Source organism: Chanodichthys erythropterus, chromosome 8 (genome assembly GCF_024489055.1).
Source record: "Chanodichthys erythropterus isolate Z2021 chromosome 8, ASM2448905v1, whole genome shotgun sequence".
Lineage (NCBI taxonomy): Eukaryota > Metazoa > Chordata > Actinopteri > Cypriniformes > Xenocyprididae > Chanodichthys > Chanodichthys erythropterus.
In genome coordinates, this window is record NC_090228.1 from 41,759,674 (window position 1) to 41,820,621 (window position 60,948).

General features: G+C 38.0%; 3 protein-coding genes across 4 annotated transcripts; 2 read left to right on the top strand and 1 right to left on the bottom strand.

Moving 5' to 3' along the window:
• The first annotated feature begins 24,147 nt into the window (after nt 1–24,147).
• Nucleotides 24,148–31,044, top strand: LOC137024960 (oocyte zinc finger protein XlCOF6-like). 2 transcript variants are annotated; one of them, XM_067392934.1, is made up of 3 exons: nt 24,148–24,203; nt 26,507–26,629; nt 29,527–31,044. In XM_067392934.1, the coding sequence occupies exons 2-3, from the start codon at nt 26,545–26,547 to the stop codon at nt 30,882–30,884; spliced, it is 1,443 nt and encodes a 480-aa protein (XP_067249035.1). In that variant the 5' UTR covers nt 24,148–24,203; nt 26,507–26,544; the 3' UTR covers nt 30,885–31,044. The 2 variants fall into 2 exon arrangements, with proteins under 2 accessions (XP_067249035.1, XP_067249036.1); XM_067392935.1 differs by lacking the exon at nt 24,148–24,203 and having other exon boundaries at nt 26,382–26,629.
• Nucleotides 31,045–40,029: 8,985 nt separating this feature from the next.
• Nucleotides 40,030–45,266, top strand: LOC137024972 (gastrula zinc finger protein XlCGF57.1-like). The gene is made up of 3 exons (XM_067392955.1): nt 40,030–40,095; nt 40,665–40,798; nt 43,619–45,266. Exons 2-3 carry the CDS (start codon nt 40,714–40,716, stop codon nt 44,617–44,619), a joined length of 1,086 nt encoding a protein of 361 aa, XP_067249056.1. The 5' UTR covers nt 40,030–40,095; nt 40,665–40,713; the 3' UTR covers nt 44,620–45,266.
• A 3,360-nt stretch (nt 45,267–48,626) lies between these two features.
• Nucleotides 48,627–59,798, bottom strand: LOC137024064 (CD48 antigen-like). The gene is made up of 5 exons (XM_067391224.1): nt 59,663–59,798; nt 59,008–59,313; nt 54,419–54,736; nt 51,166–51,453; nt 48,627–51,076 (listed from the first exon to the last, which is right to left on the bottom strand). Exons 1-5 carry the CDS (start codon nt 59,697–59,699, stop codon nt 50,943–50,945), a joined length of 1,083 nt encoding a protein of 360 aa, XP_067247325.1. The 5' UTR covers nt 59,700–59,798; the 3' UTR covers nt 48,627–50,942.
• Nucleotides 59,799–60,948: the final 1,150 nt, after the last annotated feature.

The following is a 60,948-nucleotide window of genomic DNA, read 5'->3' on the forward strand; positions in this document are numbered from 1 at the left end:
ATTTTTTCTTAAAGTTTGTTATTTTTGAGCAGATTGGCGGTTAAAGCTGAGTCTCAGTAGCACACCGAGGTTTTAGGGAGTCGCCAATGTAATATAGTTTTTATTTTTTTGTTATTTTGATGCTTTTATGTACAGCATAGTGAACGACAACTGCGTTTCTGTTCATTGCATGGCGTAATTTAGCAGATATCCAGGGGATGGCGTGTTCCTGCTGCTCGCAATAGGTATTTTTTGAGAAGACAGCTGCAGGAAATGCATTTATATATGTTTTTTTGTTTATATGTTTGTGTGTATGAAGACTTCAGATGTCATCTGAAATTTTCTTCTAAAATTAACATTTCAGGTTTCTATGTTTAGGATCAGTTATTTAATTTTAATTTTAGAACAGTATATATACTCCCCTGTACATATGCCACTGAGCTGTGAGAATACCAAAGGTATTCTCAACAATCAGCCTTGCCCCTGATAGCCTGTGGTTAAAAACTCTGCCTGCTGGAGAGATTGTGTCCTGGGAAAGGCCACATGAGGTCTCGGTGTAGTGGAAAGGCCTCATTAGCCACAAACACATGAGGCTGTGGTCCCAGATGCTCTGCACCTGGCAGCAGAGCATCCTGTGGCAGGCCAAGGGTCCCATCTCGGAGTGCCTGGCCCAAGGTGGAGTTAGCCAGTGCACCTCCATCGCTCGTCCTCCCATAGCTGCCCACATCCACTACCCGGAAGCAGTACTGGGCATCTACCACTGTCAGGAGCACAACTGAGTAGGTCTCCTTGTAGTTAAATAACAGGGACCCCGAGTTCTCAGGGGTCCTGATCACAACATGTTTGCCATCGATGGACACAAGGCATTTGGGGAAGTTCCACCGATGGAGGAAGTCAGTGGCGATGCTTCACCAGTCCTCAGTGGTGGGGACTGGCTTGACCTCCTGCACCAAGGCATCCCATTTTGGTCAGCTGGTCACACGACAGCTGAAAGCTATGGTACTTGTACTTTTCAGTTTTTTTTTTCATGCCACTTCTACTCAACTGCACTTTCATTTTTACTTAACTTTTTCTAAATAATCTAATTATATAATACATAATATACACTGTTCACTTTTAATCAGTATTTTTTTTCTGATTATCTTGCATTAAAGGGTTAGTTCAACCAAAAATGAAAATTCTGTCATTAATTACTCACCCTCATGCCATTCCACACCCATAAGACCTTCGTTCATCTTCAGAACACAAATTAAGATATTTTTGATAAAATCCAATGGCTCAGTAAGGCCTGCATCGCCAGCACTGCTTCATAAAGCTTCAAAGCGTTATGAATCATTTGTATGAATCAGTGGTTCAGAGCACCAAAATCCCATTTTTTTCAGTAAACAAGGCTTTGCTCCGTCATAAGTGTTTTGAAACTTCAATAGTTCACGTGACTCTGGCAGTTTTATACGCACTCCGAACAACTGATTCGAAACAAAAGATTTAAATGAAGCTTTGAAGCTTCATGAAGCAGTGTTTTGACATCAGCCATCACTAGATATTGTTGAATAAAGTCGCTATTTTTTTATTTTTGGTGCACAAAAAGTATTGTAGTCACTTTATAATATTAAATTTGAACCACTGTAGTCACATGAACTGTTTTAAATACGTTTTTAGTAGCTTTCTGTGCATTGAAAAAGGGAGTGTTATTGCTGGCAATGCAGGCCTTACTGAACCATTGGATTTTATCAAAAATATCTTAATTTGTGTTGAATGAAGGTCTTACGGGTGTAAAACGACATGCGGGTGAGTAATTAATGACAGAATTTTCATTTTTGGTTGAACTAACCATTTAAGTAATCTTTAAACCTGATTATAATTACTTAAGTAACTTTATTTTCAATGCAGGACTTTTGCTTGTATCAGAATATTTTAGTGTGTTGTATCTGCGTATTTCAACTCCAATTAAAACACAGAAAAAAACAACAAACTTACCATAGGCAAATTGCGAGGTACTCAGCCACATTAATTGCATGCCGATAGTTGGTGTCTTGTCTCACAACTCGCGGCCCCACTTTTGACAGCAGGCTGTCAAACCAGTCCCTGTCTAGCCAGCCGCAGCTCCTGCACCAGCCAGTGATATTCCCCGAGCTGCTGACAGGCTCGGAGAATGTCATGCAACCACACTGATCTCCGACGTTTACTCCACAGGTAGAGTAATTGCACACCAAATGCCACAGCTTCATCATCCATACTAGTGATGTTGATAAGAAGGCACACAACACTATTTACAGACAACATTTTGGTGCTTGTTTTTCAGTGGGAATGCAATTAATTTGCTCAAAACAACACCAATTTGACCAGTTGCATTAGAGGTGCCCTAGATTCAAAAATGTAATTTACCTTGGCATAGTTGAATAACAAGAGTTCAGTACATGGAAATGACATACAGTAAGTCTCAAACACCATTGTTTCCTCCTTATATCTAATTTGTTTAAAAGACCTCAGGCGAATCTCAACATAACACCGTCTGTTACGTAACAGTTGGGATCATTAATATGTACGCCCCCAATATTTGCATATGCCAGCTCATCTTCAAGATATTATATTAGCTGTGTGAACTTTGTTTATGCTGTTTAAGGCAAGCGCGAGCTCTGGGGGCGGGGAGCGTGAGGAATTAAAGGGGCCGCAGCCTGAATCGGCGCATATTTAATGATGCCCCAAAATAGGCAGTTAAAAAAATTAATTAAAAAAAACCTATGGGGTATTTTGAGCTGAAACTTCACAGACACATTCAGGGGACACCTTATGGTGCGTTCACACCGGACGCGAATGAAGCGGTAAGCGCGAGTGATTTACATGTTAAGTCAATGCAAAGACGCGAATTTACATCCTGCGGCGCGAATTGAGCGATTCGCGCATGTTGAAAAATCTGAACTTTGGCGAATTTCCGCGCCGCGTTAACCAATCAGGAGCTTGCTCTAGTAGTGGCGTGACGTAGCGAGCTGAGGCAGAAATTCGAAACAACAATGGAGGACAAAATCATCGTCGCTATACATCTTCATACATTTATAGAAACAGAAATAAAAAGGATCGTGTTTGAAAGAAAGTGAGTGAGGAGGTCAGACAATCTGATAAGTTGTAAAAAACGGTCTTTACTCAATTTGAGCTATACATATTAAGACTACAAGCCAACTAAAGACGACCAATTGAGCTTATTTGCTGTAATTTACAATTATTTCCCCACTGACACGTTGTGTTTATTTAGAGGAAGTGTGCAGAAAGCAGTGGGAGAGTCTGGGACACATAAAGAAGCGGGAGAGCCCCTCTCATGACGCGAATTCGTCTGTTGTGAAGGGATTTTCACGCGCGAATGAAGCGAATGTCACGCGCGAATGACGCGAGTAAACTCAAAATGTTCAAGCGTCCAACTACGCGCAAATAGCGCGATTTTTTCGCGCAAGTCGCGTCTGGTGTGAACACAGCATAAGACTTATATTACATCTATTACATTGAAAACACGTTCTACGGCACCTTTAAGGCTACACTTTAACCAGGACAGTTTGTAATGTAGGCTGCACACAAATGATTCTTCAATTGCACATGCAAATGAGGTGGCCCGTACTCACTGTATGTTATTAAAAAAAACTACGAGCATGCAACATCGTCAATTAAGTCATGAAGTTACCAAAAAGACAATTAAAATCTGCCTCAAAACTAAGAATGCATGCATGTATTTGTTTATATGCGTCAAATTTAAGAACGTGTCTCAAATGCAGTGGTTTTCAAACCTGTCCTTGAGCATCTACAACAAAAACACACAATTTTGCCAAAATGCCCGTTTTGTGAAGTATCCTCCTAAGCACAGTGCTTAATGAACACAGAGAGTTGTCAGAAAATGGGATGTGTATCAGATCCGCGTTATGTGCAGCAGTGGCAGATCTTAAAGTGACAACAGCCTAATAAAACTGCTGCTATGATGTCTGTTAATCAAAGAACAAAAGAAAAAGAGGAAATCAAGGATTAATCTATATTTAATTTAGAATTTTTGCAGTCAAGACTGTAAGACTTTCAATTTCTGTATATTTCCTACTTAGGCAGGTTAGGTGCTTCTCAATACACAAATTGATGCTTCCTTGTTTCCTCTCCCCCACGTACTCCATACCGTGACTCCAGAAACCGATTGTACTGCTGGGAGGTGAGGAATGAGGAGTGAGGAAGCTTCCTGAGGAGTCATGAGTGATGATGCACAGGTGTATCCTTCCCTAGATTCCTAAGGGGGTTTAGCTAAGACGTGAAGAAAATGGGTGCTTCTCAAACAGAAGACTGCATCCTAACAAGGCTGCATCCTTCTCAGTTCAGGCCATCAGAGGCTTGTAGGCCTCCTCAGCATTAAACGCTAGAATGAGATGGTCTAGTAAGTATGCTTGGCTATGTCACACATGTTCCTGCCCCCCCCATCCCCCCCCCCCCCCCGTCATGGCATGAAAATACATATAAAACTTAATGTTGGAAAAATCTTTGTATTACAAATCTATATATTATTTGGCTTTATATTAATGCAATACAATGAATCAGTCTCCCAGTGGCTTACAATATTGGCAGTTTAGTGAGTACATTTACATAATAAACTCAGACAAGCTCAATACCGACTCGTTTCCGTGAGTTTATTTCGTGAATTGGAATGTATACAAACGATTGTGGTGTATGATTGAAGGTCGAGAAAGATACATCCCATGCATCCTTCAAATTCAGCTGAACGGTGGACATTAAACGAAGGCTGTCTTTCAAGGACCCTTCTGATTGAGATGGCCTTCAGCGACGATTGATGACGTAGCAGCCGAGAAATACACCCTTCCTAGGATGCAGCCTTCTATTTGAGAAATACCCTTAGTGTTCCTGTTTTCATTTGTCCTAGTTCCCGTTTCCTTTGTTCCAGTTACTAGTTTGCTTCCATAGTTACTAACCAACACTCACTCCACTAATCACTAATCCCCACACCCAGCTGCAGCACATTACCCAGACTTTGTAAGCCAGTGGTCACCAACCTTTTTAAGCCCAAGATCCCTGACCTCGACCTTTATGAAAGACAAGATCTACTTGATAGAAAAATTGGCCGATTCTGATACTGGTTGCAGATATTTATTATTATTATTATTATTATAAACAAAAATACATAGCCATTTCAAATTAGAGGGAACCACTGCTTTTTAATCACAATCCAAACAAAGATGCTATCACATTGCATGAGCAGTTGTTTTTTTATTTGAATTAATTGAGATTTAATTTCAAGATTTCAAGCAAAAACAGAATGGTCTGACTTTATCTTTGTGAAATTATATGCTACACAAAAAAGCATGAAACAATATCCTGAAAGCATGAAACAACATCCTGAATGAGACGCAGATTCACTCTCTGACAGCAGGTGGCGCTTATGGAGCAGCAGTGACACAGCGTTTCCTTGGTTACTGCTGTAAACAAAGCTGAACTGCGCTAGTAATTAGCTACTTTATTCGGAGGTAAGATGAAAATAAAATGCCGTTGCCAATCGAAATTTTTCTGAAGACAGTAATTCCTTTTAGAGATGCATTCATATAACCCTTCACCCCTAATTCAATATTTATATTTTCTTCCTATATTTCGAGCATCGTGAACAGTGAGCTGCTCTGCCTGCTACAGAATTGTCTCCTCTTCGCGTCCGTCTTCAGCGTCTCTGGCCTTTTGTTTACGGCCGTTTACAGACTCGGACATGATGTGACCTAATTACCTTTATCACTGTCCCAGTAGCTCCCGAAAATAACAGAAAAATAAATACAAAAATACAGTACAAAGACTGGAGAAATGTAATGTAATGTAGGCTATTTTGTACTCATATTTCTGTTATTTTCGCGAGCTACTGAACAGTGATAAAGATCGACCGGTTGATCGCGATCGACGGGTTGGTGACCACTGTTGTAAGCCATTCGCATCTTCACACTCATTGCAAGGTCTTGTTTACTCTGGTTACATCTCTATGTTTTGATCATTCTGTCTGCCTGCCTGCCTGCTTGTTATTGATCCTGTCTGTTCCCTGTGTTTGATTCTCTGCTGCCTGTCCTTGGACTGTGTATTGTTTATTAGACTTGTTAGTGATATCTGCCCACCCTGACCTATTGCCTGTACCTCGACTACGATTCTGCCTGCTCTCTGCCATACCTGTTCGCTGTTGTTCCACCATTGCCTGTTTGACTATGAACTCAGTTTAATAAAGCTTGCATATGGATCTCACCTCGTGTCCCACCTCATTACACCTAACACCATTATGGCATAATACACAGATCACACAACACAGCATAATTTTAAAGTGCCTTTACTATGGTATTTGAAATGTCCCTAATTCAGTTTAGGAGGTGTTAAAGCAGAACTAAGCAAGATTCGCGAAGCTCCCCCTACAGTTTCCTTCAGTGAATGACACTGTCATAAATACTCCAAGCGCAGCTCTGGACTACAACGACTACAACACTCACCAGCAGTAGTTTTGCAAATACAGTACAAGAAAGAGGAGGTGGGTAATTTGCAGATACAGTACACTCGATGGAGGTGGGTAATTTTCGAAATTGTCTTATAAAGACATAATATATACATTGTTTTTGAATTACCGTAAAGCATTTTGTCACTCCCGCGTGAACGTGAACATGAGGCGAGATTGTGTCGGGTCGATGCAGCTCAAGTTGCAAGTACTGTATTCTGGCGTAGACGTGCCAGAGGGGGTTAGTGCTCGCCTCAAACACACCACTACAAGTCAATTAACTATCGTAAGGACTTAGAAAACTATTTATGAAGGTAAAAAAAGTTACTTAGTTCTGCTTTAACATGGCAAGTGTTAACTTAGGACGTGTTAACTTTTTAGAAAGCCTATCACAAGCATGTTCTTGTTCACAAGGACTCATGGCGGCGGTGGTGTTGGCATACATTGTTTGCCAAGGCGGCAAAAGCCCGTAAGGAAACACAACTGCCAATATTGCTTGCATTTTTGTAGCACATTTGTCTGTATTCTTCACTGTATGTTTAAGATAGAGATTTTTTTTAGAGAGATTTTTCTAATTATTGTTAGGCTATTATTATCATTAAAATGTACCTTGTATTAAATATTGGATAGCAATAATTAATAAACAAAAATGCTTAACACAATAAATATAAAAATAGTTCTACCCAAATTGTATTTCCTATAGCCCAGTGGAAATAAGTTTACTTGATGGCACTGTGCCCTTTTGGCATATCCCCTGGTGAAGAGTCCTGTTCTAAGGTCTGGTTAGATGGATAAAAAAAGAAGAAACAAATATAGTTTTGTCCCCTGTGTCATTTACATTTCACCAGGTTAAAATCTAATAGCTCAAGCTTTAGGCTTGATTTATTTGTAACACTTTAACCTCAAATTATGACGTGAACCCCCTCACTTGATTGTGCACTATTTTGGATAGACTATTGCTTGGAAATGTCTTGTCACTATAGGTATAGCTGTATGATATTCATAAACGAAGAATGTTCCTTACCACACGTCATCCATCTCCATCTTATAAATTTTTTTTTTTGCTCCTCTAATGGTTTTGAGCTTTCTGCAAGTTATACAGTTGTAGGGTGTATAGCGTGACCCAAAAGAACCCAAAATACTATCAGTACACTCCAACGCAACCTCTATTCTTTGTGAAAGATGGATAAAAAGACGCACAGGAAACAAAAACTTTGAAAAAATATATACAACCATTCCAAATCACAGAGATGCCAATTCACACAAGACTAATATTATCACAGGACCTCTCTGTTCGATGATATATTGTAGGTCATTTGTGGTGGAATTTTTACTTTACAATTTACAGATTTACAATTTGCACAGGACTAATATTATCACAGGACCTCTCTGTTCGATGATATATTGTAGGTGGTTTGTGGTGGAATTTTTACTTTACAATTTACAGATTACAGATTTACAATTTGCACAGGACTAAGATCACAGACAACCTCCACAATTATTACAAATGACTAGAGGTTACCAGATAATACTAATACCGTGCAAATAAGGCTTTAAATGCATGTGATGTCTTTTTTATGTAATTTTCTGTTTTCTGGATGAACAAACAGCCATCAAACTGTTATTATATAGTGTTATAGAAATGAACTAATTCTTATATAGGTTTTGAACATCATGTTTGCTTATGTCTGCATGTGAAAGTGGAATATTATTGTGTAATAACAGGATGTGTGGTTTATTGCACTGTGGGTACCGTGCAAAATGTTCTCAGTGTTGCACACATGCAGCAAGATACTAATCGCAAGACATATTTGAAAGACAAATTTTTTACACCAAAAAGCTGATTTGATCACAGATGTGTTCAAACTTCTCTGTGAGTGGCATGGTTTAAGAGTGAATATGAACTTTATTTAAAAATGAACAAAATGGGCATAGTGATTCTGTGTGGATTATATGGTAATATTTTGTGTTGTTTGGTATTTTTTACCAAAAAATGTCTCTCATTTTCTGCAGGTGATCTGCCACTATAACAGAAACTCTTAGTTTATTCTCAGATTGTTGCTGTGTTTTAACATGCTATAGCCTCAAATAGGGACTTTAAGCAGCAGGGCCTGGTTGCATGAAACCTTTTAAATAAGGGTATTACTGAGGGGGATAAAACCCTTGAGGCAAGGGATTTCCTTAAAGGGGGACTCGGTAGTATTTCAAATACACCGTTTGGAACTTCCATGTCCCTAGAACCAGATTCCATGTCTGGGGATTGGGTCACCGGGCCCCCCGCCTTCGGCTGCTGCCCAATTCACAATGCACTGGCCCCTTACGGTCCCTCCTGCAGGTGGTGGGCCCACAGGATCATTAACCAATCAGCATTAGGGAGTGTTAGTTTGTTTGGGATGATTTAAAATATCAACAATGGCCAACAAATTCTACTTACAGCACCTTTAAGAGTGTTGCTTGTCCTCTTCAGGTTGGTGGAGTAGTCCTGCCCCAAGTGGAGGAGTTTAAGTATCTTGGGGTCTTGTTCATGAGTGAGGGAAAGATGGAATGGGTGACTGACAGGCGGATCGGTGCAGCTTCTGCAGTAATGCAGTCGTTGTACCGGTCTGTCGTGGTGAAGAAGGAGCTGAGCTGCGAGGCAAAGCTCTCGATTTACCGGTCAATCTACATTCCTACTCTCACCTATGGTCATGAGCTTTGGGTCATGACCGAAAGAACAAGATCCCAGATACAGGCAGTCGAAATGAGTTTCCTCCGCAGGGTGGCTGGGCGCTCCCTCAGAGATAGGGTGAGGAGCTGAGTCACTCAGGAGGAACTCAGAGTAGAGCCGCTGCTCCTCCACATCGAGAGGAGCCAGCTGAGGTGGTTCAGGCATCTGTTCCGGATGCCCCCTGGAAGACTCCCTGGGGAGGTGTTCCAGGCATGTCCCACCGGGAGGAGGCCCCGGGGAAGACCTAGGACACGCTGGAGGGATATTGTCTCTCGGCTGGCCTGGGAATGCCTCGGAATTCCCCCGGAAGAGCTGGAGGAAGTGTCAGGGGAGAGGGAAGTCTGGGCGTCTCTGCTTAGACTGCTGCCCCCGCGAGCCGGCCCCGGATAAGCGGAAGAAAATAGATGGATGGATGGATGTTTGGAAGTTAGTCGGGCCGATACCAACAACAAACTTCAAACCAATCAGCATTAGGGAGATTAGTTTGTTTGGGTTGATTTCAAAAATCAACAATGGCCAACAAATTCTACTTAAAGTACCTTTAAGAGTGTTGCAACAAACATCTTAACCGTCACTCTAGCCCAAGGGTTTATACTAAGCATTTTACAGTATTTTCTGACAACATATGGCAATGGAAGCTGCATGCCATTTGAAAAAGTTGTTGGTGTTGGTGCTACATGACCATTTTAAGGTGTGTGGATACTATTTGTTACATGTTTGTGTATAGTTTTAAGGCCTGTTCACACCAAGAAGGATAACTATAAAGGTAATGATAAAGATATAGTTCTAAAAATTGTTCTAAATATAAAAGAATAGCAGTAAAATAACAAACTGATAGACGTGATGTGTTTCTCACATTTTTTGAGGCATGTTTACTATGAACTAGGGGTGTCGCAATATACCGGTATTGATGATAACCGTGATATTCAAAGCATGAATTATTGATATCGTGTTAATTTAGGGTGTGACGATATAAAGGTATTGACGATAACCACAATATTTAAAATGAGTAGGACGCATATGATATCATGACATGTAAATACTCCAGCACCAGTACCTGGTTGAGCTCTCAGGTGGCAGTATTGCACCTTAACGCTGACGCCTGTCAAACAAGAAGACGGCGCGCGCAGCTATTCTGGGGTAAGTTTCCCGAAAGCATCGTTGGTGAACCATGGTCGCAAGTCCCATTGAACTCTATTGGTAACGACGGAATTTGCAACCATAGTTCGCTTTGGGAAACGCACCCCTGAGCGGGAGAGTGAGAGGCTTTGTCCACACCGTCTACACACCCGAAGAAAAGTAAATAAGCTCGACAGTATGGGAGTTTTTCGGCTCCTTAGACAGCTCAATCCGCAGGATTTGCCTAGCTAGTCAGCACGAAGGGTGGCAACACCACCAACCTTTTTACCCACCTCCGTGTCCATCACCCTGTGGATTACACCATTTTACAGAGAGTAAGTTGCGATTATTTCACTAGTCATGGAATGGGAAATGTTATATTTACCTGTTAACAGCGATTTTCTGTGTTTATATATTTAAATAAAGGGTGATTCCTTTAATAAGTACCGTGCTTTTTTTACTCGTCTTACTCAGCATGATGTAGCTATGCATGCAGTTACGTTATAACGTTATGCCCTCAAAATTCAATTTTTTGTCATTATATCATATAAGATGTAGTTATATTACAATATCACACGAGCAAAAGTGCCGTTTTCCCCAAATCAGCACAAATGCAATGTTCCTTCAAATTATTGTTAAATGAACAATGTGAGTTACACTTTAGACACAGTATTGCTAATATTGTTTTTTCCCCTTTTTTTTGCCAACGAAAATGTCAAAATGATGAACAGCTGAACAGAGCTCCCATGCAACAGAAATGTTTTTGTTATACTGACTGACTGAATCCGCATTAAAAATGAATGAATCCGAGCTTCGTTCCTGAATGAATCAGTCATCTGAACAAATCGTTTGACTCACTCACTCATTAAGACAGTGGCTGCGTCCGAAACCGCCTACTTCTCTACTATTTAGTAGGGGAAAAGCAGTAGGCGAGCGATTAAGTATGTCAGAAGCAAAAAGAGTAGGCGAAAATTACCTAGGTGACGTAATAATTCTCACGAGATTCGGCCGTGCGCCTACTTAAAGTGCGCCCGAAACCGCCTACTTACCTACAATATAAAAGGGGAAAAGAAGGCGAGCGAATAAGTATGTCAGAAACCTCAGTAATCATAAATGAGTAGTCGAGGAGTTCCCGGATGGCCTACTACTTCCGCCCAGATTCCGAAGTATTCCTCGATAGATACTTTTCTATCCCAGGAGGCCACGGGAGAGGATACGTCATAATCAAACTCTTGAGAAAAGCGACGCGGATGCTGTTAAATGTGAGTATTGAAAACCAACAACACACTACTACTGTAGAGTAAGCTGCTGAATGTGTGAAGATGCTAGACACTATAGTTGTGACTTTACTGTAAAACACGATTTATTATGTATTATGTAGATAACGGGATCTCTAGTAAACATACATAACTTAATTCTCCGAAGTGGAATTACATATTCTAAACCATTTAAAGATGCTTATTAAATGTTTATTTAACCTCTGACAGGAACATCTTTAAGTATTATGACTTATGAGTGATGGATTATGTATTATGAGTGATGTGTTTGTGCTGTTATTCACTGTTGTCAACACTGCTTACATTACATGAATGAAAATAATGTAAATAAATAAATCTACAGTAACTACACATAAGTTTAATCTATTTTATTTGTCCGTTAGTACTGTTAATACATTAAGGAACATTTGTGTTGGATAAGAAGTGAGTTAACACATCATCAACATGTAAATGTAGATTTGAGCACATAAATCTCAGAGGAAACTTGTCTGATGTTACAGGGACAGATGATCACGTGTGTTTATCAGGTAGAGGAATGATGCCATCAAAAGCTTTGGGTGAGGATACTACAGAAATTAATACAAAGTCTAAATTTAAAGTCTAGTTTATTTTAATTATTGGAATTTAAACAGACTTATTACAGCACTTTTCTGGTTCTTGATGTCTGTATGTTTGCTGCAGAGCTTTTGTGGAGCAGGACCTGCAAGGAAAGCTGACGACGGCATTTGTTAGAAATAAAGAGGAAAGTCTGAAACAAAATATAAAGTAAGATCATTTTGTTACTTCTAAAACAGAAATAAAATGACATTGTGCTGTTAAAATGACTGCTTTTGTATTATATTTGTGCATTATTGTAGGATGTGAATGTCCTCAGACTGGTGTGAGCACTGAGGATGGAGAGACACAGCAGATCCTTGGAATGGTTCAGTGTTATGGACGAGATCCTCCATCACTCCTCCTTTCAAGTGACTCGATCAAGGACACACTGGAGGAGACGCTGCAGAGATCAAACCAGCAAACCTTCTGCTGACCAGCTCAGTGGTTTAGCCCACCACACCACAAATGTAATGAAGCTACAAAAAAAATTAGCAAGTAATTGTAAAAATATGAAATGCAATATGTCAAGAAACAGAATGCTGACATGAATGAATTGTAAAATGTTTTAATCTGCTGATGGAGAACACATGAATGTTTGCAGCAGCAGATTGTCCCGCACATCTTCTCCCACTCCTGCTTCAAGGTTGAGGGGTTTAGGGGTCCATCATCATCATCATCTTCCTCATCCTCTGGATCAACACTGTCTCCATTGAGAAGAGCAGCAGTGAGGGACATGATGATGAAGGTGTTCATCAGCTGCTTCATCAGAATAAAGCTGCAGAATTGGCACAGCTGTGTTGAGATGACAACAGGACTGTAAATACCTGATTGTTAGATCAATACATTTTAATAAAGCTTTGTTTCGTGTTGTTGTATGTATTTATTTATTGTCATTATTACTTGTATTATTTTACTTTTTTTTTATTAATTATGCTATTATTATCATTTAAATGTATATATTTTTATTAAGCAATGAATTAATGCATGAATTGACTGTACATTGAGATATATTCACATCAGCTGTATTTGTCTAGTGTGTGTTCATGCACAGCTGTCATATGACAAAACATTACATTTTGCTTGTTTTACTAAAGAAAGTAAAGTAGTAACACTAAGGAAAACTGCTCTAGGTAGGGTTGAGTTACTGGTGCTGTGAGGTGTTAGTGCACCTGTCACTCATATCTTTATTTTAATTGCAGGATCTACAATTACAAGATCAGGGAAAATACCATGGTTGTATCTTTAACAATGAACAATAATAATGACAAAAAACAAAAAAAAAATATGGGTTTGTATACATGATAGTTTGAGATTATATACACAGACATAAAACATGACAAGATTAAATATTTTGAATACATCATTATGCATAAAAGTTATTTATTTGTTTATAATTTATAAGCATGAGGGATGAAACTAAAGCTAATTCAACAAGAAAAAAGCCACTTTTGCTTGTGGAATGACATTTTTGCATATAAAATAAAGAAATTAACAATATATTCACGCAAATTTGGGTTTTTGTAACAAAAAATAAACTCACATCAGTAGTTAAAAATATAAGAACTTTAAATTAACCCAAATATATATTAGTTGTATTACAAAATTACTGGCAGCTGTTTCTTCAACAAGACCACAAAATAAAAAAGTTTGATCAATATCAAGATATTTACAGATATTACAGAAGAATTAAACATGTCACTCATATGTTTACAGTAGTTGCGCTTGCGATAACGTCGTAGGTCACATGATAACGTCAACATGGCGGTTTATTCTCGGATCTCATTCATACTCAACGAGATTTGGCTATTAAGTACCTACTCTTTTAGCGCTCGTTAAGTAAGTACTTATTGAAATTAAGTACCTACTCATTGAGTAGGCGGTTTCGGACGCAGCCAGTGACTTGTTGCCACCTACTGGCAGTTTAGTTTAGTTTCATATTTAAGGTACATTTTAATTCAAAAGTTAAAATTAGAAAAAATTATTTAAATATATAATATTGAATTAAATTTATGTAGACAAATTGTAAATGCTGTGTATATATATTAATGCCACTTCTCATTCTGTGTCACCTCTGTATTGCAAAGATGGATTTTGTTGATAATGATTTGATTGGTAACAGCCATAATGTATAGGCTACTACAGGGGTTCTCAACCTTTTGCAACTCATGGCCCACCAATGACTGTTTAAAAGCATTCCGAGGACCACCTTTCCAAATATGATAGTATGAACAAAGAATAACAGAAAATTCAAAAAGTACAATGGTATATGTTGTGTTCATAGTTAACCACAAGGTGGCAGTGGAATGTTGAAGTGTTGAAGTGCTGCTTGGAAAAAGAGAACGAGAGGTGAGATGTTGAAAAAAGAAAAGTTTGGCATGTGTTAAATAAAAAGAGCATCGAAGGAATTACTCCGGTCTTGTGTTTAATACTTCAATACACAACAATTGGCGACGATGGTTTCCGTGCCTACGCCTGCATCTTTTCTGCCATGCAGTGGAGAGCCTGCGATTCCTTTTGCTACCTGGCGAAAAATGTTCGAAAATTACTTGCTTCCTATTAATGCTACAGGAGACTCATGGCTGGATGCCAGGAAACGTGCTATTCTACTACACAGTTTGGGGACTGAAGGCCAGAGGCTGTTTTACACGTTTCCTAATACTGGAACTACATTTGCAGAGGCAATGTCAGCGTTGGAGAATCATTTTGTCCCAAAGGTGAATGTTGTGGTCGCTCGACATCGCTTTCGCCAGCGTTCTCAACGCGCTGATGAGACCATTTCACAGTTCCTGTCTGCTTTGCGGGACTTATCTTCATCATGTGCTTATGGTGACATGGAAAGTGAAATGCTGCGCGATCAGCTGGTCGAACGATCGTATGCTCCAGCAGTGCGAGACAGACTCCTGCTTGAACCATCATTGACACTTGACACCGCTATTGTTATTGCATGTCAGGTGGAACAAGCGCTCTCTAATTCGGACATGCTCACGGCACAAAGTGCAGTTCAGGCCGTAGCTTCTAAACCCTTTCATCGGAAGAAGCGTGATGCACATTCTAACGGAGCAAAATCTGTGGCTGATACTACACGGCGCGCGAATCGCGCATGTTACCGTTGCGGAGCTACAAATCACCTCGCTAATGCTGCCAATTGCCCAGCTGCTCGAGCCAAATGCCGTACTTGTGGTAAGACCGGCCATTTTTCTAAAGTTTGCCGTTCTTCTAAAGACGTTCGGGAAGTGGTCCCGGACGTGGTTGTTCTTTTGACTGATACTGTAAATACCTCTGCAGACAAACTTTTGTGCAATGTTCATGTTACAACAGCAAATGGTGCTTCTATTGAGACTGAATTAGTCGTGGACACAGGCTCTTCAGTGTCAATCCTGCCTGTGGCTGTGTACAAATGACACTTTTCGGATTGTTCACTTACTGCTCCCAAAGTGAAACTGGTTACGTACATGAAAGAGGATATCCCTGTACTAGGATGTTTACATGCGGACGTTTCACTGAATGAACCACCGCTTGTTTTTACGTTGTGAAAGGTGGCTCTGCTTTGATGGGCATGGACCTTATTCGAGCCTTGAACTGTTTTTTTCACTTTGGTACTGTTACTGCTCCTAACGAACTACATGCACTCGTTGGTGAAACTATTTCTGCTCCAGATACTTCTGTGGGGTGCGTGAAAGGCTTTGTTCATAAGCCTACAGTCAAACCTGATGCTACTCCAGTTCGACAGAAGCTTCGTCGACTTCCATTCTCTACATGAGACACACCAAGGAATTGTCCAGACGAAACAGAGGCTGCGTGAATTATTCTGGTGGCCTCAGATGGATGCTCAAGTACAGTCGGCTGTCTCTTCCTGCTTAACGTGCCAATTGAATGACAAATCGGCTAAAACAGCACCGGCTCCACTTCAGCCTGTCAGCCTGCCATCTGGACCATGGCAGAAACTAGCGATCGATATCGTTGGACCTTTTGAGAGAGGACCTTCTGATTGTCGTTTTGCCATTTGTCTGGTGGATTACTATAGTAAGTGGCCTGAGGTAGCATTTTCTCAGAATGTCACTGCTGAGGTGGTCACATCATTCCTTCAATCAGTTTTCAGTAGAGAGGGAAATCCACAGTGTGTTGTGACTGATAACAGGCCTCAATTCCTCTCCAGTGTGTTTGCAGCATTCTTAAAGGAGAGAGGAATAAGTCACATGCGTAGTACGGTCTATTTTCCACAAGGCAATGGGGCTGTGGAGAGGTGGAACAGAGTCCTGAAAGAATGCATCCTCTCTGCGGAACAGATGGGGAAACCATGGAAACATGCAGTGACTGAGTTCTTGCAAAGCTACAGAGCTACCCCTCACAGTACTACAGCCGTTTCACCTTCTGAGCTTCTCCATCATCGCAAAATGCGTACAAAGCTGAATGTTTTTCCTGTTGGCCCCAAAAGTGACAAATGTGCTAGAGTGAAGGAGACTGTGAGTAACAAACAGTGCAAGAGTAAAGAGTACACTGACAAAAGACGTGGTGCCAAGTACCACACTTTCAAACCAGGAGACCAGGTGAGAGTGAAACAACCTGGGCATGTGAAGAAGGGTGTTTCTCAGTTCTCACCACCACTGAACATTGAGCAACAAATCGGAAAGAGTACTTTCATTCTGAGTGACAAAAAGAAATGGAATGTATCGAAACTAGCTCGCTTTACAGCCCCTGTTACCACACAGAATGAGAACTTGCAAGCACCAGTGACATTTAATCTTAGGAAAAGTAGTAGAGTGCGTAGAATGCCAACGTGGTTGAAGGAATATGATTTAAAGTGAAGTGAAGTGAAGTTGTACATGCATGAAAGAAAGAAAAAAAAAAAAAAGGAAAGAAAACATGCATCTTTGTTTTTGTTATGTTGTGAGCTTGTGAACAGTTGTAATTGCTTAAATACTTAAAACTGTGCATTAGAAAGAGTAAAACAAGGTCAGTTACATTGGTTAAGTTGTTGTGAGTTATTAACAAGTACACAGTAATTTTACTTGATTTTGTTACCTTACAAGAGTAACTTTGTTCTGAATACTAATCTGTGATATGAAGAATCTTTCAAGTAAGAGGGGAAATGTTGTGTTCATAGCTAACCACAAGGTGGCAGTGGAAAGTGTTGAAGTGCTGCTTAGAAAAAGAGAACGAGAGGTGAGATGTTGAAAAAAGAAAAGTTTGGCATGTGTTAAATAAAAAGAGCATCGAAGGAATTACTCCGGTCTTGTGTTTAATACTTCAATACACAACAGTATACTCCACTGTTAATCTGTTATGCCACTAGCAGACTAGGTCAAATCAGCTATATAGATGAAAATTGTCCTTGCATAAAAAAAAAGACTTGGCAGGTTTACTCAGTAACTTTAACCATTTAATCTTGTAACAGGCAGGTAGGACCAATGACTGGTTCAGACACACAAGGGGAACACTCTTTTAACAAATCAATTAATAATAACATCCATGCTAAAATACCTGTAACATTCTCTCTATTCATTTACAGAAGTTCATTCACCCCAATGTACGTAATTTATCAAATACTATTAGTGATATGAACATGACTGTGCCTATATATGTATACACATATACCTCAGATTTCATTAGATATAATACAAGCTGGACCATACACAGGGTGTAATTACCGATGTCAGAAAAAGTAGTTTGCTAGGGGGGTACGGGGGCATGCTCCCCCGAGAAAATTTAGATTTCTTTGGTGTACATATGTGCATTTTTAAGTCCAACAAAGTGGATAACAATAGCTTTAAAACCATGTCAACAACATGCACAGTTTTGAGGCAGCTTTAATCGCATGTGTGGTAAACGACGGTAATTGCTCGTAGTTTCTTTTGCGCTTTATTTAAGTTATAATAAAGTAATTATGCAATTCTTGAGTGCGCGTCGTGAGCAGTCGTGTTAATTTTACCGACATACAGACATAGGCTGACAACATATCATCTGACCGCAGTTCATTTTTGTTCACTGAAGCTTCTTTTCCGCATTTGACTTGCGCCTGGCGCTGAGGCGAACTCTGAATGCGCGTCTGAAAAGTGTCCTGTTTGTGGTGGTCGTAAAGAGACAGTTCTGTAAAACGCAGCGTTTTACTCACCGATGTTTAAAAAAAAAGATTTTTATTTTTGGTATTTTATATGCTCTGTTGGTGGTTTGTGGAATAGGCCTATAGGCTATAGCATAACACAGGGGGGATTTTTTTATCCCCACCGAGGATAAAAATAATTCAGCAGAGGCAGATACATAGACCAGAAGAGGGGAAATCTGCATTTCTTTTCAGAAAATGATCTGTTTCATAGTAACATAATGTTACGGCATTTGATCGAACAGATGTTCAATTTGATATTGCGACGTGATTGGTGTTGCAATATTTAAAAATAAATTACCTTTTAGATAATGCATCTTGACTTCACTGTCACATAATATGTGTTTTGGTCACATAAATTCATAAGAATAATTAGATAATTAGAAAATATCAAGATTTGTCAATTTAAAATTATATATATATATACACATCACAACACAGCCACAAGTGTAAGTATAAAAAAGAAAATAATTGGAATATTTAAATGTCAAATATTAAGTTAACAAGTAATAATTGGAATATTATTTAATTGTTTATATGTAATTTTCTGCTGTTTTGTTTATTGCAGCATTCCACCATTCTGTCTGTGACTTTTTCATGAGAATCTTGTTCACCAAACTGCAAACATTTTGAGCACAAGACACCAGAACATATTCAAAGGCATTAAAAAAACCTCAGAAGATGTCTAAATTACTATCCACAATTAAGAGCGGTCTGATCAAATCTCCTTTTTTCAGCACTTTACCGGCAAACATTTTGACAATTCCATTGGAGATGTTGGCAGATTACAAATTTTCATGTCCGTGTGACGAGATGAATACAAAACTAATAGGCCTAATCTTTAGTGCACCTGCATTTTATATTTTAGCTTTAATACTTCTCTATTTTCGGTATGTCAAATCTGAAGAGAATAAGAAAGGAAAAAGGGAAAAAGAAGAAAACCAATGTAAAATATATTTTAATTATTGTATAAATGTTCTCATGTATCTGTTTCCGCCTATCCTGTGGATTATTATGTTGCTGTTAGATGGGGATTACATGGCCTGTAGTAAAACAGACTGGAAAGGAGAGTATGTTCTTGATGACGAACTAAAAAGAAAATGGTGTAAACCTACCGAATACATCCCTGGAAGAGATGAGACTGAACTACAAATACTGACTCTTTCCTATATTCATAAGTCAAAGGTAAGTCATATTGTATCTTCAGATTATGTAATGGAGTTGCATAGTATTAGTTAAAAGTAAAACAAACAAATTATTTCCATAATGTACTGTTACTTGAATAGAGCAGCAACAAAAAGACTCCTGACATTCATATGTTGAAGAAGTGCTCTTATATTTCAAATCTGTTACGAGTCCCGGGCGTGGAACACGTTAAACAGATTACAAACCCCCCCAAGAGAAGTAACGTTAAACACAAGAAAAGATGAGTGTCTTTCCTCAAACGCAGCTTGTAGCGTCTATTTATTGACATCATATCATCTTGACTTTATACTTATCAATATCACAAAATACACATTAACACATCTGTAGTCTTTACTGTTATATTAGTATCTTTTAAAATGAAACCGTTTTACTGTACAAAATGATCACCGTCACTCTCATAACACATACACACTAACGTACTTTAAGTCTGAACAAATATACACTTTCTGAGTCATTTTTATATTAATAAATTAGCGCATACTGAAATAAACTGTATTATGTACATGTGAATTGACTACGATCACAACAATCAACCGTTTTACCCTTACTTTCACATTTAACACAAACAAGTTATTAGTTTTAAACACATAGAAAATGTGAACTGACATGTTTTATATTGGCAATGGCACATATTTTAATTTTCTTTTATGAATATATATACCTGAATTATCAGGAGAAGTAACGTAAACACAAGAAAAGATGAGTGTCTTTCCTCAAACGCAGCTTGTAGCGTCTGAAGTAAACGCACGCGCATCACCATAGTAACCCACAACGGACTCCCTCTAGTGGCAACAGTTGTATTCTTTTAAAACTTCAGTCTTAAGTAGTGATAATTAATGACTCAGTGTACAATAAACTCTTTGTCAATGAATAAATAAATACATAAATAATTAAATAAATGTATAAATAAATAAATATTAATACCAAAGACACATTACCTTGTGAATACACATTGGTGTATCACAAATGAACTGACTTTTTTTTTTTTTTTTTCAGCATGATGGCTATGCTGTACTTTTATCGTACAGCATTATTATGGTATTAGCTTTGTTAGGTTGGATCTGCAGCAACTGCCGTGAAAAGCCAACACCACAGCCCGATGAAGAAGAGAATGAACAGTTATAAAATTACTTTCCAGTGCTGCAGAAGGAGAATGAATATTTCAAACTTTATAATAACCTTTATAATACATGGATTTGAGTTTATGGCACAAGAATCAGCCAACATTCTGCTTTAGTAATCATACACTTTTTCTGAGAGTGCATTTTAAAAGGGATATTGTTCACCTAAGAATAGTATTTTGAAGGAAGATACTTAACCCAAAAAAATAATAACTCTGTCATCATTTAATCACAATTGTTATTTCAAACCTGCATGTCTTTTGAGTGAACTATGCCTTTAAGAACAAAGTGAGAGAGTCAAAGTTCTTTTCTTTCTTTTTTCCTTCATATTTGAGTAATATCACTGTAACTTCCTGATGCTAAATGCTTTTGTAACCAGCAGACAGATCATGCTTCAGTGTTTAGATATTGTTTGATTTTGTGACTTTTTGTTTCTACACAACTCTTTGTTGTGTAAGGAAAATTATCTTTGGTTATATATGATTTCATTTTTCTATTTTTGAATGGAGAAAAAAACAAACAAAACAGAAATAAATCATTGTTAAATGGTTAAAAGTTTTAAGTTTTTCTATGAAATTTGACTTCTTAACTGACATCTGCTTCTTAACCGAGTTGTGATAGCTTGTTTTCTTCAGTCCGTTGACATTTCTCCTGGCATTGACTTTCATGAAGGTAAGATGAAAAGAGCCATAGAGGAGTAAAACAGAAAGTGAAACTTAATTACTGCATGTTGTATAAGAGGATGATGAACAGTTGAATAAGGGACCAGGGGTCTCATTTATAAAACTGTGCATAGATTTCATCCTAAAAGTGTACGTACGCTCAAAAGCTAGATTCTGCGTATGCTCAAAAATATTCAGATTTATAAAACCATGCGTACGCCAGAACCTGCGCACAAATCCCTTTATAAATCCCAGTCAGTGGAAGATTGTGCGTACGTGCATCTCCACCCTGTCTCCTCCCTGAAATCACCATATATGGACCTTATGACACCTAGTTTTACTGGGCATAACCTCATCTGCATATCATTTCCATGCATGTTCTCATCCATGTGACACCATGGTTAACACCGTCAAAGGTACAAGACATTGGAAAATATTAGATATGGACTAAAAATGGCTTTTGTGCAATACACTAAAGTAATAAAAATCATCCAATATCCTCTTTATGTTTTAGAATAAATATATAAAATTATCCGAAAATTTCAGAGAAAAAAAAAATACAACTATATGAACGTACTTCCGCTTTCCGTATTCTTCAACAAGCTTACGCTGTATGTCCTACACGTTCCCTATTGTACTTACAGAAAAAAACTAAACTGGCGCCACGTTCGTTCCGTAAGTTGAATAACATGGGGGTGAGTAAATCAGGAAAATTTTATTTGAAAGACTAATCCTTTAAGTTTTGAAAAGATTTGCTACTGTTACAGTTTGGGAAAGTGAACAGACTTTTGAAACTGAATGGCCTCAAGCTCCATGTTGGTTCCCTGGGGGATCATTAGCTCTGAAGACAGATCAGATCTTTCATATCTCCATCTGTCATTGCACCAAATTTATCTCTTGTAAAGTATCCCTGATTAGGGATAGTTTGGTAGCAAATTGCTTTAAGCAAGGAGTATAAAAAGCACAGGGAATGAGACAGAGAATATGCGCTTGAAAACCTTTACCGTGTCCCTTCATATTAGCTCCATTGTCATATCCATGCCCATGACAGTCGCTAATAAGGAGGCCCAAACTTTTGTAGGATGCAAGAACAGATTCTGATAGTCCTTGCCCTGTCTGATCTGTAGATCTGTAAAATGTTCCCTAATGCCTTCTTCCTGTGATGTTATATTTAAAAATCAAGAGTTCAAGAGAATTTTTTCTTGGATATCATAGATAATTGGGGTTTTTTTAACATCATTTTTAAAGCATTGAATGTGGCAATTTCGCAATCATTTCAATTAAACCCAAAAAAGTTCCTATTATTGGTATAAACTTTTGCATTCATACCACAAAATGCTCAATTGCTCTTTGCCAAGTACTGCACAGAAGCTAGAAGTCAGCACGGCCTGCCAGTGTACCCTCTCTCTATTAGTCTCACATTGTTTGTGTGTTTTTGCACATGATTAATGCAGGGAAAGATGTGTTGTTACTTAATGTTCTGTTATTTTAGTTTTTCATGTTTTGTAGGGTTACCATTGTGGTGAAGAGTAGTGCCAGTGATTAGGTCAAAAATGGGCTGTAAAACATCAAGATGGTGAACATCAAGAACATTAGATTTACTGATTTGCAGCATCAACTCTGCGTTTAGCATAGAATGGCATCTTCTATAAAAATGAAGATCATTCTGATTCTGTCATCCAAAGGCACAACAAACATTTTGCTCTTGTTCTGTGGATTTTGCACATTTTCCTCCACTTGTTACCACCAATTTTCTGCCACCACTATTAGCAAGCAGGTGCAACAGACATAACTGTGATATCTGCTCTGAATTGGTCTATTGGTTGTCGATCTTCATTTGCATAAAGTTGAAAAGATTTCAACTTTGTCACGTAGCTGGACATGCCCCATCCATCAACTTGGGTTGTTTTTAACCCAGCATTTTTTAGTGTGTACTTGTGACTTTGATAAATTTGACAATTGAATTTGACCAAATGATGATATGACCAATTAATGCAGAAAACCAACTAGCTAATTCTAAAGGATTCACACACTTGACAGACTTGTCACTGTTTACTCTATCCCCCAATGCTCAAAGAAAACGTCCTGCATTTTTACATTATTTTTTTATTTGGCTTTTTTTTGTAATATATATGGCTTGTTTGTTTCCATTGGAGATGATTGGCAGCTGGGTCAAGTGATCATTGTTCATAGTTGAATGAAGGTATGTTTTAATAAGTTTCAGTTTGAAAGAGGCAACTGTTAATGGCATAATTAGAAACACTCTTAAGGCTACAGTCACATTTGGAAAGATCTGCAAAATAAAGCTCAGCTTGTCAATGGCTTTTTTGTGCCCTTCAGAATTCAGCTTGCAGGGTAGATTTCCTAAATGATGTCTCTTTAAATGTCACTTGTTGTAAGTGCTTGCCTTGTTACAGATTCATCCAGTTCGTCTTTTGTCATGGTTTCCATGAGGGGAAAAAATGCTGAAATTTTTGAGTGAAGTATTGAGGATTTGAAGCAATGACTTGGCAAACCAAATGACTTCTCTCATTGATTTGTGGCATTTCTGGGAGGTGTTTGAGCTTTTTAGGTCTAAGAATGTAGCTGTTATTAAGCTGAATTAAGCTGATCAAAAACCATCTCAGAACAACAATGGGGGATGAGAGACTGAGCCGAGGAGTTTTGAAGACACACACACACACACACACGCACGCGCACACACACACACACACTATATATATATATATATTTATTTTGTGTGTGTGTGTATATATATATATATATATATATATATACACACACAAAATATATATATATATATATATGGCCACATATTAATTTTCTTTGCACTTTTGTGATATTAAGACATTAGCGTATGAACAGGACCTTTATTTTGTTTAGGTGATATGACGTCATACGAGCGCGCCGCTCTGCTGCATCTGTTGTGATTCGGCTGAGGAAAGGTTTGTGTTTTATAGCATTTAATGTGTTTAAATCAATGCAATTTTAAGTCGATTACATATTTTTCACACGCGACGTAAAGTAATTTAAAGTTATGTGTTATTTAATGTAGCAACATACGGCTTTATCTAAGGTTTTTAGTGAGTAAAACGCGTCCAAACATAAGTAACAGAAAAAGCGCGTCTAGTTTCGCTCCCTGTATCGTGAATCAGTTTGTCAATTTAAACATGAGTAGCAACGGAGAGCTTTTCGAAACGCCGCGAGAATCGAATCAATTACTATGTAATGATTCAGTGAATCGAAGCGCTCGAATCACCGCACGCTGACGATCAAAACAGTGTGTAATGATAACTTTTACAAGCCACTGTGTTTTCATGAAAGTGTAACCTGTTAAATATTAGCTACAAATATTAATGTAAAAGATAAATGACTAAACATGAAGTTTTAATATAATCTAAGTTATTTTATTAATTTCCACATTCCAGTGCTAATTTTGTGTCGTTTTGGCTGATCAGAGCATTTAAAGTCGCCACAATATAAATATAATCCCTCTTCAGATATTAAAGAAATAATAAGTTCGCATTTAGGTTATAAATATAATATAACATGGAATAAGTTAAATTGAATAATTAAGTGCACTCTACTCCTACTCGCTGAGGTGGAGCAGTGATGAAATATAGTTTGTTTTTTTAAATACTTCCCAGCATTTCAGTAATAAAAGTGTACATCTTTAAATCGCACGAAAATTACAGTGAAGATCAACAGTTACCGTAACGTGCTCAGCAGAGGTCAAAAAGGATTTAAACAGTTAAGGCCTTTGCACACTGAGTCCGAAATTTTCGCATGCGTTTTTTCGTATTCGCAATCCTAAAAATTCGTCACGCACCGAGACCTTGCACACTGAGTCCGATGCGTATTAATGAATGCGTTGCGAAAAAAATCGCAAAACAAATCGCAAAACAATACAAAATGAAGTCTTCAAGCAGTGAGCACGATTAGTTGTCTCCTCTAGAAAAAGAAAGAGAAAATATTGAGTCTATTCAATCCCGAGATTGCATAGAGAGAAAGAAGAATTCACCTCATCAAGGAGCTGCGGGATTATCCGAGCGTTTCAAAGTTTACTTCAGGATGTCAGTGGCTCTGTTTGATGCTTTACTACTGGCACAATCTGTCTTTATATTCGGTCTCTTTGTGTTCCTCACGTTGTTTGTCATTCAGTGCTGCTGCTTTGTGCTGTAGGCAACGTGGATCAACTTGTCAGATGGCATTCTGGATTTTTGCGTTCGCGTACGGTGGCTCTGAATTGTCAAAACGTCTCTCAAAATGCGTGCCACGGATGCGAAAAACGCAGAAAATCGAACCTGATCCGAATATTTTTTTGACGGACGAAAGTTTCGGAGGCAGTGTGCAAACGCGATTGACATAACGTGAGGTCGAATTTATTTTTTAACGTGCGAAAGTTTCGCATGCGAATTTCGGACTCAGTGTGCAATGACCTTTAATTTTGAATTGGTCTCAGTGAAACTCAAATGTGTGGATTCAGAGGTCAATTAAATGACCACAGTACTACTTTGGAGTTTGTCAGTAAACAGTAGGTAATTTGGCTAGGTATTTTTATGCAGGTGGTCGGAGTAAATGTTGAAAATATCTTACATCCCCATGAGAAACCATTACCTACCATCTGAATTAGGGATTCACATTTCTTTCAGGGATGCCAACTCTCACACCACAAGCCCATTTTCTTACACAGTGTAAAAAAAAATGTTTGAACACTGACATCACACCAACAGACAAGACCCAGCAGCTTACTTTTGACATGAAACAAAGTTTAGCTTTCAAATTCTTATTAATTGTGCTTTAAAAAAATTGTCAACTTGACTTGTGCTAGCAATTTGCAAGATTTTTTACAGTGTGACATCATGTGAAAATTAAATAGGCAAGGTAAATTTAATCTCTAAAGTACATTTCATACACAGTGGTAATTCAAAGTGCTCTACATAGAAAAGGAATTAGAATAATCATAAAATAATAATAACAGATGCATGTTAAATGAAGATGATCATGGATAACAAATAAAAATAAAAGAATAAAAATGATTATTTCTCCAATTTGGGGCGGAATAGGTTTTCGATAGGATGGGAAGAACAACATCCATTTCAAGTCAGCTTTGTAGCCATTAACTCACTCCGTCTGACTCCCTTACTACTGCACTGACTTTGACCTAGCAAGCTGATTGAGATATAGTTTGGATTTAACTTTCTTAGTTAATTATTCAACATTTCTTTTATTATCTTAATCATGACAGAGTGAAGCAACTGAGATCCATGTGACACTACAATAAAGATGGCGTGTATTAAAGAGGAGTGTGAAGAAATAAAAATTGAAGAAGTTTTCAGTGTGAAGCAAGAAGATATTGAGGAACAAACAGGTTGGTTTCATTCTCAAAGCTGAACTTGTTAAATTATGAAAAATAATACCGAAGTAGTATTTTGTGTAACATTAAACCCAATATCTACTTCTGAATTGAATACATTGACAACCATGCAACAGTATCTAACAAAACTTTTTTTTTTTTTTTGCAAAAAGCGAACCATGAAATTTTATTTAACCATTAACTAATATCTGTGTAACACAAAACTACCCATCCATGGAAAAAATATCTCCCTAAAATGAATAACTTGGAGGGTTGTGCCGTTTGATTGGGTTAAGAGAAAATATAAAACTGTTTATCATTGTCATAACAGTGGACACTAATGATAATGTCTCTCATTGGAAACATTCAAGGAGAAAGAGAATGGGCCTAACACAGAGCCCTGTGGCACTCCATACTTATGTTTGATGTAGGGCTGCACGATATATTGCATGCAATTGTCACGCACATTTCGTCAGTAAAGCCGGTTCCCTGATTACCGCTAAATCGCCATCACCTGCTTTCAAATGGAGCGGCATTTAATAGACAGAGCCGTAGTTCACTGACAAGCCACGCAATATCGCGTTCATTATCGAAGGTGATACATCTGCGATATGAGCGCGATATTGCGTGGCTTGTCAGTGAACTACGGCTCTGTCTATTAAATGCCGCTCCATTTGAAAGCAGGTGATGGCGATTTAGCGGTAATCATGGATGTCATGTCTCTATTGAAAAGGACACATATTAAAATTGGTTGTTTTTGGATAATCTTGTATATTTTCGTGTTTCATTGGTTTCTGAATATATTGGATTTATTTATTATTTGTTTTTTTGCTTACTGAATGTTACTCGTGTGTAGTTTAGTTAATTGTCTTGTGAACTAAACTAAACTTATCCTGTGTTTATGTACTCTTAAAGGTGCAATATGTAATAATTTTGCAGTAAAATATCAAAAAACCACTAGGGCCAGTGTTATATATTTTGTTTACTTGAGTACTTACAATATCCCAAATGTTTGCAACTATTTGCAAATTGTGAGAAAATTGCAATTTTAACCAAGGCTCCGGGACGTGTGAGGAGTCTCCTGTCAATGGCGTAATTAAAAAAATCTATGGGGTATTTTGAGCTGAAACTTAACAGACACATTCAGGGGACACCTTAGACTTATATTACATCTTTTGAAAAGACATTCTACGGCATCGTTAATAGACAAGGGAACAACTGTTTTGATATATTTATAGACAGAAAACGAATTGTTATATGGCTCAACACATTTAGTCTTATTGTTTAAATCTAATTTTCTCGATTTTTTTCGAGTACCATGCTTTACCATGCTGCAGAGAAAAACACTATTTTGTGAAGTAGCTAACATGGCATAATCAGGATTTTGATTAAAATTAAAATTAATTGCATGCCATTTATTAACACAAGCCATCCAGCATTTAATATGATATTCTCAAATCGATCTTACTAACAATGTCTCACAGCAGCTGCCGAGCGAACGCACAGAGTAACGTTATAACATCATTTTCAACACACTCAAATGTATCTAATATGATAAACAGAGCTGTGTTACCTCATACTCATGACCGGAAAAGCGGAAGCAGCGCCGGCGACTGTGGTATATTAAAAGTTCTGCTGCTCGTGAGGCGTGTGTTGCGCAGTTGTCCAGCGGCCTCGTTCAGCTCCCACAAAACTCAATCCTACTCTGCTTCATACTACAGTAACGTTAATAATCGCATCCATGAACATGATTTCTTCCCGATTCCTATCCCGATTGTTTTCCACCGGCCGTTGAGGTGAAGACCACATGTCCCAAGATTCCGCTCTCAAACTTGCCGTCATCAAGCTACGCCTTTGTTTTGAATATGCCTGTAGCGACCTCTAGTGGACAAAATTCGTACATAATGCACCTTTAATTTTCTAATTTATATGTTGGTTGTTGTCTTTATTTGGTTATACTGACCTGTCACGTTTGTGCTTCTCCTTAGATCCTCCTTTTGCTTTTAGTTAAAATAGAGATTGCTGCACATATGGCCCTTTTCCACTGCATGGTACTACTCAGCTCGGCTCGCTTTACTTTCCACTGCAGTTTGTACTGCTTCAAAGTGGGTGGGATTATAGACTGATCATATAGTTGCGCCATCTCTACTGCCATGAATCCGCTTCTCTTCTACTGACAACGATACAGCCATTTCTTTTGTCAAGTTGTGTGCGACATTAATTTAAAGCAAGTCGTTTTTGAGGTTTCAAAGTCGTTTTGTGAACAAATTTTGCTGCGATGGCTGTAACGGAGTATTTAAATCTAATAGGTCTGGCGTCTCGTGTTTCACATCCAATGGCGCTGGTTGTGACTATTCTCTCTGACCAATCACTGTTCTTCAGTGTTTACACTTCACATTGAGTATCGGTACAGCATGCTTGGCACCTCAACCAAGGTGGTACAATTTAGGCGAGCCGTACTATGTAGTGAAAAATCGCAAAAAGTGAGCTGTACTGAGCCATGCTGAAATGTACCATGGATTGGAAAAGCACCAATAGATTTTCATCTCTACCCTGCAAAAAGTTGCGAGAACTTGAACCAAGCTAATGCTTGTCCAAAAACTGCAATATGATTCTCAAGCTATCATAAATCTTAAGCTAAGCCAATGTTGTGGTCTGTTGTCAAAAGATCTAATAGCACTAGAAGAGAGAGCCAAAAGATTAGATTAAAGCCAAAAGCAGGTAATTTATAACTCTTATATGCAGTTTAAATTTCTACGTAACTGAACAATTTTTTTTTTTTTTGACAATGGGAGATTTGAGATTAGTCTATACCCAACAAGTTCTTCTATTCAAACTGTGTTCTTTTTTAAATGTTGTGATGTTTCTTGCTTTGTGCTTAAACTTGGGTTATTTGTCTTTTATCATCTTAGACCTGAAGGCGCTGAAAGAAGAGAGTCAAGAACCGAATAAAAAGGAAGATAAAAATCAATATGAGAAACATAAGGATTTCCTAACTGGAGAAAAGTCTTGTAGTCGCTCACAGACTAAAAAGACTTTGTCTAAAAAAAGAGCTAAAAAGAAAAGGACTAAAAGTAATTTCACCTGCCAACAATGTGGAAAAAGTTTCATTCAAAATGAAAGCCTTAAAAACCACATTAGAGTTCACACAGGAGAGAGGCCTTTCACCTGCCAACAGTGTGGAAAAAGTTTCACTCAAAAAGGAAACCTGAAATCCCACATGAAAACTCACACTAGAGAGAAACCTTTCACCTGCCAACAGTGTGGAAAAAGCTACACTCAAAAAGGAAGCCTTAAACTCCACATGAGAATTCACACTGGAGAGTACCCTTTCACCTGCCAACAGTGTGGGAAAAGTTTCACTCAAAAAGGAGGCCTTAAATGGCACATGAAAAGTCACAGTGTAGAGAAGCCTTTCACCTGCCCTGAGTGTGGAAAGGGTTTTAAATATAAAACAACCCTTAGAGGCCACATGCGAATTCACACTGGAGAGAAGCCTTTCACCTGCAAACTGTGTGGTAAGAGTTTTACATATAGATCAACCCATAATGCCCACATGAGAGTTCACACTGGAGAGAAGCCGTATGTATGCAGTGAGTGTGGAAACAGTTTCAGATTTAAAGTAATTCTTGCTGACCACATGAAGATTCATTCAAGAGAGAAATGTCACCAGTGTGGAATGAGTTTTACAGACAGAGATCACCTTAAGAGACATGTAAAAATTCACATTGGCGAGAGGCCTTTCATGTGCGATCACTGTGGAAAGAGTTTCACACTTAAATCAAATCTTAAAATTCACATGAGAGTTCACACAGGAGAGAAGCCTTTCACCTGCCCTCATTGTGGAAAAAGTTTTACGATGAAAGGAAATCTTCAGACTCACATGAGAGTTCACACTAGAGAGAAGCCTTACAAGTGTCAGAAGAGTTTCACATATCAAAGTGCCCTGAAAAGTCATTTACAAACTCATAATGGAAAGAAATTACAATGTTCTGAGTATGACGAGAGGTTTACGAAGAGGAGCAATTTAAGAAGTCACCTGCACATTCACTCTGGAGGAAGGCAGTTTAATTGTGATAAGTGTAATAAAACATTTCCTTTGCCATCACACTTAAAGATACACATGAAAAGTCATGCAGATGTGAGACCCTATTATTGTTCTTTTTGTGGAAAGCGTTTTAAATGGCTCAGCCATTTAAAATGGCACCAGAAAATATGTATCTCTGTGAAATCAAAGCTACGTTCATGTCCTGTAATTTCCATTGTATAGAGTTGTCACTCATATATTTGATTCAGTTTGAAATCAGTGTATTGCATCTGAATAGCATTCTGATAGTATGTCTTTTTGATATTTTGTTTGTAATGCATCTTAGCATAAGGTATTCTTTTTTTCTCTCTTTTTTTTTAAACCATTGCCAATTAAAACCCATATACAGATCCTTAACTTTGTGAAGTCTTTTTGTGTATGATTCATAAAGCTTTACACAACTGGATTTCTGGATTATCTTCCATTCATTTCTTTAAATCCTATCAAGATCTGTCAGTTTGGATCTGGACTGTCAGTGAGCAGCCAGTTTTGGGTTTATACACAGATGTTCAATTGGTTTCAAGTCTGGGCTCTGGCTGGGTCATTCAAGGATATTCACAAAGTCAGTTCTAAAGGCCCAAACATACTTACGGCAAAGTTATGCGACCAACGTTATACTGTTAGCAAACATTTCAACACTGCTGTGAGCATTTGGAGGCAATCCGGATGCTTGATCTGCAAAATAATGGTCCCTAAAAGACCCGTTGTAACTAGGGGTGTAAAGGTACATGCATTCGTCCCGAACAATCACGGTACGTCACGAATACAGGCGATCCACACTCCAATCCACAAGCTCGCTAGTAAAGCTTTTTAGCCTAACCTACTTTAACCAGCAAAAATCACCAATAATGCAACAAGCTCTGTGTTTTGTTACTTTCGATAACAAAGTGCCATCTTTCAAATTCTGCCCATTTTATCACGAAATTAAAACCATAAATGCCGTTTTAATGCTTTTTGATATGGCATGACAGATCATTGTATAGGCACCTCAGTTCAACCGGGAGCGCGAGTGAACGTGATCATCCCTTTCTCTTCACTACTGCAGAATGAACATGAAGGTATGTTGAAAGATACAGTACAACTTACTAAAACGTATCATATCTTGTGTAATTGCTTAGCGATTAAATTGCAGAAAGAGTTTCTAAACAATGTCACGTAGTATTACATTTACCTTCAGAAAAGCCATTCAGTGTCAACAGCTTGTTCGCTAGAGAAATTAACTGTTTAGCTAAATTTATACACTATATTAGCCTATATATTAATCATATTTTATTAACCTGTTAGTTAAAGGTCCCGTTCTTCGTGATCCCATGTTTCAAACTTTAGTTAGTGTGTAATGTTGTTGTTAGAGTATAAATAAAATCTGTAAAATTTTAAAGCTCAAAGTTCAATGCCAAGCGAGATATTTTATTTAACAGAAGTCGCCTACATCGAACGGCCAGTTTGGACTACATCCCTCTACTTCCTTCTTTAATGACGTCACTAAAACAGTCCTCCGCCCACAGGAATACACAAAGAAGGGGGTGTGGTCTTGTGCTCCCACAGAGAAGAGCAAGAGTTGCGTTTGTAGAGTGTGTTTGTCGCCATGTCGTCGAAACGCCGTTATTTTCATCCCGCAGTCCAATCACCTTTGTTTGGCCTTCCCAGGGACGCTGTACTTAGAGATCAATGGTTACAATTTATGTTTAACTCGGTTCCCGAAAATTATAATTGTGGTATCCTTACTGCAATAGTTAATGTTGGACTGCAGTGCACATAATGGCCACAAGAGGGGACTATGTTTATGTATATGACTGTTTTCCATATGAGGTACTCTTCTGAGTGAGTGCTAACGTTGTACATTTTCTGTCGCTGCTTGTGGAGATTAAAGAGTTCAGTCTCTCGGGAATTATTGTCTTTTGTGTTCATTCGACACAACACCACAAAAATCCACATGTAAAACTATGTTTACAATAACACTGAGCGCGTGCATCTCCACGTTATGCTAAGAGGCATGACCTTTCCGGGCAAGATGCGCTAAGCTGCTGTTGAATCACAACACAGGAACCGCTGGCACAATCAGAACTCGTTACGTATTTCTGAAGGAGGGACTTCATACAACAAGGAAGTCATCAGCCCGTTTTTATGACAGTGGAAACAGCGGTATACAGATAAGTAAATTATGTGAAAAATACTGTGTTTTTTTACACGCGAAACATGAACACATGTTATATTGCACACTATAAACACAATCAAAGCTTCAAAAAACCACGAAAAACGGGACCTTTAATGGCCTAAAAGGCCTAAATAAATCCATCATGAAAACAAGTTATGACAGCCAGTATGACTATGACTAGTTCAGAGCTAATGCTATGCAAATGACACTTCTTATCGATCTTTAGATGCATTTTAAGCTTTGCCCAATTTTAAGGCAATTTAAAACTCTGGTGGTTCTCAAAGGTTAACTGTTTTTAATTCTTGCCATTCTTTGCTCTTCTTTCTTTACTTTTCATTATTCTGTTTATATACTTTGCTTAAGTTTAATTGTATGTATCCGTAGTTTAATTTATTAAAAACACTATATCCACGCTCGATTGTCTGTTCGCAGATTGCACATTAAAGTCACTACATGATAATGCCTTTCACTGCCATGAAGCATTGGTATCAGAACAAATCCATTTCCATATGAAAGACAGACCCTTTCTTCCTCAGGTCTTTCTGTTCAATGATACTTCCTTTTCCACATCCTCATTCATCCCTTAGAAGTGCTATGTTTTTAAGTTTAGTGTTACATGGATTGTCAAAGAAACTCGAGTTGGTACACATCACATACACATTTTATTGGTTCTCTTTTTCTTCACAAAGGCAAAGCCATTTCCAATGAGGAAAGTCCTTTTTGGTGTGGACACAGTTGTCCGGTGGGGTGTTGATGTAGGCATTACAGCTATCCTCATGCAAAGTTGTGAAATGGGGAGTTTTGCATTCCTGACACTTTAGTTTTTGAAGATGGTTCTTGAAATGAAAAGCACAGATCTCATTTAAGGAAGTTCCAAAATTTCTAACGTCTTCTGCTAAGTGGGTAAGAGAGTGGGCATTGTATAAAGTGAAGATCTTAGTATTTCTTCAGCATAGGAAGTATATGCATTCCTTGTGTTGTCATTAGAGTTCAACAGTATGGATGTGACAATAGGTAGTGTCAGGAAGTGGTGGTAGAAGCTCTCAGGCGGCACCACATGAAGAGCAACAGGTCCAGTGTACAATTAAAACTGTCAGAATTCAGTTGCTTTCCATCTGTGTAGAACAGCAAGAGACCATGACTGTCTGGCAAATTCTCTTAGCAGTGAAAGAAGTTTGAATAAAATTTCACCGATTTGTCCTGAGGTGGTTTACACTGTCTTGGACCCTGTTTGAGGAAGGTTAGTAAGCATCTAACCACACCCAAGCAGACCAGATGCATGTAGTCTATGTCCACTTTGGTGAGAAGTGTAGGACTACTAGATAATACCTCTTCTGTTATTGAGTTATTAAGTAAACACAGCCCTGTGCTTCACGTATTGTCCTTTAATAGTGCATCGCTCGCAACTACTACCTCTCGTTGAAGCATCATAAATTAAAGCATCGACTTTCTCATTTAAGGTTTCATCTTTGAATGCAATTACATCTTTTTGGAGTCTAGTAAGCTTTTCATGAAATTCTGACATGAAATCACTCACAGAATTGGGTTTCATTTATTAAAATATGGCTACGATAAATGCCTATGGTATGCCATCTATCAAAAGGTATTGTTAGTCGATGTGACCTTTGTATAGGACACCTTTTAACCCTAAGATTATTCGGGTAAGGTTAGTCAAATCTAGCCTAAACCAAATGGTGTATAAACTCACCAGCTAGCAGGTTTAAGTCCTTCGGAATGACATAGAAGACTACTTGTGGTTGTTCTTTATCGAGTCTCAGTTTGTAGTTAAAAGTCAAATCTCACGGATGGCAAATGTAACAATAAAATATATAATATATATTTGTAATATAAAATATATAATATAATATATAATATATGTTACAATACAAAGCAGTTCATGCAAAATAAACCAAAATAAAACTTATATAGCCTATAAACCTATAAAGATCTATAACCTAGATTTATCCAGCAATATTGGAGATGCTGTTAAACTCTCACATGTAATTAGGGTTGCGCCATATAGCAGGTACAGCAAAAATACCGGTATATATTTTCTTTCAAATGGTACGGTTTCATGACTTTGCTAATTTCGCTACTTGATATGCTGCTGTTCCACAGTTCACTGCTAGGTGGCAGTGTTACCCAAACTTATGCAAAACCAGCAAATGGGACAACATAGAAGAACAAAATGGATAACGCATGCCTAAAAATAATTAATAGGCAGCGGCTATTTACACAAGTGAAAAATAGCAATTAGACGCTGTCATGCTGTCAAAACCCAGGGTTGTGTTGAAAACTGTAACTAGTATTTGCATTTTGTCAATACTAGTTACTGTTAGTCAAGCACAGCACACGTAGCAAGTTTTTTTTTGTTCATTTTTTATAATAGAGATTTTTATTTAAAAAAAAGATTGAAAGCGTGAATGGTCTCTCACCCCATTTATGTATGTAGCCTATGCGTGCGGGGTGGGGTTAGATTTACGAATAATAATAAAATAATTTCCAGCGATCATCGAATTTTATTTTTATTTGAAATGCCAATCCCTATTACAATTCAGAGACAGTAATATTGTAATGTAACTACTTTAAAATGACAGTTACTACTATTATATAATGTATTACATTTTTTAAGTAACTTGCCCAACTCTGCTCACAAGTAGGCATTTATATGCTTCCCTGAACTGCCTGGCATTGGGGTTGTCTTTGTGCCCACCTCTTATGGCAGCAAAGAAGAGCTCCAAGTGACTCAATTTGTAGGTCAGAAGATAACTGCATGCTGCACTGGCACTCTCAACAAGATCCTCGTAGATGTTGAGCGCACTTCTGCCATTAGCAATGAAGTCTTCTTTTTGTTGTGTGGAGTGGCACCATCTTGTTGTACTGCTGGACCTTCAACCCATGGAGCATAGATTCTACCTGCTTTAAAATGGTCTCAGCCCGGTCTTTAGTTGTTGGCTTGACTGGGGCTATGAAGCTTTTTCAGAGAGGATTTCAGCTGTTCAGTACATCAAAAGCTACAGTGTGCACAAACTGCACAGTTGCAGCACAACCCTTGAACTCCTCCAACTTCAAGCCTTGCTCACAGAACTCCATGGCATCTGCCACACTGCTTCTAAAGAGCTGTGCTGTCAGGTGAACTTTAATTTTTTGCTTTCTCCATTGTAAATGAGTCATCCTTAGCCTGTTTCCAAGTTGCAGACCTTCTTTCTCCTGTAGTCCATTGAGGGCTTCAAAGTACTTCCACTTAATCTTCCTTCCATCTTCTGTCTTAAATTCAAATGAAGATGCAAAGGCATTACGAAGAAGCTTAAGCATGTGGCATGCATCCAGGAACACATGTACTTTATGCATAGGGATGCAAGAAGCAGAACTTCATGTTGTTAATATTTAGCTCAACACCAAGTCCCCTTATCATGGTCAAGTTGGTTGTGAGACAACTTTAACACCAACCTCGTGAAGCCTGCTAAGGCTCTCCCTTATGACATTTGCCATCACTTTTCCATCCATACCCTTGATAAGGAAGTATGCAAAGGGAATTTTCCATGACTCATTGACAGCTACAACCATGAGGACCAAGGCCTGGGTGGCCAGTGTGTTCTCCAGTGCCTATGTTCACATAGCCATGGAACTGGTCCCCTGCAAATTCAGCCATCTTATGAATGTACATTTCATCCATCATTAGGGCACAGACAGTTTCTTTTCCCATCTCTTTGTTTGCCTGTACATAACTTTGTAGTGTTGTGAAAGATGCCACAGTAAATCCAGGATTGGCTGAGATGCTGCTGTACCAATTACGGATGGTGTGACTGTGTGGCAGAGCTTTATGACAATTGTCACGGACATAATCATATGCCTTTGGGGAGTAAAAGTGTAGTGTGATAAAAAAATGCTTCAGCTCCTCTGAGTACTTAGTTGACTTTTTCCCCTGCTGTATTTTCCGCAAGATGTGTTTTGGCACTTCATTAATTGACACATTGATTTGGTATAAACAGATTCTTGAGTTCTTTGGTGACACCCTTTAAGGTGCAGACATTTTCATTTAAACCGCTGGACTTTTAGCATTGCCTTCTAAACCTTTTGCTGTGGAATTTTGTAGAATTTGCTCTGTGGCCTGATTTTTTTCTGTTTCAAGTCCTTGGACTCTAGGTCAGTGGTCTCAAACTCAATTCCTGGAGGTCTACAGCTCTGCCCAGTTTTGCTCCAATCCTGCTCCAAGGACAAATCGGGTCCCACAGCGTTGCTGTCAGACTGGATGTCTTCAGTCTTTTCCACATGAAAAGAGGTCACATCTCTCGAGTTTGGCTTGACCAGTGAAAAAGCTCTAATTTCAAGCTGGAAAAGCTTCTTTGTCTGGAAGCTGACTCATTTGAATGATGAAAGAGGGCCCCCTTTGTGCACCCTTTATACTTTGATTAATATAACAATCACATACAAATTATGAGGAAGTGATATACACCAATGGGTAGGATACTAAATGAGGACTATTTTAATATGAAGAATGATGCCAATAAAGTTACATTATCTTACAGTTCTGTCATAAGCTATACATAAAACAGTATACAATACAAAAGACAATCTGCAAAACAGTAATAATACGCACAATGTCCTGGAGATATGCATGTTCCTTCAAAGAAAGATTTGTCTATGAATTAATGGAAAGAAGTCTTTTTTATGGCCTTATGTATCTTTCCTAGGCATGTACTGCTGCATGTTGCCACCTTCCTTCAACTGGAATGTCTCTGAGGTTGACTAGTTACCTGGCTAGTGTCAGCAGGGGAATAAAAGTTGATAATGATGAATGGGAATCAGATTTCACAAAGCCTGCTCGAACCTTTGCCTGTTAAGGCCCCAATGTACTTCAAACGAAATCGAAGAACGAACTGATATGACGTAATTTCGAACAAAATCAGGCCAAAACGAGGTTCGTTTTGTGTTCTTTTTGGAAGTTTGAAACGGCTTGCCATAGTGCCACTTTCAGGAAAAGTTCGCTCCAGCTGCAAAACACCTTTGTACTACCATTGGTCCGTGACAATAACGTAACTCGAGGTGTGTGCCGAGGCTCCGCCTTCATTCACGTGGAACTGATCTCTGACTCATTTCGTCTCTACCCATGTTATGATCAGATGCTTTTCTTATGCTTTATATAAAAAATGCTTGTTTTCTCATTTTTGTTGTGTTTATTTTATTACTGAGAAGAAAGCATGCAGCACATATTTACATATTCATCTAAATATCGCTCTCAGCAGTGTGGGTGGCGTCAGATGTTCGTTTACAGTATATCGCTGGTAACGCTTTTCGAACTTTGTTTTACCCCTAAACAAAGAACACAAAAAGAACTTCCTTTGAAGTATACCGGGGCCTTTAAGGTCTTGAGGGGTCTGTTAGATCGTCTGATTGGTCCAGGCACTACAGTTTTCCTCAAATAAAAATCAATTAATTATTTTACAGGACATCTGGATTTGCAGACACACATGAATGGATGTGATGGGTGAAGTTGAGGAGAACAAAAAGTGATAGACTTCCTGCCAATTGCAGAAGAGCTTCATATGATCTGATCCATAAAAGATTGACAGCATCCCCATCTTGTCAGTAGAGCAGCAGTTTCAAGCACCAATATGAGATCAACATTACAACCAATGAATCACAACTTCATAAAATTAATTTATATGAATATATATTTATTATTTATAGTTGAGAAAATGTTCAAGTCCTCTGCAACTCTGAAGCAGACCTTTCAGTGAATCTTTGATTTTGCATTGTCTAAATATCTCTTGGTCAGAAATTGATCTTAGTAAGAAGATTCAACTAAGTAAGAAGCCTGACAAGCATTTTCCTTTTCTTTTTGAGGAAATGGAGTCTTCAATCTTTCCACTTTGCCCAGTGTTGGTCTTGTATGCACTTTGTAAACATAAGAATTAAATTATTAAAACTAAGGTTTTATTAACACAGGTCATAAGAACAATGTGAATAATTTACAAATACTGCATTTTTTTCTTGTGTGTGTGTGTGTGTGTGAGTAGATCCCATTTATTAGACAACACTGTCAATGTGAGTACCAATTCACATTAAATCAATTGCCCAGATGTGTTCTTGTGTTTTGAAATTTGGCAGTAATTGATTTAATGTGAATTGGTACTCAGTAGTACTGACATATTTCAGTCGGTGCGCTTAAATGTACAGAGTTCAGTACCCAACCCTACACTCAAACCTGTAAGAATGTAGATGACACAGAAAAGCCCAATGCTGATGTAACGAGGTTAATAGTTGTGGGAAGAAGGAGGCGGGAACCGGCGAACGTTCAAACAAAGTTTAATTCAAAATAAACAATGAAAAAAACGAAAGTAATGCCGGCAGACCCTCACGGACGTCTGCCGGCCACACAAACATAGTAAAACATAAAATAAAGTCCAGGCCTGGTCCTCTCTCGTCCTTCACTGATGTCGCTCCTCCTTTTATGCCTCCGGAGCTCCACCGTGAGAGACTCGCAGGTGACGCTCATTATCACTCGTGTCACCGGCCTCGCGCCGTTCCCTCACGGCTCTCGCCCGCCCTGCTCGTCACAGCTGAGTATACGCTGCTTGCAACAGCAACGCAATGTACTCCAGGCAAACTGATGGCAAATTTGCACTCAGAAAGACCCACAAGCGACACTTGCCATCAAACATTCAAATAAACGCAGTCCCGGAAATCACCTGAAATGTCACATATGGCCCCAATTGGTTCCTTAAATCTCAAAGGGTATGGCTCTCCAGAACAAACTAACTATTCCTGCTACAATAGGCAGCAACTCACACAAATGACCCTTGACATCTAAGGCAATCTTTTATTAAAAAGCTGTGAAATGCTTGATTTTAATTAGATTGAACTGTTTTTCTAGCAATATGTTTAAAATGTATTTGAAATTTGTATTGCTGCTTTTGTTTATCTTCTACTGTTGCATGGAAGAATTTTTACCAAGGTATTTTTCAGACTAAATTAACCTTACAGTTCATTAGAGATAAAAAAAAAAATGATAATAATAAAAAATCAATACTGAATGTAGCTATAAAATATTTATGAACTTTTAACACTTTTTTGTTTTTTTTTTACTCAAGTCACTATTTAAATTTTAATTCAGGGATATGGTACAATTGGTTTTTCTATGTACTTTTGTGACAGGGCTTTTATTTTGGTCTGGCGATATGACGTCACAAGGCTGCGCCGCTTTTATTGCGTTTGTTGAGAATCGACTGAACAAGGGTTTGTGTTTATACTCTGCTTAAATCGATACAAGACGTCCAATCAATTGTATCGTATTAACAAGCTATTAAAAACGAGTTATTTATTTCGAATGCAACACTGTCATGCTGAATAACGTTATTTTTATGAGTAAAGGGCATACGCACACGAGTAACAGAAAAGTTGCGTCTCATTTCCTGTCGTATTTCGTTAATCAGTTTATTGTAAACTCGAATTCTGCCACTGGCAAGTAGTGATAAACTTATTGAGAAATAATAACTAAGTGAGAAACTTTTGAAACTCCCATTCAAGATTAAGTGACACTTGCTGGTTAAAATGGTGTAAATGCAACAAGAACACAAACATTTGTGATGACAACTTTAATTAACCGATAGCAAATGTTTAGATAAAAGTGTAATCGATTAAATATAATCCAAAAGCCATTAAGTAGAAAATATAAATCGTAAATAAGTATTATGTGTATTTATAATGACTCCCTTACCAGTGCGCTGACTGCTGAACTAGGGAGGACCCAGAGATTTAGTTTGGATTTAAACATGCATCTTAAACATGACAATTTGTCCAAACAGAAAACTCCTGGTGAAGCGACTGAGATCCATGTAACCCACTTTTATAAAGATGCCGTTTATTAAAGAGGAGAATGAAGAAATGAGGATTGAAGAAACATTCATTGTGAACCAAGAAGAAAATGAGACACAAACAGGTTAGTTTCATTCTCAAAGCTGTACTCAGTCATTTGATCCTTATTAAAATGTCAAGCCATGAAGAAATCAATAAATCTGGTGCACTTTGAGTTAAAAATGAGAAGCTCCAACCCATATTCAGTGTGTAAAAAAGTCTGCATTGACTTGTATGCGAACTTTAAAGGGGACTCGACCCTCTTTTAGTTGTGATAGTGTCAGTCTACATTACACTACATAATATTAATAAAAACACAGTTATAATATTCCCATGGCAGTTATAGCCCTATATGCACTGAAAAATAAATGAAACTTTAATAATTAGCAACCAAATTAATAATTGCTTTTACTTTGTTTGACAACAATGGCGCAAAACACGACATTAAAGACCTTTCATGTCTTTCATTTATTAATTGTTTTGCATTTTTCATTGAGAGCATATGTCGTAGCTTAGATATATTTTTAAGATGGAAGAATGTGGTTTAACAAGCTAGAATGCTAGAAATGTAGCTTCAAATGAAAGATTGGTATCAAAGAGCACACCCAGGTTCCTAGATGACAACAAAGACTTAACAGAGCAGCCGTCAAGACAGTATTCTAGGTTATTACATTAATAGAAAGATTAGGCTTATCAGTATGTCACAATATCACCCTGTTTGGACTCTATTTTGCACCATTTCCTGCCAGTCTGTCATCATAGTTATGAATTTGAATTCACAAGCTTGCATCGAGTCAATATCAGTTACTTTGGATATACTGTATATCAGGTAGGCTAAATGACAAATTTTCTCAAGAAAAAAAATCTCTTAACTAATGCTGTAAAATACACATGGGAATCAGCTGGTACATTAATATTGAAGGTTAAATGAACCAATTTGTATACAATCTTCAGTATTAAGTTACCCTTCAGTAGTAAGGTTTTTTTTTTTGTTTTTTTTTTTTTATAATAATAAAGTTATAATAGGCCTACTAACTTTCTCTTTTTTTAAATATAAACATTTAAATGGTGGCTGTCAACATGATGAATTCATTCAAACATGCATTATATAGGCTATTGAAGAACATTAAAAATTATAATGGTGCATATATTTAGCTAAAAGCTCCTCTCTATAGTACATTTTTCTAGCTTACTAACAAGTTTATGGTCATGATGAATATGTTTGTTCTAAGGTAATTGTGACATTACATTTGTTTACAAGCTGTTAACTTCTTTCCGTGGTTGAAACACTGATTAAATGATTACATGACATGATATGGATGTCGGTCAGTTGTTCTGTATCCTTTAACATACCTTTAGGTGTTCATTCATGTTTATTTTGCGCTGTAACTGGTATTAAAGCGGAGGAGAGGATCAGTTCACGTGCGCGTCAGGCTGCAGCTTCTTTTGAACTGAGGCACTGTGATCTGTCGCGTCACATTAAAGAGTGCCAAATCCGTATTCTCACACTTTTTTAAGTGGATATACGTAAATCCTTGACCTTTCCTAGTGGGTATAAGGCATATATCTGCGTTTCACGTAGACTACACCACTGGGGGATCCGAACTCACAGGGGCCTCCCAGGCACACGGGGCCCCACGCAATTGCATGCTTTGGTGGGTAAACATCTGTATACATAAATAACAAGTCCCAGCTAGTAGGCTGTATGGCATGTGAGATGGATCATTTATAGCCTATTCTCACAGCAGCTGCAATAATTAAACTTATCTTTTAGATGGCAGATTGTATGGTATGACAAATTAACGTTAGAGATTAGACTGTACAGAAATTTAAATTACAGGTAACTCTAATACACGCTAAATACACAGTCGCACAATGCTGATGTTGTTAAAGGATTAGTCCACTTTAATATAAAATTTCCTGAAAATTTACTCACCCCATGTCATCCAAGATGTTCATGTCTTTCTTTCTTCAGTTGAAAAGAAATGAAAGTTTTTGATGAAAACATTCCAGGATTTTTCTCCTTATAGTGGACTTCAATGGGCACCAAACGGTTAAAGGTCAAAATTACAGTTTCAGTGCAACTTCAAAGGGCTTTAAACGATACCAGACGAGGAATAAGGGTCTTATCTAGCGAAACGATGAGTCATTTTTGAAAAAAATGTAAATGTATATGCTTTATATAAACAAAAGATCGTCTTCCATGTGCTTGACATGGGGGTACGTTATCAGGAAAATTTTATTTGAAAGTGAACTAATCCTTTAACAAACAAATCTGAGAACAAAGTAGAACATTTAATAATGATTTGCAGGGTTTGACGTAATCCAAATTAAGCGATCGTTAGATTTAATCACCATTGGCAGCGCGATTTACTGCTTTTTTTTCTCAGTCAGAACAAAAGTGACATGTTACTTACTTGTTCATACATTTTCCGGTGAAAATTCTTATATTGGTCATACTTCCAAGACTATAATCTGTGATTCTGAAATACAGTATCCACAACGACAGCAAACATTAGATTTATCCATGCTGAAGAGTCCGCAAACAACTGCAATTGCAGGTTTCAAACAGAGATGGCGACAAAGAGACAACTTACAGACTGCAGTTTTAACTGGTGCAGAAAAGAAAGTCCATTTTCATGAAGCGATGCCTTTAAATCTGACAACCAACCAGTTCTCCCATGGTCAAGCTGTGTTTGATAAGGGGTTTGATAACATGCAGCATAAAAGTTTGAAAGTTAAGAAAGCAAAGAGTTGATAATATTGATGTGAAGTTCTGAGATTACAGGAATCATCTCTTTAAGTTGCCATTTTCAGTACGTTTTTGTGTCTTATGCTGGTTTTGATGTCTGCTGCTTTGTTTAATTAAACTGGTGTTAACGTTATTTTTTTTTTTTTACCTTAGACCTAATGCCACTGAAAGAGGAGAGTGAAGAACTGAATGAAATGGAAGACAAAAGTTGGTACAAGAAAAGTCAGTATGAGAAATATAATTTTTGCACAACTAGAAAAAAATCCACAAAGACTTCCTCACAAGAAAAAAGAGGTCAGAAGACCAAATCTAACAGCCATTTCAGCTGCGAAGAGTGTGGAAAGAGTTTCAGTATAAGACAAAATCTTGAAGTCCACATGAGAGTTCACACTGGAGAGAAGCCTTTCACCTGTCAACAGTGTGGAAAAAGTTTCAGCCAAAAAACAAACCTTAATACCCACATAAGGCTACACACTGGAGAGATCCCTTACTCCTGCCAACAGTGTGGAAAAGGTTTCACTAAAAAACAAAACCTTGTAGTCCACATGCATATTCACAATGTAGAGAACCCTTACACCTGCCAACAGTGTGGAAGCAGTTTCAATCAAAAAGGAAACCTTAAAGTCCACATGAGAATTCACACTGGAGAAAAGCCTTACACCTGCCCTCAGTGTGGACAGAGTTTCACACATAAAAACACCCTTACATCCCACATGAGAAGTCACACAGGAGAAAAGCCGTTTAAATGTGATCGGTGTGAAAAGAGCTTCACAACAGAACTAAACCTTAGGTATCACATGAATCGTCACACTGGAGCAAAGCCGTTCATATGTGCTGACTGTGGAAAGAGTTTCACTCGCAAGGTAAGCCTTAATTTCCACATGACGATTCACTCAGGAGAGAACAGTTGTAAATGCGATCAATGTGGAAAGAGTTTCAATCATAAAACCAGCCTCCGCCTTCACACAAAAAGTCTTCACATTGAAGCGACGCCTCACACCTGCGAACTGTGCGGGAAGAACTTCTCACAAAAAGGAAATCTTAAAGCCCACATGAGACTTCACACCGGAGAGAAGCCTTTCACATGTATAAAGTGTGACGTGAGTTTCACATATCGGAGAGACCTGAAACGACATTTGCAAACACATTCATGAAAAATTGTAGAGGTTGAAAAGGAGCAATTTAAACCATCACCTGCACATCTGCTCTGGAGTGCAGTAAACAGCAGAGAAGACTTCACCACAGGTCCCCACTTCACAACAGTTTGGACTCTGTCCCCCGGTTTCACAAACAAGGCTCAAGCCTAGTCTCAGACTAAACTGCATGTTTGAGCTGTTTTAACTGAAAGTAATTTGTACTGGCATATCTTAAAATATGTCCGTGTCATTGTTTTGTCTCAAGATGCACACCAGTAAGTTGTTGGGTTTTTTTTTTTCCTTCTAGTGAATGTCTGTAAAAGCTACTTAAATGCCCTAATTGAACTAAGGCCTAATCCTGGCTTAGGGTAAGCCCTGTCTGTGAAACCAGGCCTTATGGGTTCAGGACACTGCCCTAATGAATTTTAAAGAGGTTTGGAAATAAAATAATGCATATCTAAAATTCTAAAGACACTGTTTGTTTAAACCCTTGTGTGGTCTGCGTTTGGGAAGTACACTCAGGGTCTTCGGGGTCTCCACAGACCCCAAAGACCCTATAAGGGTTAAAGGAACACTCCACTTTTTTCGAAAATAGGCTCAATTTCCAACTCGCCTAGAGTTAAACAGTTGAGTTTTACCATTTTCAAATCCATTCAGTCGATATCCGGGTCTGGTGGTACCACTTTTAGCATAGCTTAGCATAGTTAATTGAATCTGATTAGACCGTTAGCATCTCACTCAAAAATGATCAAAGAATTTTGATTATTTTTCCTATATAAAACTTGACTCTTCTGTAGTTACATCGTGTACTAAGACCGACGGACAGGGAGCGTGCCTTGCAACCATGAAGACATTTGTGAGAGGCGCTGCGTAATATCATTGCGCCTGCTGCACCCATGGTACAGCAGCAAAGTTCCTTGATTATTACACTGGAATGAGAGTATAGTTCCTAGCCGTATCGGCCTAGAAAATTGCAACTTTTCTTTTTCTGTCGGTCTTAGTATACGTTGTAACTACAGAAGAGTCGAGTTTTAAATAGGAAAAATATTTAAACTCTTTGGTCATTTTTGAGCGAGAAGCTAACGGTCTAATCAGATTAAATGAACTATGCTAAGCTATGCTAAAAGTGGTACTGCCAGACCCAGAGATTGGCTGAATGGAATCAAAAACTGTAAAACTCAACTGTTTAACTCTAGGGGAGTTGAAAAATTGGCCTATTTCCAAAAAAAAAAAGTGGAGTGTACTTGGGACAGTGCAAATAAGTGAATAGGGATGAGTGTATCCCCAGGTGGACATAGTGTTGTTTTGAATTTCTGATCTGACAAGGAAAGGGACAACAGCACAACCAAGGTTATAATTTTGCAAGTGGACCCTGCATGCATATTCAACATTGCCTGACTTACAGTTCTCTGGAATACCCACAAACCACCAGCATTCGGTGAATATGACTGATGGAAAGCAATCGCTTCTCCCACTGCAAACACGAGAATCCCCAGTGGAAGATGTCCCTAATCACTGGACTAATCACCCAACCACCTGCAATGTAAATATAAACTCTCTTTTCAAAAGATCTTGAAAAGGTTGTTTACACAGAGGCTGTTTATCTAGGGTCAGCTTATGACAGATACAGACATTATACATGCTATCTGAGTTCATAATAAATGCCTATTTAATATTCATATCATCGTCTTGAGAGACAGACCACATATGACTTCCCTTCATAAGACTGTTAATTTCCTGTTTATTGCTTCACCCGCATATAACTGATGTTCATCTGCTGGCTGTTCATTCCATTTAAGTTTGTGTTAGTTGGTAGTTTTTTATTTATTAGTAGTTTAGTCATCCTTCTAGTTGTATTAAGTGTGATATTTACTCTTGTATATATTTTCACTTAATAAATACATTTTATTTCTACTGTTTTATCGTGTTGATCAATCAAAGACTCTACAAGTTAACCATAATCTCTATGGCTGTGACCATACACTTACAAGATCAGATGGTGCATGATATTGGGTTCACAAGAACGAGACGACACTGTATTTTAACACTTTTTATGAAATCTTTAATACTGAAATATATAACTGGAAAAGTAGTCCTTTATTCAACTGAATGTCAAAATGCAAAACAATGCAGGTGGATTTTGAAATGTTTTAACCATTCTAGAGTGTTAGTGGCGATTATTTTGGTAATAAAGTAATCGGATAGTTTTTTTTTTTTTTTGGTAAGAGTTGCAACAGCCACTGTAATTTCTTTAACAATAACATGCAAACATAAAAATATGCAAACTTAGAGTGAGTGTTTGAACTTTAATTTCGAAATTCGTGATGAACAGCAATTTGCATATTTAGAAACATTGATGTATTCTCCTATGTTGGTGTAGGTTTATAAATGCTTTGCGTAACAAATCTGGTGAAATTGCACACATTGTGTTCCCAGATAAACGTTATAAGCAAACAAAACTCACAGCACATATGCAGAGATGGCCTTTGATAACCGATCTGTTGCTCCACTCTTAATAACAATTCAACACTGACATCAGTAGGATTTTGGTACAATAAACATTCACATTTTAGTTATTCAACGAAAGTATTTTCTCATATCTCAGAAAAGTTAGTTAAATAGTTTTACAGGTCTTCTTGGGTAAATGGAAAACCAAGAGGTTGTTCTTTATAGTTTTCATGCAAATATGGAGGAAGAAAGATTTTTCTGAAGATGAAAAGCATGAAAGGGTATTATGTCTTGCAAAAGGCGTGAAAACTGAATAGAGATTATCGAATTATCAAAAGTTTTGAGCGATTTCGAGCACAGAACCCAGTCAAGTAAAGGCTTATTAAAGAAAGTGTCTGTCAAAATAGCTATTTTGTTTGACAGAAACATGATGATGAGTGTTACAGTTCAAGCAAAGGAAAAGTCTGCTTCAGGATAAATGTCTCTGTGTCCAAATGTATTTTATTTACCAGTTTAACAGAATAAATGCTAAATCATTTGTTACAGCTGGGTTTTGCAATTGGTGTGGATGACATGCAGAAGCCTTGCTTTGTACTATTTTCCTTTTGCATTGTTTTAATTGTATGCAGTAACACTGCAGTTTCTTAGACAATAAAAATGTTACAAGAATAAGAACACGAGTCTGTATTCCTCACTATCAAATCACATGGAATATAAACACTATATATGCAAACCTGTAATAAGTTGCTTTATGTAAATATTGAAAATTTTTAATTTATGGGGGAAAAATTATGAACTTAAGTTTTGTTATTGATTCTTTAAATTTGTTTTATTTTTGTTATTTTCTGTTTTTATTATTGGTAATGTTTAGGCAGACAATCACATACAAACGGTATTGGTTAAATTTAAAGAAAGCAAGCATTAAATATGTAGAAATAAAAATAAAGTAGAATATAACATACTTTTAGAATAGAAAAATATAATAAAGCTAACATTTTAAAATATTTAAGCACAACTGGATAATTTAAAGAAAACAAAGATTAAAAATGTCCCAAAGCTTTCCTACTCTTCTGCTAAACACTCTAAAGCAGTGGTTCTCAACTCCAGTCCTCAGGACCCACTGCTCTGCACATTTTGTATGTCTCTCTTATCTGACACACTCAATTCAGTTCATGCAGACTCTCCTAATGAGCTGATGATCTAAATCAGGTGTGTTAAATAAGGGATACATACAAAATGTGCAGAGCAGTGGGTCCCGAGGACTGGAGTTGAGAAACACTGCTCTAAAGTATGTACTTTTTCTACTGACAAAACAAGGCACATAACCTATTGACATGCATAGTTTTTCCAAGTACACGTTTTTAAAAAAAGCACGGGGTCAGTCTTAACATTTATGGCTCGTTTCCACTGAGCGGTACAGTACGGTATTTCAATTGTCAAAAGTTGTGAATGGTACCCTTATTCCGAACTGTACCGTACCACTTTTTTGGGACCCTTTCATTGGGGTACCAAGCACAATAGTGCCGTACCAAAAGGGTGGAGCTACACTCTGCAGGACGTTGCTACAAGGGGAATGACAACACAAGAGGCCCCATACAAATGTGGTCCAGGCAATACGTACATTGATTATCTTCACTGTATGTAGCCTACATGTAGCCTATAATAAAATGAAATAAGACAAAACAACCCTCTCTTTGTTAGGTCAGTTTTAATTATCAATAATAATCATTATAAAAGTATAAGTATAAAGTATGAGAAGCTGTACAATAAGAAATAAAGACAAGCAAACAATTCAGTCAAACGTACAGCGCACTAAGTACAACAGTTACGTTTCATAACTTTATATATTTATTTCACTTATCTTTGCCCTCAGCCAAAACGATTTGCCCAGGAACAAATTATAAATTCATGAGACCAAAGATTTTCCCTTATACACAAGATGAATGATATCTTGTTTTTAACCACTTCAGAGACATCTGAGCCAGCGGCAAATGTCAGAAGGACTAGCCGAGGTACAGCTGCTCTTGGCTGGGTACATTAGCACTGAGCGCCCCGTGATCGCCTGGATCTCACAACTCCGACAACGTCAGATCACATTTTCAAATAGGTGCTATCTTTATACTTAATCCACAGATTAGAGCTTTAAACAACTACATTCTCGCCTGAAAAACTTCTAAAACTGCATTTCATGACACAATAAAGTAGTTTTTAAATTATGCAGGTTTTCTCCACCGCTATTGACGCTTGCTGGTAGGTGCTGCTGCATAGACGTCTGAACTTTGTGTACCTGGTATTGTGAAATGCCGAATTTTGGCATGCAGCAAGCAAAGCTTGTCTTCTTGTGATAGACAGCCTCAAGCAAGAACAAGATCTGCTGTATGTCCTCCATTGTTGTTTACTGTGTCGTTTTCTTCTTCGCACGAGAATGAAGTCAAACACTACTTTCCGACTACACCACGGCTATCAAGTAAGGACCTGTTGGCGGTGGAATGCCTGATCAGGGTGTACCATTCTAAATTGTACCGAACCGTACCGCTCAGTGGAAATGAGGCATTACTGTGCTTGAATTCTGTCTATATAATAAACGCCTACATTCATTTTCAGTACTGAATTTGGTGTAATTATGAATTCATTTAACGTTTCACTTGAATTTATCCCCTAACACAGCCCTCAACAAGCCCAATGGCTGAGTGCAGCTGACTAATATGACAGAATGAGCTCTGACATGTTCGCTTTCAAACTTTTCAAAGTCTATGGTTATAGCGGCACTTAGCGGTAAAAGGCAGCAAATATACATACATTCATTCGTGCTGTTGCAGTAAAAGTATTATTCTGGTTGAGAACTATCAGGTTATTCCAGAAAGCAGGTTATGTGACATACGGGTATGTTTAAGAGTAAGCAAGCAGATAACCTCAACTTTCGGTTCCAAAAACGGAGGTAACTTTCAGGCTATTTAAGTAGCTATAGCAACTTGCTTTATGAAAATTACCTTGTTTATATATACACTGATCAGGCATAACATTATGACCACTGACAGGTGAAGTGAATAACACTGATTATCTCTTTATGATGGCATCTCTTAGTGGGTGGGATATATTAGGCAGCAAGTGAACATTTTGTCCTCAAATTTGATGTTAGAAGCAGGAAAAATGGGCACGCGTAAGGATTTGAGTGAGTTTAACAAGGACCAAATTGTGATGGCTAGATGACTGGGGTCAGAGCATCTCCAAAACTGCAGCTCTTGTGGGGTGTTCCTGGTCTGCAGTGGTCCAAGGAAGGAACAGTGGTGAAACGACGACAGGGTCATGGGCGGCCAAGGTTCATTGATGCACGTGGGGAGCAAAGGCTGGCTGGCCGGGCCGATCTAACAGACGACCTACTGTAGCTCACATTGCTCAAGAAGTTAATGCTTGTTTTGATAGGAAGGTGTCAGAATACACAGTGCATCGCAGTTTGTTGCGTATGGGGCTGCATAGCCGCAGAGTAGTCAGGGTGCCTATGCTGACCCCTGTCCACCACCAGCAGTCAGAACCGAACCATGGCGAAATTGCAAAATTGGGACCAACACAATATTAGGAAGGTGGTCAATGTTATGCCTCATCAGTGTAGAAGGAAGTAGAATGACGTTTGTTAGGGTCTGTTTCCAAGGTGAATCATCGATTCATCACTCTGTTGAGAATGTCTTGTGTGATTTTGGAACCAGCATACCCTCAAGTAAGCATGTTTTGGATTAATCAACCGAAAGTTCAGGGTATATGTGAAGGTAAGTTAACCTTACTTTCTGGAATACCCCTCTGTATAAAGCCAAAAATTAATAACTATAAAAGATTAAAAAAGTAGAAAAAATCTGAAATTGCATTATGATTTAGGATCCTGATGTGGTAATTTGTGCTCAATACTGTTCAGCTCTCCTGGATTTTATGTCATAAACCAGCACAACAATTGCAGCTGCAGCAGCCACGCCCACCAGAGCAGTGGCAACCAATCGGATCACAGCTTCAACAGTATCACAACCACGGAAAGAGTCTGAGGAATAAAAGCATGAAACTGAGATCAGCTCAGTGAATAAATACTAATATCACTGCCAACATCAACTAATATCAGCGCTGACGTACCTGAACATGTGTAACAGAGTTGACTAATGTCCAGACGTTGAGTCTGTTCAGTGAATGAATTGTTGAGCACACAGCTGTAGGTGTTTTCATCCTGATATTCCACCTCCAGAGGTAGAGAGAGACTGATGCTGAAATCAGACACACTTGTGCTGGAGAATAAACTGTTTCCTTTGTACCAGGAGAGCGTTGCTTGACTCGCATTCAAAACTGAACACAGCAGAACATGTCTGGAAACTGTTAATGATGATTGAGGACAGTAACAGAAGATGACAGGAACAGGCAGAGGAGCTGGAAAACACAAGAGAATAAAGATAAATGAGGATGAATGAAGATACTGTAGATGAGAAAGAAACATTCAGAGATACAGAAGTTAAACATAAACCTGGAAATTAATTAGGCAATTTAATGTTAAGGATCTAAAGAAGCATGTTATTTTATGTAACATCTAAATATAATGAAGCTGTAATAGTTGACCAACACCTATGAAGAGACGGCGCCAACTCCTGCGAGGACTTCAGAAGACGCAATCATCTGGATCAACATGCACATTGGCCAATTTCTAAATCCTAATTATTAGGGCCCGAGCACCGATGGTGTGAGGACCCTATTGGAATTGCTCAGCCAATTCTTCTTCTTCTCCAAAATGAATCGCATTTTTGAGGGCCTCAACGTTCTCAAAAACTCATGAAACTTTGCACACACGTCAGAAGTGGTGAAAATTTACGTCTGATATGGGTTTCAGAATTAAGTGTGGCAAAATGGCTCGATAGCGCCACCTACAAAATTTCAATTAAGCGCCCTTCGTGCTACGTTTCACGTACAGTTATGAAATTCGGTAGACAGATGTAACAGCCCAATACCTACAAAAAAGACCCTGGGTGCAAAGTTTGTAAACCCAACAGGAAGTCAGATATTTAGAATTTTCTCTACAAAATTTTGGCAGTTTTTGCCATTTCCACATGTTGTACTTTAACAAACTCCTCCTAGAGCTTTAATCAGATCAACATCATATTTGGTCAGTCTAATCTAAAGGCCTTTGAGATGTTAAATTGCGAAGATCTAGAGTTTTCGATGAAGGGTGTGTCTGTGGCGGCCTGGCAAAGTTTGATGTTTCGCCATGAAACAGGAAGTTTTTGTAACTCGGGCATACAATGTCTGATCTGCCCCAAACTTCACATGTTTTATTAGAGTCCTGACTTGAAGACATCTATATGACAATTTTCAGTTACAGTCATAGCGCCACCTGGGGGCAACAGGAAATGACATGTTTTACACTGTGATTAACTCCTCATAGAGATTAAACCAGATCAACATCATATATGGCCAGTCTAATCTTAAGGCCTTTGAGATGTTAAATTGCAAAGATCTTGACTTTTCGTTGAAGGGCGTGTCCGTGGTGACCGTCAAAGTCTGATGTTTCGCCATGTAAAGTGAATCACTTTTTTGAGGGCCGAAACATACTCAAAAACTCATGAAACTTTGCAGATGTGTCAGAAGTGGTGAAAATTTATGTCTGATATGGGTTTCAGAATTAAGTGTGGCAAAATGGCTCGATAGCGCCACCTAAAAAATTTCAAAAAAGTGCCCCTGACACTACATTTCACATACAGGTATGAAATTAGGTACACACATCTAACAGCCCTATACCTACAAAAAAGTCTCTTGGAGTGAAATCTGAAAACCAACAGGAAGTCAGATATTTTGAATTTTCTTTGCAAAATTTGTGCAGTTTTTGCCATTTCCAGACGTTGTACTTTAATGAACTCCTCCTAGAGCTTTAATCAGATCAACATCATATTTGGTCAGTCTAATCTAAAGGCCTTTGAGACGTTAAATTGCGAAGATCTAGAGTTTTCGATGAAGGGCGTGTCCGTGGCGGCCTGGCAAAGTTCGATGTTTCGCCATGAAACAGGAAGTTGTTGTAACTTGAGCATACAATGTCTGATCTGCCCCAAACTTCACATGTTTTATCAGAGTCCTGACCTGAAGACATCTTCATGACAATATTCAGTTACAGTCATAGCGCCACCTGGGGGCAACAGGAAATGACATGATTTACACTGTGATTAACTCCTCATAGTTATTAAATCAGATCAATGTTATTTTTGGTCAGTCTAATCTAAAGGCCTTTGTAACGTTAAATTGCGAAGATCTAGAGTTTTCACCAAAGGGCGTGTCTGTGGCGGCCTGACAAAGTCTGATGTTTCGGCATGAAAAAGGAAGTTGTTGTAACTCAGACAAACAGTGTCCGATCTGCCCCAAACTTCACGTTTTATTAGAGTCCTGACCTGAGGACATCTTCATAACAATATTCAGTTACAATCATAGCACCACCTGTAGGCAACAGGAAATGACATGTTTTACACTGTGATTAACTCCTGATCCAGATCAACATCAAATGTTATCATCTTAAGACCTTAGCAATGATAAATATCAAAGATCTTGAGTTTTCGCTGAAGGGCGTGTCCAAGGCGGCCTGACAAAGTCTGATGTTTCGCCATGAACGACAAAGCTGTTGTAGCTGAGGCATACTATGTCTGATCTGCTCCAAACTTCACATGTGTGAAGTCCTGGCCTAAAGACATCTATATGACAATATTCAGTTATCCATAGCGCCACCTGCTGGCAACAGGAAATGGCATGCTTTACACTGTAATTCACTGCCAGATTCACATTTCATTATGCCACGAAGTATGAAACATGCTAGAAACAAGTTAAATCATGCAACACTTGGCTGAGTGCTAATTTTATTTATTGAAGAAACAGGAAGTTGTTGTAACTCAGGCATACAATGTCCAGTCTGCTCCAAACTTCACATGTTCGATAAAAGTCCTGGCCTGAAGACATCAATATGGCAATATTCAGTTACGGTCAAAGCGCCATCTGTTGACAGCAGGAAGTGTGGCATTTCGAAATGACTTTGGCATAATTCTCCTGTATTCACTCGCTTACATGCATGTCGCCCGATGTTCAATGTTTTCCTAAGGCCAACAGGTGGCGGTGAGCCCGGGTGCGAGGGCCCTTTCATCGCTGCTTGCAGCTTTAATTGTTAATGTAATTCATTTTTCCAGGAGCTCATTGCTTCTACCTTCAGTTAAACTGCTAACAGTGATTGTAAATTAATTGCCTAAATTATTACATTATTTGCTAACTGCATTCTTTAAATTGTAATGTTGACATGCATTCTCTGTAAAGCTGCTTTGAAATTATATGTATTTATTGAAATAAATGTGAATTGAATTGAAAAACTCACAATAGACACTGAGAATGAAAACTTTCTTCATATGGTTGGTCTGCATTGGATAAAATCCAGTGTGTTCAGTTCTGGTGTTTGTGATGGTCAGAGATCCAGTTTGAGGATCCACCTGCAGTCTGCCTCTGAATCTCCCATCGAGAACCTCATCATTTACAGTGGTGCTGTTGACTGTTTTATTGAATTCAGCAATTAAGTAGTTTCCAAACTGCCACAGAATCAGATCGTCATCATTCTCCATTTCACTATCAGTGTGTAAAGTGACAGAGTCTCCCTCCATCACTGACTTCATTATCTCATCATCATGATCAAATACACCTGAAGAACAAAGAGAAAGAGTTTATTTTTTCACAGGTTTAGACTTTAAAATAGCTTTATTAAAGCAAAACTACATTCACTAAAGTAAATTGTTTGAAAAGAATAGACTAGAATGTACATTTCCTGATGAAAATGTGAATGGTGCTTGCAGTGGCAAAACTCGGCACTTGGTTACTAGTAGTGCTGGGTATGGACACAATTTTCATGGTTCGATTTGATTTTTATTCATATGCTTTCAATTTGATTATGATTTTGATTCGATATCGATTATTATGGATGTAGTATATCAGTTACAGTACATGGCAATTTTTCTCAAGGAAAAAAATCTCAACTAATGCTGTAAACTAGCAAGTCAGTTGGTACTACTTTAATATTGAAGGTTAAATTAACTTATTCATACACAAACACTTAAATTATTAAAAAAATGTTTTTATAATAAATAAATTTTAGAATTAAATTTTTTTAGAATTACTTTTTTTTTTTAATATAAACATTTTAATCGTGGCTGTCATAACTGATTTATTCAAACATGCATTAAATATTGAAGAACATTATAATGAATATGTAACGGTGTATATATTTATCAGAATGTTGCTGACTAATGAGTTTATGGTCACTGAATATGTTTTTCTGAGGTAAATGTGACGTTACGTGTCATTGTTTACAAGCTGTTTTATTGACGTCTTTCCGAGGTTGAAACACTGATTGCAGTATTACACAAGACATGATACAGATTTTGGTAAGATGTACTGTATATTTTAACATACCTTCATTTGTTTAGACATGTTTAGTCATGTTTATGTCGCGCTGTAGCGGAGGAGAGGATGTTCAGATGCGCTTATGCTGCCACTTCTCTTTAACGCGCTAAAGTGATCTGTCACGTCACATTAAACAGCGCCAAAACGGTATTTATTTTTTTAATCTTATTTAATATCTGAGAATTTGTTTCATATCAAAAGTAACAAAGCACAAAGATTATTGCAATTTATTGGATTGGTGGTGCTACATATTCATCAACTGAAAACAGAATAATAGATTTTTGGGATTTAAGAATCGATTAACATCCAGCGCTAGTTGCCAGGGTGTTGCTATGCGGTTGATAAGGTGTTGCTGTGCAAAACTCAGCATTTGGTTGTTAGGGTGTTTCTAGGCTGTTGCTAGGGTGTTCTGGGCAGTTGCTAGGGTGTTTCTAGGCAATTGCTAGGATATCCTGGGTGGTTGCTAGACAGTTGCTAAGGTATTCTAAGTGGTTGCAAGGGAGTTGCTAGGGTGTTCTGGGTTGTTGCTAGGCATTTACTTGGGTGTTAGCTGGTTGCTATGGTGTTGATAGGCGGTTTCTAGGGTACCCTGGGTGGTTGCTAGGCGGTTGCTAAGGTGTTCTGGGTGGTTACTAGGGCATTGCTAGGTAGTTACTAGGGTGTTATGGGCAGTTTCTAAGGTATTCTGGGTGGTTGCTATGGTGTTGCTTCTGATTCATTGTTATCTCTCTATTTTTCAATGGAAGTCTTTGGGGGTGGTTGCTAGGGACCTGTAACTGGTTGCTAGGGTGTGGCTATGAAGATTGTGGTGGTGGGAGGGGGGGGGGGGGGGTCTAAGGCATTGCATGTGTGTGTGAAAACGGCAGTTGGGATTCAAATTCGTGAAAATTCCACCAATGTAAAGGCCTGTACACGGCGTGACGAATATCGTGTGCAATTATCGTCAACGTTTAATGTCTCACGACTAAACATAGGGTGCCAATGTGATTGTGCATTAAAAACTGGCCAACCAATGAGATTGCCACTTTTGTTCACGTACCTAGAGCTGCTGAAGTTAATGTAAAACATGACTTGGTGGTGCTCAAGCACAAAACGGTCTTGCCAAGCACACATTGATACCAAGACGACAAAGACAAAGTAAGTAGACGAGGAAGACCCCTATAACCCCACACAAAAGCAACTTTATGTGGTCTAAATAGCAGGCCTATTAGCATTTTGCCTGTTTTAAGTAAATTGTTGGAAAACATTGTATTTGAGCAAGTGCAAGATTACTTTTCTAACAATGAATTGACTACGACGTTTCAACATGCATATAGGAAGGGTCATTCAACCTGCACTGCTATGACACAAATGTTGGATAGCTGGCAAGCATCGATTGATGAATCAAGGCTAGTGGGTACACTATTGTTAGACTTCAGTGCTGCCTTTGATGTGATTGACCATGAAATTTTGATTTCCAAACTTATTAGTTATGGCTTTGCTTCCTCTGCAATTAAGTGGTTTAAGAGCTATTTGTCGGAGAGGTCGCAAAGAGTTTATTTTAATGGTGCATTATTTGGTAGCAAGTCCCTGGAGTGTGGTGTTCCTCAAGGTAGTTGCCTTGGACCTTTATTATTTTCAATTTTCATAAATGATATGCCATATATACTCAGTAAAGCTAAGTTGACTATGTTTGCTGATGATTCTACTCTTTATTATGCAGCCTCTACATGTTCAGAGCTTAATCATGTTCTGTCTTGTGAGATTAGCAAATTGTATAATTGGATCAAAACAAATAAACTTGTTCTAAATATTTCAAAAACTGTGAGTATAATATTTGGTTCTAAGTATAGATTATCTGATAATCCTAAAATTAATTTACAAGTAAATAGTCAAAATATACAGCAAGTAAAAAAGGTGAAGCTTCTTGGTCTTTGGCTTGATTCTACATTATCATGGTCTGATCACATTAATAAAGTCGTGGCTAAAATGGGTAGAGCTGTGGCAGTAACGCGTAAATGTGCACATTTTTTAAATTCACAGTTGTTTAGTCGGGTTGTTTGTACATTGGTTTTGTGTCATTTGGATTATTCTGTTGTATGGTCTGCTGCATCTAGTAGTCATTTAAAAAAATTACAAGTGGCTCAAAACAAGGCTGCAAGGCTTGTTCTAAGGTGTTATTTGAGAACTAGTGTAGTAGAGATGCATGAACGTCTTGCTTGGCTGATGATTAAGCATAGACTATCTGTCAATATGTTAGTATACTTTCATAGAATCAGTAATACTCGGACTCCTAAATTTCTTTATGACAAAATAATATATTATTCTGATATGCATTTACATTATACAAGAGGGGCGAATAGTGGACAGATTTTTTTACCCCTACCTAAATCTGACTCTATGAAGAGAACTGTGATGTACAGGTCAATTGTGTTATGGAATAATCTTCCAGTTGAGGTTCGTGAAATAAAGGGGAAAACTGGTTTTAAAAAAAGACTAAGATTTTATTTGTTTTCAACATCATAATATTGTTTGGATTGGTTGAGTAAGGTTGGATTGTGTGCTATGTTGTTTGTGTATTCTTACTTTTATTTTATTTTATGTGATATATTTGTAGTAATTGTGATTGTAATTATTGGATGTTGTATGTATTGTTTGGACCCCAGGAAGACTAGCTGTTGTTTCGGCATCAACTAATGGGGATCCTTTTCAAATAAACAAATAAACCCCCAACTATCTCTGCGTCTCAAACAGCTCCCTCACTTCCTTGCTTGTATATTAGTATACCGTGTAAATGAATGTGGCCGACTCCCTGATCAACCCTGACTACTGAACTAGGGAGCTGATTGAGACGCATGCTATGGGTGCTCTGCCACTTCTTGGCCACAACAATAGATGTGTATTATTTCTGAATTTTTAATGTTTTTTTTCTTTCTTTTACATTCAAGAAATATAGTTGAGAATGTCTATTTCATAAATATGTTTATTCGCACTACCGTTCACTTGCACTACTGTCATTGTGACTTATTTGCACTACCATTTCTGACGACCATCTCTCATATGTCATATATATGCCATTTTATATCTGTATTTTTATCTTCTTTAACTTTATTAATATCATAAATATGTTTCTTTGCACTACTGTTAAGCACAAGCGCCATATACTGTCAGGGAGTGAATATGCACGTTCACACAGTAAAAATCGCTTGGGTATGAACACAAAAAACCGTCTTGAAAAACGCATGTGATATTCATCCCAGTGTGTACAGACCTTAAGCCTATGGGATTTTTTTGCCTGCTTTTTCGTCCGCTGTGCGAATATTATAGGTCCAATCACTTAGAAAAGTCAGAACTCTCCTCAATAAGCTGGTCGATTTGACACCTCATTCATGGGACTATGACAAACGCTGCGGGACGAGTAATGCACCAAAGTTTTGTGTGGAAGAAGAATGCAAGAGCATCAATCAATAGCGATGCTTTGTCAGAGGCAAGCGCCACTAATTATGAAACAGATGAAACTGGTGTTTAACTCACCACTGATAGTGACAATGAAAAACTTCTTCATACGGTTGATCTGTAGTTCATAACGTCCAGCATGTTCAATTCTGGTGTTTTTGATGGTCAGACATCCGGTTTGATGATCTACCTTCATTCTGCCTCTGAATCTCCCATCATAGTCATCATTTACAGTCACACTACTGTTCACTACATTGATTTCAGCTATTAAAGTGTTTTCAGGCCCAAATCTCCACACAACCAGATCATTATTCCTCATTTCTCTATCAGTGTGTAGGGTGACAGAGTCTCCCTCCTTCACTGACACTGGCTTCATCTCAACACCTGAAAAACAAACATAAACACTGAGACTTTTATGATGGTTTACTACAGTAAATAGTTTGAAGTCTACATTTGAAATAAATAATACTGTACAATAAAACAACAAAATGGCTGCCAAAGAAGGAAAATGGTGTGTGAATTAATAATCTTTGCGGTGATTTTGAATAAGACTGTCATTTACTAAACTGAAGTTCATTTGAGCTCCACACAACACTTTTATTGAGAAAATTGGTTATTCGAATGAGAATGTCTCCAATATCAACTAATGCTGCTGGTAATTGAGCCTCTATGTAGTTATATAAAGGACAAGTTGCAGAAAGGACTAAACTCATAAAAAACATTTAAAACTCACCAACCAGAAACCACAGGCACAAACAGAACGAAACCATGTAAAAATCTTGTTGTTTTATCCACAAATATGAAAGGACAAACTCTTCAAGATAAAGAGTTTAGTAATGAAATGACAGATGCACTGATGTGAGAGCTGGTGTGTATTAAAGTGTTGTGAAAATAATCATACATCTTTAACCAATTTCACAATATCTTTGCCGCAACTTCCTGTAGTTCCTACTGCTCTGCAAATTTTGCAGTTTTTCTTAGCTAACACATCTGATTCAGATCATTAGCTCGATAGGAAAGAACATCATGAACTGAACTATGAAAAGAACATGCAAAATGTGCAAAGCAGTGGGATGCCTGGACTGTATATTTATGAAGAGAGGTGTGACTGGGCTCTCTTGGGCTTGATAAAGACCAGTTGTGCATCATTTGTAGAGGTTTGATTGAGCATGTTGGAAGTCCAGCCAGAAGAGCATTTCAATAGTCCAGTCTTGAAATGACAAGGGCCTGAAGGAGTTGTGCAGACCAGGTTGTGATTTATGGCGTTGGACCCCCCTAAAGAAAGTCAAAACAAGATGTAGGTAGGTTGTAGAAAGTAGCCTACTTGTAATGTGAAGCTTCACTTGTAAATATGAAGACATTTCTGTAGCTCTGACTGATTTTAAATTTTGTCTGCCCCTGAAATAGGTCATATATATGCATTTATTGCATGAATGGATATTTTTTTTTTAAAATGCACGTGCACAGTTAACTTGAATGGTAATTTTTGCACTACATTTAATTTAAATGAATGCTGTTAAATTGAATGTATGAAGTAAACTGTTTGCGCAATATTTATCTGTCAATCTGACATGCTTTTGTTATCACGTGCATTTGTTCCTTTCTACAGCAAGAAGCAATTTTTCCTTTCAGAATCACTATTGGCTGATAAAAAAAAAAAAAAAAGGAGCAGCATTTTTTTATTTTAAATGGATATGAAGCTCTCTAGTTTGTGCTATAACCTTTTAAACTTTGCAAAGAAGAAATTACTTTCAACCAATGCAGAGAAGTTCCTCACACTGTCTGGACTGCTAGACTGTTAAAGGGATAGTTCACCCAAAAATGAAAATTATCCCATGATTTACTCACAGTCATGCCATCCTAGGTGTATATGACTATCTTCTTTCAGATGAACACAATTGAAGATATATTTAAAGATATCCTTGCTCCTCCAAGCTTTATAATGGTTGTGAATAGGAAAAAATGCATCCATCCATAATAAAAGTAATCCATAAGGCTCCAGTGGGTTAATAAACGCCT

Coding starts and splice junctions, on each gene's coding strand:
- LOC137024064 (XM_067391224.1), bottom strand. CDS start 59,699: ATGGTTTCGTTCTGTTTGTGCCTGTGGTTTCTGGTTG. Junction 51,454..54,418: donor TTTCATTCTCAGTGTCTATT/GTGAGTTTTTCA, acceptor TGTGTTTTCCAG/CTCCTCTGCCTGTTCCTGTC. Junction 51,077..51,165: donor ACTCTGTTACACATGTTCAG/GTACGTCAGCGC, acceptor TTTATTCCTCAG/ACTCTTTCCGTGGTTGTGAT.
- LOC137024972 (XM_067392955.1), top strand. CDS start 40,714: ATGCCGTTTATTAAAGAGGAGAATGAAGAAATGAGGATTGAAGAAACA. Junction 40,799..43,618: donor AGAAAATGAGACACAAACAG/GTTAGTTTCATT, acceptor TTTTTACCTTAG/ACCTAATGCCACTGAAAGAG.
- LOC137024960 (XM_067392934.1), top strand. CDS start 26,545: ATGGCGTGTATTAAAGAGGAGTGTGAAGAAATAAAAATTGAAGAAGTT. Junction 26,630..29,526: donor AGATATTGAGGAACAAACAG/GTTGGTTTCATT, acceptor TTATCATCTTAG/ACCTGAAGGCGCTGAAAGAA.